We start from the raw sequence: 72,089 nt of genomic DNA on the forward strand, positions 1-72,089 counted from the left end.
TGTAATAGTTAAATAGTTTTTCTATTTTAGGAAGACCATACTAGGATTATTTTATTTATGCTTTGCATTTTATTTATATGTCGCATGCATCGCTAAATCGCCATAACTAAAACATGCATCATCTTTTAATCGATTATATCGACCGTGTCAATTATAATTATCGTAGTTCACCGCTTTAGTTCACTTAAAACGTGATAGATAATAAATTGACATGACTTCTCGCTAAAATAAACAATTGAGACTTAGCCTTACCAAAAATTAGAAACCCATGAAGTACCAGTTTCGCAAGGGAGTTGAGCCGGCTTTACCGTAAGACAAACCTTGTTACGTTGGTGAAGTGGGGTGATAAATGTCTATCCACCGAATTTATGTTAATGAAGTGTATTTCGGCACACCGTGCCCTAAGTTGACATGGGTTTGGATCACGGACACATTTATTCGAAATTTGGGTTGAACTCAACGAAAGTATTCACGACGTATTTCCGGATGTGTTTCGGGCTAGAGATAAAATGTTAATGTAATTTTATCGACCAAGAGTTCTAAAAGTAGAATCGATTAAAGAGTTAATCCACCGAGTTATATTAATAAAGGGTATTTCGGCACACCGTGCCCCAAGTTAATATGAATTTGGATCTTGGAATCATTTATCATAGTTGGGTAGAGGTCACTATGTAAATGCTTTACTTGTTATTTACAAGTATTAATAAAACGATAAATGTTAAGTTTTCCACTATTCCGTTATTATTTTGTTCTATTTCTTTACCACAATTCATATACGATATCATTTCGTTTTTGGTTCAAATCTTCATTAAAACATCGTAACTAAAGACAAAATTTGAATTTTCTTCTAAAAACCTCAAATGAACCATTGATAAGGATCTCTTGTAAAGAGTATAGATTAAAGTTATTCATTATCAAACAGGTTTTGATTCTTGACTAACACATCTACTTACAATGAATTGTTTCAAATTTTGGTAACTAGATTTGTTGGAAATCAAAATTGACCAAAATAACGCAACCACTTCAATGAAAGTTTTAAGACTAAAACGAACAAATGAAGAGTAATCTTCATGAATTCAATTTTGCTTCTCAAAGCAAAGACTCATTGAAATAAGTGGGAGCATTCTCTTAAACCGTTAAGATGAGAACGAGGTTCAAGAAGTAAAGATTATAATGGAATTGATACAAGGTAATGTTAAAGGTAAAGTTGTTGAGAATGACGATACTAAACCTATCAATCCCGACCGATAAAGTTTCCATTGTCTTAAATGTTGGACACGAGAAAGGAAACTACCCCAAATTACTGAAGAATCAACAAGTTAGTTGTGGGACATCTAATGGGACCTTCTTCTTTAAATGTTTATTTGATTAACATAAAATTTTGCTAGTACTACTTCGTCAATATTAGAAACCGGTGGTGGTTTTCATCATTATGTTTGATACATAGGATGATTAGAATATGACGACTAGCAACAATGAAGTCGAGAGATAGAGTCATTGTGTACTAAATCTAGTTTTCGGGTTTGGAGTTGTACTTAATTGTGACTATTAAGTACATAAACTCTAAATAAGAATACAAACTTGTTAAGAAACAAAAGAGGTTTCACTTTTGTGACCCTATACACCACAATTTGATGTATGGCTAGCCCATTATCAAGGTGATAATATTCTAAACCAAACTAGAATGATATATCATGAAGATGATGCAAGACTCAAATTGGTAACCCAAGATTAAACCTTAAATTTTGGAATGATGAACGCAAAGAGTTATCGAGTACTCTTGAAACCATTAGATTGTTAATGGTATATGCGTATCTTGTATTCAAAGCAAGATATCTCGTGCCTTTTGGTTGAAAAGGAGATCGAGGTTGTAAATCATCGATCCAAAATAAGTTGATCATTTTCTTTTACCAACGATTTAAGTTGACGCTAATGTGTTCACTTAATACGGTAAATAGAAAAATCTTTGAAGAAGTTTAAAGAGTTCAAGGAATCACGATTTAGTCGTGATGGGATTATCAAAGTGAAGACTTTGATATAAGCCAAAGGAAATGTGATATAGTATCACAAGTTAATCTCTCTTAGCACGCATTATGGAATAATGTGTGGTTGGATAAGAAATCAAACAATATTCGATATGGTTTGGACTTCAATCAAGTTACTTTGAGTTACTTGATCCTTTTGGGGATTTTATCATTTTTGTCTAAATTATTTTCCACTAATCATATGAGATATGAAATGGTAATGTACCATGTTTGTAAGTTTTCACAAGAAACAAATGCTCATTTCTCCCTTTTCAATTATCACGAGTACGACGGGTTTGCGGCTCGTGAAGCTGTCTTTCTAAAATACAAGTTTATTTCTAGAAGACAGAGTGAGAGAAATTATTCAAGAGCCACAAAGAATGTTATGTCGCAAGAAACTGGTCTTTCTTGGCTACATGAGACGTTTTGTGTAAGACATTGTTTCTTCAAAACCTAGGAGGTTAAATTCGTCACTTGTTAAAAATGATGAATTCATGCTACTTTTAAGAAAGTAAAGAGCTTATAACTTACAAAAGAAATCGTTTGATTCAAGTTGATTACTTCTGGAAAGTAATGAACATATGACTTACATAAGACATGAGAGTGTTTAAGTCACAACTCAATACAAGGCTTAGAGCCATGAAAATCCGAAATAAAAAGGCTTGATTAGTGACAAAGGGTTTTGCACTAATAAAGAGAGATTTCAAAGCAAGATTGGTTGCAAAGGGTTTTGCACTAATTGAAATGCTTAAGTTTATTTGGATCTTCTTAGGGATTGTGTTTCATTATAAGGATATGCATACAGCAAGTGAATCTAAAACCCACTTCTTCAAAAGAAGGAATGTATTCAATACATGTCATGAGTTTTATAGATTCTTACAATCCTAAGATAATGTGAAACTTAAGAGAGGATCTTAAGTAGGACATCAATGAGTTGGAATCAATGATTTGATCATGTTATAAAACTTTTCTCGATAAGTCGAGAAGTTGTTTTATACATGAAGTTTAGTGGGAGTTACGGTAATTTTAATAGTCTTATATGTGTATGACATTTTGATCATTGCGAATGATTTAAGACTTTGGAGTATTATAATACATCTTGAATATCCGGTTTTATGAAGATAAATCCACATGATATTAGCGTCAATAAGAAGTCTTATGTTGATAAGATTCATGACTAGTTCAATTAAATTGAACATATTTGATTGATTCAATTTGCTTCATTCTTAGGATCAATTAAATGAGTAATGATGTATAACACTTCATATACTTTGAGTATGATGAGTTGTTTTCAAAATCGAATTTAAGTAATCTTTACCAAGTAAGCCATAAAGATTACCCTTAAGTGCTTGCAGAAGCATTAAGGAAGAAAAGCAAAGCGTTTATGATGCAATTTTGTGTAAGGGTGTTACACAAGTGACAATTGACAATTGAGATTGCGCATGGTTTCCGACAAAACCATAATCAAAACACATTAGGATGGTTAAGATACCATTGTGGCTATGTTAATTAAGAAGTAGATTTTCTAGAATCGTTCTAGGCAATAAAGAACAATGAGAGATATTTATAACGGAAATTGAGTACACTTGCAATCATGAGATGTGCAAGAAGGATGAGTCCCGCACACTGTGAAAACAGTGGGAGCTATTCTTAGGCTAGAGGGCCTATGTCTTGATTGGATCTGGACACGTACTCAGAAAGTTTTGTAATGCAAATGTGTACATTACAAAGGAAAACGAGTATGTAGTAAGGTTGAGTAAGGTACAAGAAGTTGATAAAACCTACTAACCAAAGCCTTCTCATAGGCTAAACATGATGAGTCATGTCATTTCAATTGAATTGAAATGAACAACTACATACAAGATGAAATTAGATTATAGAACATGAAATAGTAATCAGGCATTGACTATTCATATGTGATAATCGCATTTGTCATTCGAGTTTTACTTTAAAACTCTTTTATTATACTTTGTTACATCCAAACGGGTTGTAGAGACAACATTGAACCCCGTTAAAGTGAACCCGGATTAACATGGTATTCGCCCATAGTCACTTGTATGAGGTGACGTCTCGAAGTGACTAGAGTGTGATGCGATTGATGGCAAGTTCAAGTGCCATAGAGTCATGTGAGATGACTAGTCGATCACATAGGCAAACTGTTAGGAACACTTTTGTCGGGTGTGACCGCTTATAGAGTTCGGCAAATTTATATAGCCTGGTCGTGGCGAGAGCTACTATAGTATTCTAATGAGTCGATTCTTTTGACTAAAGACATTTCGCCTAAGATGGCACGATTTGATTAACTTTGATTTGTGTTACTACGACCTTCGTAAATGGGGTCAAATGGGCATATTTTGGGTTATGATGGTGTGGCTAGTCGAAGGGAATAAGTGCGATAGGAATTGTCCACCCCCTTGTCAGGGTTAAAACAATATCTCAGGGCCACTCGAGGAGTAATGAACTGGAAATGCGTGGCCACGCTCGGAAGGTATCCATGGTGGATAAATTCCGGTCCATCAGTTATTCTCCAGATCGAGGAAACCACTCTCGATATGATCACTTGCAAGTACGACCCGAAAGACACCTTGCATTGAGTGGGAGATAGTAATAGGACAAGAGAATTGGTGACGCACACTTGTCGAGGACAAGTGGGAGATTGTTGGGAAATGTGTCCTCAACAATAGTGCGATCACATGATTTAAATATCATTATTAAATCTCATACCAATAATACGAAAGGGATGATACATTACATATATAGTCAACTGGTCCACACATATCGGTAATGATTGGCTGGCTAGAGTTTGACATTATTGTCGTGCGACGGTGGTGACCGATTGATCCTTCGAGGTCACACCTAAAGGACGATTCCCTTAATTGAAAAGGTTAATTAATTGTATCGTCTGATTAATTAATTCCTTAAAATTGAACAAATTATTATCTTAAGAGAGAAAATGACATCTTATTATAATGTGATTAAATGAGATTTTATTTAGTAATTTAAGAAGTTATATTACTAAAATTTATCGGTGTTTGCGAAACACGCGAGATGAGAATGATAAGTTAGTTATAATTACAAGATATTGTGAATTATACTAACTAGTAATTAAATGACCATTTTATGAGAAAGTAATTTTAAATTACTAGTCAATTTGTTAAATATGATTTATTTAATTTGTAAATGATATTTAATTTGTTAAATATACATTTTAAATTAAAACATGACATAAGACATGTCACATGTCACATGACATACAATTGTACAATTGACAAAAATAAAATGGACTCCATATTACAACATAAAAACCGAAATATTGGTGGGCATTGTGAGATGTTTTGTCTTTTTCCATTTGTTTTATTCATTTGTCCAAATTGCATGATAGTGACATGACAATGCAAAAGACTTACACCTATTTGTCTTGTGAAGACAAAAAGAAAAATAATTATGGTCTATAATGTCTAAAGGCCACCGGTTTTGTGGGTGGATGATAGAGAATTTTATTTCTTTTAATTCAAATATAATTCATTCCATAAGACATGCAAAAGGTTCATGCATTTTCTCTCTTCTCTCTCTTTAATCTTCATCAAAAAGATGAGATTTTAATCCAAATTGTTCATGAAAGATTACTAAAATTATTAATGTAATATATGAGTGTTAGTAATCAATTTTAAGGTAAACCACAATATAAATATCTAGTACATATTAGTTTGTGGGTTTGAGGGATAGTCTTGGGTGCAACTAATTGGAGGGCTTCTATTTTGAGGTCATGTATGTTCATCCAATATGGAAAGCTCAAGAACTAACAAGAAGGAGATCTTGTTGGTGCCCATTTGACCGAAATTCATATGGTGAGAAAATGATTTCTTCACTTATTTATTTTAGTTTGCATGCATAAGATCTAGAATTTATTTTATGACTAAATAAATTTGAAACATATAAGAATATGTTGTATAATGAGATATAGATTTCTAACAGCTTATGGATTGGGGTTTCACTTGATAAAATATAAGTATCACATGGAAAAAGTCCTCCATATAAAATTGTTGCATGTGAGCGTAGTAAACCTTACAAAAGTAATGCGAAGGATCCCGGAAAACCGCAAAGAAAGTCAAAAACGAAGAGATTAAAGTGTCCATTTGCAGTAAGGGTGATAAATAGAAGAGTTGGTGGGTGGGAAGTAGTTCCTAAGTGCGGGTTTCATAATCATAATTTTGGAAAGTATATATCTTGAAGGTCATACACGTAGAGCAAAGTTAACTGAAGAACATAAAGAATTTATTAAGCAACAACGACAGTCTCATGGGAAACCTGGGATGGTTAGACATGCATTTACGCTTAGGTTTCCTGATCAGCCGACTCCAATTTTAAAAAAAATTTACTATGAGAATGCCCGGTTGAGTGCAAAGGACAGGGACGGGAGGAATAGTGTGCAATATATGTTACATCTAGCGAACGAATCTAATTATCTCAGTGAATGCGTGGTGGAGGGGGAAGAAAAGGTTCTTACACATGTTTGGTTTGCTCATCCTGAGGTATAGAGATGTTAAAAGTGTGGCCCGATGTTATTCTTATCGACTCTACATACAAGACGAACAAGTACGACCTTATGTTCAATGTGTAGGCGTTACACCTGTTGGAAATTTTTTTTTAATAGGTTACGCGTTAATTAAGAGGGAAAGTAGTGATGGTTATATTTGGGTTCTGAGAAGGTTGGAGTCATTATTGGGACCAAATGTGAAACCAACGGTCTTTATCAGTGATCATGAGCGTGGTCTAATTTCTGCACTCCCTGAAGTATTTCGCACGTCCTATCATTTTCTGTGCCTATTTCACATTTACAATGCAGTTGAGGCCAAAGCAACAATCTTGGAAAAGAATGGTAATTTTTAGGAAAGCGGTAGCACATTACCGGCCTCCTCATTACCCGCATCCTCATTTACCTGCCCCTCATTTTCCGACTCCTGATAATTTCGTGCCTCCTCCTCAAGTTCCCTCTGAAAATCCTGATACTACCCAGCATAGAAATCTTCCGACTCATCAGGCATCGATATCTCTCTCGACCCAATAGTAGTAGACCCCACCTTCAACGTTACGTTTTTCGACGATTTGAAGCATGTAGTTTGTTTCTGCGTTCATCGGCATCAGACATCTGCAAAATACCCGTAATTATATTACTAGTTAAATAATTAACAATTAACTAACTACGAAAATAATTTAACATAATGAATATAATTATACGAAAATACGTAAAACTAATTGAATAAATAAGTAAATTAATGACATTAAACTAATTCAATTAAAACATATTTAACATAATGCTTTTTTGAAGAAAAAAACTAATCGACTAATTGAATAAACATTTTTTTGAATAAAAAAAATTATACGTTTTTTCGAGGAAAAAAAATTGGCTGAAACGTCTGAAATACACGGATATGTCCAGGCACGAACATGTGGAAAGCACGTTTCTGCCCAGACACGAACATGTGGAAACACGTTTTTGTCCAGGCACGAACATATAAACCACACGTTTCAGCCCAGGCCTGAACGTGTAAAATACATGTTTCTACCAGACCATTTTCGTGTAATTCACGCGTTGGGGCCAAATCGAATATTTTTTTTTTAAATGTTTTTTTCCGGGTACAAATCGACATTTTTTCCCTCTAATCTCGTAGATCTATACGAATTTGGCTCTAATCTCGTCACATATTACCTATCCTATGTCACCCTATAAACTAATCTACACTAATTTAACAAAATTAAAAAGATTGGAAAAAAAAAAACAAACATACCTTATTGTTGAATTGGTTGTTTTTGTTGTTGATTAATTGGTTGTTGTTGTTGTTGTTATTGATGAATTTGTTGTTGTTGTTGTTGTTGTTGTTGTTGTTGTTGTTGTTGATGATGATGATGATGAATTAGTGGGTGGGAAGTTGTTCTTGGTGTTGGTTGTTGTTTTCTTGTCCCGTTTTTCTGCCTTTTTTTTTCGGAATTTTGTTGTTATTTTTCAAGCGGATTTGAATTTCTTGTTTTTTGAAGCGGAAATAGTTTGAACACAGAAATAAAATAAAGGAAGTGATGGTGTATAAAGTAGCAAAGGGCAAAATAGTAAAATTAGGGGCGACGTTTAGCAAACCCCTCTATCAGACGGGATTTCAAGTTAGATTTGATATTTTTGTATTAATTCAATTGCCTATCTTAGGAGGATGAATATATGCAAATCAACGGTTGCTGAAAATTGTTTCAATTTTTCAAGGGAAATGCTGGAATTGTGCCGGGGTTTAAGAGTCCTTGGATGCGTGTTAATAATCAAGTGTTGTATTTTGATGAATTTATTTTAGTTTGGGGTGGGAGTAATCGATAAGGGTAATTTGGGTATTTCACATAAATAGTTACTTAACAAGTCGGAAAATAAGAAAAACGAGTCTCGGAAAAAATATACGGTGGTGATTGGAGAGTATATATGAAAGATTGGGTGTTATTTGTAAAAATACAAATACATAGTGATAGTTTGTAAAAATACATAAATATGTGGTGGTTATTTATAAACTCCTAATTGAAGCCGTACGTCCTTCTTGTAGTCTAAGCCAAATCGAATTTAATTTCACTTATTTTAAGTATTTTTTTTTTGTGCGACTTATTTTAAGTATTAATGAATGGACCATGTTACTTATCCATGTCATACAAGAATAATTGCCAAATATAGACCAATCATTCTTATCTAGTGTAGAAGAGGTCGGTACACTAGTTTGCACTTGTTTGTTGTCCATTTTTTGTTCACGTGTTTACTCTCATTAATTTGCATCAATTCTCATTTTAAAGGCATTATTTCATCAAAAGATTTCAGACGGCACCACGTAACACTTAAGCATTTTTATGGTAATTTATGAATTATACAATCAGTTGTATATATTGTACGGTGTAAAATCTGAGATTTGTGATAAAGTATTTAAGCTTTATGTTAAATAATATGAGATTTATTAAAAAGTATTGAACTCATCCATTTACACATTAAAAACATGAATTAAATTAGCTTAGAAAATACATATAAGTTCGGATTCTTATATCTTAGTTGTACAATACTTATAGTATAACTGGATGTATAATTTTATTTGTGTTTTTATAGTGAATTGTAAGTACGTGACTCTAACAACAAAATGCTTAACTAGTGTTTGAATGTTTGTTGTTTAGGTAATTCTTTTTGCCAAAAAGTAATCACATTTGACTATAAATAGATCATATATAGCCCTTTGAAATTTACTGACAAAAATGAGCGTCTGAAAGGAGACCTTCTAACTTCCACCCGTTCTCGTTATAAATAGATTATTTCGTCTGATGATTTCAGACGGCATTATGTGAACATTTCCCTTCAGCTCAACTTGTAGTTGACTAGTTCTAGTTGCAATACTTTTGACTTCTACACCTATATCCGTCCAAATCCAATATTCATCCAAAAAATTAGTTGTATATAACTTTCATTTATTCTTTATAATAATACATATACATTATATATTGTGAAGGCCGGGTTGGAATTGAGAAGAAAAAGCTTATATACTTAATCATTCAGAAAGGTTAGTTCATTTATTTATGAGTAGGAATTGCTTAAAAACGTCTGAACTTAAAAGACGTTTTATAAGCTCTTTTCATTTCCATTTCTATTATAATATTTTATGAGAGTTGTTGTAAGTTAAGGCGATATTATACAAGAATTGATGTTGACCTAAATATATACGTGCTTAAAAAAGTATATATACATGCATTTACTTTTTTGTGTTTAAGTTATATACTTGAATAATGCATTTATATGTGTGTTTATATTTTTGAAAAAGGGAAAATGCACAAAACATCATACTCCCTCAATTCAACTCCACAAAGTTCTTTTCTATTTTACATACTATTCACAAATGAGCATTTACTATCAATTTTCTCTCAATACGTAAGTGAAAATATATTCATGTGGATCTTGTTTAATTCGGCTTTACGAGTACATTAAAAAAATCTTTTTATAATTTTTGCAAATACATAGCTAACGATATTTACCGCGTAAAACACGCGTTGACAAACGTGAAAAAGGAAAAGGGCATTATGAAGTTGAATGGAGGGAGTAATACTTTAGAGAGTAACAGATTTTCAAGATTTGAATATGAGACCTTCAAATCATCGTGGCTCTTGTTCTATGGGAGAGACTTATTTTAACCGGAGTCTATAAACTATATGCAAGGGAATTATTTTAACCAAAAATTATCTATGATACAAAGTTAAGCTCAATAACTTCGCAAAATAGTTCAATAACTTGTAAAATAGCTCGACAACTTTGTGTAAAAACTCAACAACTTTGAGACAATTGTATAATACTATTATACAACTGATTATAGAATAGTATTTGTGAGATAATATCTACTTTAAGTCATACTTCAAAAACTTTGTTTGTAAATATGGTAAAAAGTATGAAATTATGAAAGATGAAACTAACATATTTCGATTTAGCATGAAAAATTCTATTTTGGAAAAAAAAAAAATCATGAGTAAATGAAGAAAATTACGGTAAAAGTGTTGTCTCGCAGATTACTCGAAATATATGCTCCTCCTATGCAGGGTTTTCTTCCCTATTTTCGTTTTAGGTTGATTCATCTTTTCCGTCATCTTTCTTTTTTTGGAAGCTTTGTGTGGTCCAAATTCAGTTGCATGGGGATAGTATGTTTTGTGTGGTCCAAATTCACTCCCTTAATTTTTTTATGTAAAGAGGATAAGGAGGAGAGAACAATGAATATAAGATAGTAATACTTTATTTTGAATTGGATTGAAAGGGAGTAGAAGATAAACGAATGTTTGGATCTAATTGGATCTAGTATAATATTAATGGATTTGAACTAATTTGGTTAACTTTCTTCTTTTGTAATAATGTTAGGTGAAGAAGCTTGGACTGACCACTATGGAACATGAGCATTTCTTGATGATTATCCTCATATTTGGTACATTATTAATGTTAAAACTATGGAGTAAGTTACACAATAATAGGCATCATAAAAAGCTTCCTCCTTGTCCAAAACGACTACCTTTTCTAGGGAACCTTCATCAACTAATTGGTGACTTGCCTCATATATGCCTTCAAAAGCTTTCTAAAGAACATGGTCCTCTTATGTTCTTACAATTAGGATCAATTCCAACCCTAGTGATTTCCTCTTCACATGTGGCTAAAGATATCTTCAAAAACCATGATCTTATTTTCTCTAGTAGACCACAATTATACGCCGGGAAATGGCTTAGTTACCAGTGCTATGATATCACATTTGCTCCGTATGGTGAGTATTGGAGAGAAGTAAGGAAAATAGTACTCTCAGAGGTACTAAGTATGAAGAGGGTTCAATCTTTTCGTTCTACGAGGGAAGAGGAAGCTGAACATATGGTCAATTTAATCGTTCAGGGTTCCTCTGGTCCAGTTAACTTGAGTGAATTAACACTTTCTCTAGCGAATAATGTTATATGTCGTGTTGCATATGGTAAGAAGTATGACCCTATAAAAGGGTTCAATGGCAAGTCCAATGCTTATGAGATTCTTAACATGACACAAACATTATTAGGGGAATTCAATGTCGCGGATTTCTACCCTTGGTTAGGTTCAATTCTTAATAAGGTTAATGGTGTTGATTCGAGGTTAAAGAAGAACTTTAGAGAGTTAAATGACATTTTAGATGAAGTTTTAGAGGAACATCGTCACTCTACGAGGCGTACACTTGATAATGAGGACATTGTTGATGTACTTCTTCGGCTTCAGAAGGATCCAAATCAAGCAATTGCCCTCACTAATAATCAAGTGAAGGGTATTCTAGTGGTATGTATACGCTAATCACCTTTAAGAGTCAATTTCTTACAAATTGTATTTCTAGTTAGTTCAAATTGCGATTGTATTTCTTATAAGTTATAATTACTTTTGTAGGACATGTTTGTAGCTGGATCGGACACTTCTGCCGTGACACTAGTATGGATAATGGCGGAGCTAATTAAGAATCCTCCGATTATGAAAAAAGTTCAAGATGAGGTGAGAAGAGTTGTAAATGGGAAACAAAGAGTCGAAGAAAGTGATTTGCCTAAGCTATCGTACATGAAACTAATTATAAAGGAGGCACTACGATTGCACCCACCGGCACCACTACTAGTCCCTAGGGAAACAACAGAGCCATGCAAAATTGGAGAGTATGAGATTCCGGCTAAAACAAGAGTTTTCATCAACGCAAAAGCCATTGCAATGGACCCAAATGTTTGGGACAACCCGGAAAAGTTTGAACCTGAGAGATTCCTACATAGCTCGATCGACTATAAAGGGCACAACTTTGAGCTAATCCCATTTGGTATAGGTAGACGCAGTTGTCCTGCGATGAATTTTGCAGTATTGACAGTTGAAATTGCTCTTGCGAATCTCTTGTATCGTTTTGATTGGAGTTTACCCAAGGGAATGACTACGGATGATATTGACATGGTTGAAGCTACCGGGCTCACAATGCACAAGAAGGAACCTCTTTTGCTAATGGCCATTCCTAAGTTTCTATATTAGCTTATGAAACTAGTCCTTTTGATTTTGTTCCTCCAAACATGCTCAAAACTCCTGCATCAACTACAAGGCTACGTCTATCAAACATTTCAAGTTTCAATTTTAAACATGTAGCTTAAAGATGGTAACTCAAAGATGCTAGCATCGACTCTACCAACAAAAGATGATTTCTGAATAAACCGTAGTTAGAAAAGTTGCTTCCCAAATAATTATAATGGTGGAGCGAGAAGGGTTTGCATAGGGACCCCTCGCGTATGAAAAATGTAAAGAAATTTAGTTGAGGTTTTGATTTTTCTTTAAATTATTCCACCGTTTCCTGGTTGATTGTCTAGTTTGCCCTTCTAAAGTTATCTCGTCCTCTATAACATTTGATTAACATTACGCTTGTTAAACTTTAAATTCTAATTCCGCTACTGTCGTCGAGTTATATCATCTAATCCCAATATCACAATAAAGATACTCTATACATTATAAAAAAAACCATTCCCAGGCTTAAGCTACTACTTATCAGGATAAAACACAAAATCATGTGTTTTTGGTTGCAAAATTTCAGGATCACTAACTACTACCCATAAAAAGACTGCAACCCCAAATTAACAATATAAACTAATTGCATGACACCTAAATATTTAGCATAATTTCTTAGTATAAAAAGCCTACTAACAACTTCACTTCACTCGACCGAAAAACTCACAAATTAATCCTTGAATTAATTTTTCATGGATCACAAAAGAAACTTTCCTAAAACATTTTTAGTAGTATTAGTCACTACATTTTGTTTATTACTTCAAAATTATTGTATTTCAAGCTCAAACACAAATATAGGAAAATTAGGAGAATGGCAACTAATTAGGAAAAATGTAGGTGTAGTAGCAATGCACATGGCATTAACCCATAAAAACACAGTCCTAATATTTGACCAAACCGGTAGCGGCCCCTCTGGGTACCGGCTGCAACGTCGATCTGGTGGGGGGTCATGCCATGTGAACCAGGCACATGATGTTCATGACTCAAGATGCTATGCTCATTCAGTAGAGTTTCACCTAGGTAGTAAAAAATTAAGGCCTCTAAGAATCGAGTCCGACCCATTTTGCTCCTCTGGTTCATTCCTAAGCAATGGAACACTTCTACAAACGGGCGGGTATAATGACGGATATCGTAGGATCCGACTATTTCAACCTTGTGATGATGATAGTTGTGATTGGAAACTATACAAGGCAAAACTTTCTAAAAATAGGTGGTATGCTTCTAGTTTACTTCTTCCTGGTGATCATGACAGAGTTATAGTTGTTGGAGGACAAAAAATGTTTTCTTATGAATTTGTTCCGAAAAAATCGACAAAACAAGCAGCTATTGCACTCCCATTTTTGCACCAAACTTATAATAAAACTGAAGGGGGAAACAATATGTACCCTTTTCTTCATCTAACACCAAGTGGACATCTTTTCATATTTGCCAATAGAGACTCAATTTTGTTTAATTATAGGAATGGCAAGGTGATCAAGACGTATCCTCGGATCCCGGGTCATGGATCTAGATCCTACCCAGGATCCGGGTCATCAGTCATTCTACCCTTAGACCACCGTGACAACTTCCAAAAGGTAGAAGTCATGGTATGTGGTGGTGCGTCCGAAGGTGCATACAGGGCCGCGGAAGACAATAATCAATTCTTGGAAGGGCTAAAAACATGTGGGAGAATGGTGATAACCGGTAACCAGCATATGTGGGCCATGGAAGAGATGCCTCATGCGCGTCTTATGGCGGATATGTTGATCCTTCCGACAGGCAATGTTCTGATTATAAATGGCGCACAGCGGGGAGTGGGAGGGTGGGAGAATGCAGAGCACCCTGCATTTACTCCTTATCTATATCAGCCTAAGAAAAAACTAGGGAAAAGGTTTTCGGTTCTTAAGGCCAGTGGCGTACCTAGAATGTATCATTCCTCCGCTGTACTTCTGCCTGATGGACGGGTTTTAGTTGGGGGAGGTAACCAATTTGAGAGGTATACTTACCATAATGTAAGGTACCCTACAGAGTTACGACTACAAGCGTTCGCTCCACAGTATACCGACCATAGATTCCACCATACAAGGCCTAGTAACATTTCATTGGAGAAATATAGTTCTAGTAACAAGACATCTGAACTTCACAGTTCCACGAAGAAAGACGGACAAGACAACACTATAACGGTAAGGTATGGAGAGGAGTTTCAAGTGAAGTTTCGGGTAGGGCACAAATCAAGACTAAATGAGGTCGAGTTCAATGCTTACTCACCTCCCTTCACCACCCACTCAAACTCTATGAACCAAAGGTTACTCAAGTTAAGAAGCAGAAAAGTAGAAGGTGGTAACGAGGCGATCAGTGCAACAGTTGTGGCTCCTCCATCTCCTAATGTCGCACCACCGGGGTATTACTTGCTCTTTGTCGTAAATGGAGGGATTCCTAGTGTTGCTCAATGGGTCCGGTTTAGTTCACACGCTTGAGGGTCTAGTTGTATCATTCGATGGTACCCTCGATTTCTCACAATCAGCCCGTTGTACAAAATCGTTGACGTTAAATATTGCTGATTGAGTGAATTAAATAACACTAGTAATTGAATTAGCATACACACTGGATTTATATTCCCCTTTTCAAATTTGCCCTTATTTCAGACTTGCCCACACTGCCTTTTTATTACTTTTCTTGAATCCTTGTTCCCTCCTTCACACACATAATTTAATGTGACATGCAATTAATAATGCTTAATTAGCACTAATAATTTAATTAGTATACATAATTTAATTAAGTTAATATTAATTAAGATTAATTGTGTAACCTTTTGATTAATAATTAATTATTCTAAAGCTTTTTATACAAAGTCACCTTTTCGTCATTGATAAACCCGAAATAAATCAAAACCAACTCGATCCACCCGTAATCCGAACAAGCTTGAATATGATTATACGAATGCACCAAAATGACGAAAACTAACATTGTGCATATAGATTTTTGTGCACAAAAGATCGTCCTGCAATATATAATTACATCATCCCTCAACTAATGTCGAAACGACGAAAAATGAAGATCACAACTCACAAGTTTGAAAATAACATAATAATATTAGAGTGGAAGAACCAAAGTATTCGGTCTGACATCTGATACACATAATTTCCTTATAGCAATTTAAAATTATACAAAAGTGATCCTTTCTAATAAGGATATAATGTCATCATTTGGCAACATATTAACAACGTGAGCATTGAGCACCTAGCAACACAAAACACCCAAGCAACGACGACGATTCAACAGCACACCAACTCAGCATCAGCAAAAAACCACAATGAGCAACAATAACAACAGATTAGATGGCCCTCATCAACATCACATCAAACCTGTGAATAATTACACATTATTAGTAAAGTAATAATCAACAATAATAGAGTCAAGTATACAAATATATAAAAGCACAAAGACAAAAAAAAAAACGTACATTAAAGTGAATCTTTTGAAAAAGGATAATGCGGAGAAATATACGAGTTTAAGTCGATTCCAAACAACTGACTCCCTTGATTGAGTTCAAGTGAGTCGGAAACACCAAAAGTACCAGAATGAGGATGTGCAGTTTTTTGTTTGTTTATTCTCGTCATTGATGATTCAACAATTTCAAACTCGGAGGGATGTCTTTTTGTGGAGCTTATCGGCTCCTTCCTCTTATTAAGTGAACCATGTGGGCGACCTTTAGAGATTTGGACTTCTGGCTCAAATAATATTGGGTTTGATGTATGTAACATCAACTTGAGCTTCCCTTCTATCTCCTTCTTTTCATCCATAGAAACCGCTTGATATTTATCTAGCAACTTACTACACAAGCCACTAATTTCATCATCTTCATTTTGCACTCCAGCATCAAGATTACTTAAACAAATAGTGTCAATTCTCCATTGTCGATCAATAAAATCCAATACTAAACTGCCTTCTTTCAGTTGATTCATCACATGAGCACACGGTAAACCCATAGTTGCGGTGAAGTGTCCGCTACAATGTGGTTTGAGTGTACCAAATTTTGCCATCTCATATTGCTTAAATAAATGGCCTAAAGCAAAATGAGAAACACAATTGAGTAAAAATTTAAATTGAGAAATACGACACCTATTAGGAACTCGAATACGTTCACTCTCAAGCATTGTGTTTATTTCTTGATATTCGTTTTCAATCGCCAAACGAATTTTACTCACTACTTGGGCAAAGTTACCAGTTGAGACTTGCAGGTAGCCCTTCAGCTTTGCATGTGCCGCTTCAGCCCGTGAAGATGCACGATTACCCAAATGAGGATGTGTATCAGTCCACGCACTTACAACTTTTTGCTTGTGAAGTAACCATGTTTCTTTTAGGTATGAAATAACAGATTTCTTCTCTTTGTATAGAAGCTCTAGTAAAATCCAAGATTCTTCAAAAGAGTGCTCTGTTTCAGCATACATAACTGCATTCCAAGTTGACATAAACATGTCCCAATCCTCATCTTTAACAAACTGGTTTTTACACTTAGCAACAATGTTTTTTTGTATGTGCCAAATGCACAGGAGATGAGTAGTTCGGGGAAAAACAATTGATATTGCCTTCATCAATGCCTTATCCATATCAGAAACAATAACCATAGGCTCAAATGAAGAATCTACCATCTCGCGAAACATTTGTAAAGCCCAGATATAGTCTTCTATTTTTTCTTTCTTTAAGAAGACAAAGCAAGAGTAAAATGACTTATTAGAGCTTGATACTCCAATAATATCAAGTAAGGGCATCTTGTACATGTTAGTCTTATATGTGCAATCCAACACATAGACCTTCCGATAGATTTTACTTAACATGACTGACTTAGGGTGAGCAACGAATAAATGGGTTAAATGGTCATTCTCATCACGCTTATAATTATACAAGAACCTTGATCGACCAAGTTCTTCAAAAAGTCCCTGAATCATTGATCTACCTTCTAACTTTTCACTACGAATTTTTGTCTTGACATTGTACAACGTTCTGGATACCGCTTGAATGTTGGGATTTTTCAGCCGAAGAGAAGAAAGAATATGGCGAGGTTGAATACCAGATATACTCAATCTTTCCACCTCTGAAGTTTCTGATTTTGTCAATCGTCTACAAGAAGGATGACCAGACATGTTCTCGGACGCGTCGTGATTGTGAGAAATGTTTATCAAGTCAAGTGTCCAAAGCCCATCGCTTTTTCTTTTCCCTTGAATTTTAAAAGGGCAGTTGATAAGACGAGTGCTTGTTTCCCTTTTACGACTCCCTAGCGGATTCTTACTTTTACAGCGATAAATACCACCTCTATCACATCCAATAGTCACATATTCATCCTTTTTTGAATTTTTAATAGAAATGGCATATCCTTTTGACACAAAACAAGATTTCACTTCCTCAAAAAGTTCTTCACGGGTATGAAACCTCTTACCATGTAAATTGTTGACATTAGCTTCAATAACAATGCTATTATGTATATCCATTACTGAGACTAACAATTTCCCAACTGATAAGAATAAAAGGTTGTCAAAAACAACATAAAACCTATAAGAAAACTACATTAAGCTTTGTTAAATTTATTCTACATTGATTGAATTCTCCCATCAAAAACAATGTAACTAAAATTCAATAAGTCCCCCTTAAGACGACACTATCCGTCTTAGTTTTAAGCTTAAGACGGGTCAAATACATATCACTTGTATATAAGAATGAATAGGAAAATTCAATAGACTTGTCTTATATAAACAAGTAGTATGATACTTGATCCGTCTTAGGCTTAAGACAGATAATACCGTCTTAAATGAGAATTTGTGAACTACCTAAAATAACATAACAAAGAAAGTGGGGTTTTAACAACACCTACTGGCAACGAAAAAAGAAGATGAAGACTACAATTATGCCAAAATTAGAATCAAAGAGAACTAATCAAATTAATCAACGAAATTAATATTGTACTGAAAAGAATAGATGAATGAATAACAAAATTAGCAATACATAAATAACTATGGCAGATATTTAATCTGTTAAATCACTACACTACTCAAATGATAATCACTTTCAGATAAAATTCAAATTAGTAAGGAAAAAGGAAGAGATTAATACCTGATTATGCACTTATGCCATGAAATTATTTTTACGCCCAAATTTTTTTGCAGTACAAAATAAGTTGTGTGAAGGAGGGTGAAGGAGGGATTATGTTTTGGTAAAGTAATTAAAGGGTCAACTTGGGTAAATGTGAAGATAAGGGCAAAATAGTAAGAGAGAATAAAAGTCCCGTGTTTTGGTTGATTTGTCCCGCGTCTTTATGGGCACCCCAAAGTATTTGTACTTTTTTTTTTTTATCATAAAACTTGTATTGTATTAAAGCTACGATCTTGGCCAAGTACGTAAATCAATAATAGGCAATTAAATTGCTGGTAGTTTAGACGAAGAGGTAAATGTGTTATTATATGAAATATAGTGGTAGAAAGAAGAAGAGTAAGAGACAAAAGGGGAGGTGTCAAGTCTGTGAAAGCTGAAGACTAAATAGTCAGTGTATGTGTTAATGTGTATAGCTCATGACTGTCAGCAGCAGAAAGATTCTTTACCAGTATTCTTTACCTACCCCATCGGCCCATCTCTATGTTTATGTCTATGTAGAGTCCATTGATCCATGTATCAATGTATGTGTGATACCTTACTAGTCTCTATGGTCCTTACTACTCCATATGCTTTCCTGTTTCAAAATGACCTCTCATCACTCATCACCCCATCCTTCCTGCATCAGTCCTTTCATCTGCACTGCCTCCGTCTCATTATAGTTTCTGTTGCTCTTGTGATTTAAAATTATTTAGGCACAAATGATTAGACTGTTACAGTGAAACAGTCATCAGATACCAATTGGTCTCCTTTAAGACGGAGGTATCTCTTTTAAGTTTTTAACATTTAAATGGGTTAAGTATCATCCTACTTAAGCAAATAGACAAATTTTTTGTTTTTCTCAATACATTCTGTTAGGGAATATATGATATATGGTAATATACCGTGACCGATATCTGTTAGGAAATATACGATATATGGAAATATACCGATATCGTAATTGTAAAAAATATGTGTTGATTGTATTGATTGAAACTCTTACAACCTAGAGCTATTTATACAAATATACAATACGTAGATCTAAGTATGAACACAATAATAAAAGATATAATTATGAAGATATGGAAGAGATATGATTCACACAAATAAGCACTAAATCATTTAGGTAGTTTGTTGCCTATTATGATGGATAGGAATATCCTTAACATGCTTCCTCAAGATGGACTGTCGGTCAAGCAGGCCAATCTTGGAAATGAGACGTAAGAAACGTGCCTTGAGAAGCGGTTTGGTTAGAACGTCCGCCAGTTGATCATCACCGGATATGTGTTGGACACGTATGGATCCTTGTTGCACCTGTTCCCTAACAAAATGAAAATTAAGTGCTAGATGCTTCATTCGGGAATGAAATACCGGGTTCGCAGAATAGTGAGTAGCTCCAAGGTTCTCACAAAAAATAACTGGCTGATTATTGGACTGAACTCCGAGTTCCTTCATTAAATAGCGAAGCCATAATACCTCGGCAGTAGTTTCGGCCACTGCTCGGAATTCAGCTTCCGTTGACGAACGAGATAGCGCTTTTTGTTTTCTTGAGCTCCAAGAGATCGGGTTTCGGCCTAGATAAACTATGTACCCGGTAGTGGACACATAATCATTTTTATCGCCCGCCAAATCGGCGTCACGGAATGCATGGAGATTTGATGTAGTATTTTTGTATAAGTGAAGGGCATTGTTTAGTGTACCTTTTAGATATCGAAGGAGTCTCTTAAGGGCACACCAATGTTCTTCAGTTGGATGATGTAAAAATTGTGCAAGTTTGTTTACGGAATATGAGATATCGGGTCTCGTCATGGACAGGTATTGAAGACTGCCTATGGCCGCGCGATAATTCGTTTCATCATGAACTGGTTTAAGAGGAAGTTTAGTGGGTGGTGGTGGTATCTAGGAGTAGTAATGGTTTACAGTCAAGCATTCGATGTTTTTCAAGTAAATCGGTTGTATATTTGGTTTGACTAAGATGGAGGCCACGTTGGGTTGAGAAAAATTCTACTCCTAGAAAATAAGAAAGTGGTCCAAGGTCCTTTAAAGAAAAACGGTTTGAGAGATGAGCAACAAAGTCAAAGATGTCGTTGGGTTTGGGTCCTGTGACGATGATATCGTCGATAACCACGAGAACAAATAAGACACATGTACCTGCTTGTCGAATGAATAAGGAAGAATCGGCAATGGAATTGGTGAGCCGGAGGTGAGAAGGTGCGTGCGTAGCTCCGTATACCACGTCCTTGGTGCTTGCTTAAGGCCATAAATAGCTTTATTGAGTTTGCACACGTATTTTGGTGTGTCGGTGTTGATGAATCCCGGAGGTTATTTCATGTAGACGGTTTCACTGAGTGTTCCTTGTAAGAAAGCATTGTTAACATCAAGTTGTCGAAGTGACCACCCATGGCTCACGGCTAAGGAGAGGATAAGACGTATGGTGGTTGGTTTTATAACAGAGCTAAAGGTGTCGGAATAATCAATACCTGCTTGTTGGTGAAAGCCTTTGGTTACGAGACGGGCTTTGTACTTATCGAGGCTACCATCAGAATGGTATTTAACACGGTAAACCCATTTACACCCAATAATATTTTGGGCTTTATGGGGCGGAACAAGTGTCCAAGTGTTGTTGCGAGTGAGAGCTTGATGTTCAACCAATATAGCATTACTCCAATTGGGGTCAGCAAGTGCTTGTTTAGTAGTGGTTAGGAGGAGCGGTTTGGCTGTGAGAAGTGAGCGAGGAGTATTTAGCATACTTTGGGTTAGGCTTAATGATGTTGTTGAATAGTCGGGTTTGATGAGGATGAGGGGAAGGAGGTGGTGGTGGGGGTGAAGGTACAGATAAGGGGGAGGGGGTGATAGCAGGAGTGTTGGCAGCGGATGGAGGGGAAATAAGAGGGGTGATATCAGTGATGTTGGCAGCGGATGGAGGGGAAATAGGAGAGGTGATGTCGTGTGGGGATGGTGGTTGGGGAGATGTATCTGGTTGTGGGGATGATGACCAAGGTATAGCAAGTGGTGAGGGTATTGTAGGGGTGGTAGTTGGTGCGGCAGTGGGTTGGGTAGGGGTGATGGTAGGGGACGGTCTGGTGGAGGGAGAGTCGAAGGATAATAGCATATTATCCCAGCTTGTAGTGGTTAAACGATTAGTAGCTGCTGGTTTGTGACCAAGGTTTTATAAGGGAATTCATGGTCGATGAATTTGACATGTCGAGAAGTGTAGAGACGCGATGTTTTTGGTTCAAGGCAAAGGTACACACTTTGAGTGGTAGAGTAACCGACAAAAATACAAGATTGTGAGCGTGGGTCGAGTTTATTTGTGGTGTATGGTCGAAGCCAAGGAAAACAAAGACACCCAAAGCTATGAAGTTTATTGTAGTTGGGATGTTGTTTGAATAGACGGAAATATGGGCTGTCATTATCGAGAGTTGGTGTGGGCAAACGATTGATTAGGTATGCCGCAGTGGTGAAGGCATAAGGCCAAAGATGAGTTGGGAGATTAGCATGTGTTAGCAAAGTCAATCCTGTTTCAACAATGTGGCGATGTCGTCTCGCGGCAAAACCATTATGCTCGGGCGTGTAAGGTGGTGATGTAAGGTGAGTGATTCCATTGTTTAATAAGTCGGGATTTAATTTGATGTACTCACTTCCATTGTCGGGGTAAATTTGTTTAATAGTTGTTTGAAAATAGTTTTCTATTAAGGATTTAAAGCGATGAAAAGTTAACAATGTGCCGGATTTTTTCCTTAAAGGAAAAAGCCAAATATAATAAGTATAATGATCAACAAATAGAAGGTAATATTTGAGTCCATCATTTGAGATAACAAGTGATGTCCAAACATCCGAAAAAATAATGTTGAGTGGTGCGTTTGATTTTAGTGTAGAGGTTGAAAACGGTAACTTGTGGCTTTTATTAATTAAGCAAGAATTACAAAACTGAAAATTTGAAATGCGCAAATTAAAACGATTGTTGAGCAGCTTGAGGGTTGGTGTGAATGGGTGCCCAAGACGGTGATGCCACAAGGAGACGACGGTAGAGCAACTGATCGTGAGGGCATATGGTGAGGTTGGTTGCCACTCATACGTACCAGCTCGGTTTCGCCCTTGAATCAGGAGGGTGCCGGTGCTTTTATATCCTTTAGAAAAACAAAATCATGTGAGCAAATTGCAATCGCATTATTATCGAAACAAAATTGCGATATTGAAAGTAATTTGCGAGAAATTGTAGGAACACACAAAACATTAGTAAAACGAAGGGTAGTAGTAGAATTTGAGATAGAAAAAGAACCAGTATGGGTTATAGCGAGAGAGGAGCCATCACCGATGACGAGATCGTCGGGTCCTTCATAGGGTTGATGGATGGATAGAGTGTTCAGTTCATCAGTTATGTGGTGGGAGGCACCGATATCGAGGGTCCAAGTCGATGTGGTGGGGGCCTCAGGTAGGGTGGTAGTGTGAGCATGTGGGCGGGATCGATTTGATGTGGGTGGAGGTAAGAAGACCACATGAGGATATTTAGCCCGAAAGGAGGGCAGAATTCGATCACATGACCAACTTCTCGACAGTACTGACATTTCCCTTTAAAGGGTGCAACATCGGGTTTGGGTTGGTGAGGTGAGGGGTTGCGATTGGCCTGATTGGTTTGGGCAGTAAGATGGTTGTAGTATGATCGATTATTGTTGTATGAGGGGTTGGGACGGTATTGTGCAGCGTGCACAGATGGTTGAAAGGTAGTTTGGGTGGGGTTGTTTATGATGGTTAACTCATGATTGATGAGTTTCTCGTGAAGAGCCTCGAACGAGTTGGTGGTGTCACGGGCTTCTACCACTTCGATAATCGAGCGATATTTGTTAAACGGAAGGCCCTTGAGGACTTTGGAAATTATATCCTCAAGGTCCATTGGTTTACCTAGTTGAGATAGTTGATCAGTGCAAAGCTTAATCGAGTGCATGTATTCGGTGATTGGTTGGTCATCGATTTTGGATATACTGGCTAGTCGATCCTTTATTTGAAGGATACGACCACGGGTGGGGTTGGCAAAGGTGTTGGAGAGCATGGTCCAAGCCTCATGGGATGTCGTGGCTTGGAGGATTAGGGAAGATATGGGTGGCGAGAGAGTGCCTGCCAAAGAGCCAAGGATGAGGGCATCTTGGCAGCACCATGTTTGGTATGCGGGGTTGGAAACGGGTTGTTTGTCTTCGAGTTTGGCATCGGGTGCAGTGGTGGGGATAATGGTTTGTGGTGGTGGTGTGAGTGTGCCGTCGACATAGCCAATAAGGCCATGACCATGAAGAAGAGACCGAACCTGAAATTGCCAGGTAAGGTAGGTGTCGGAGGTGAGTTCAGCGCATCCACCAAGGTGAATACGGATGAGGGGTTTGGAGGGTTCATGGATGTTGGGTATGGTGGAATCGATGGGTGTCATGGGTGTGGTGGAGCCGAGAATGATGGGTGATATTTCGAAAACGGAAAAATTTGAGAGAGTTTTTGATCAAAGGCTCAGTATACCATGTAGAAAATATATGTTGATTGTATTGATTGAAACTGTTACAACCTAGAGCTATTTATACAAATATACAATACGTAGATCTAAGTATGAACACAATAATAAAAGATACAATTATGAAGATATGAAAGAGATATGATTTAAACAAATAAGCACTAAATCATTTAGGTAGTTTGTTGCCTATTATGATGGATAGGAATATCCTTAACAGTAATAATATATCTCTGTTATGGAAAATTGTCTAGCGTTTCTAGTGTTATAATATTCTAAGTTATTAGCTAGATGCTATATATACGGCTCAATGTATTATGTATGAAACACGAAAGAATTATCAATAACATACAATTGTCTTTATGAAATTCCTCCTCTAAATTTCTAATATGGTATCAGAGCCTCACGCTCTTGAGGCCTAAATAAATAAATTCCGCTACTCTGTCGGAGGGGCCAATGAATTATGGTGCCCTCCAGTGGGATTTTATCGTGATGGTATATCGTCTTTTGTTTTTTTTAAAAAAATCCTTTGATTTCCATGGCACGTATGATGGTGTGCTCTTGCTTAGTGTGTGTTGTAGTCTCTTGACTACGTACTTTATTCTTTTCATGTGAATTTGTTACCTTGTCAATTGGTTAAGGGTGATCCGAACATTGTAGTCTTTGTGCTACGATTGATTGATTGAATTGGGGTTCGAAAAAAATAGGCGTTCACCAAATATGTGAAATTGACGGATGTTTTTCCCGTTATTAAATTTGTCAAGTTCGAAAAGAATGGCGTTCTTGACAATTATTTGATCGATAAATTTGTCGGTTTTGGAAAATAAGTTTTCGTCGACAAATTTTTTTTTTACTGGCGAGTTGTCACGCAATCAAAGTTTATTGGCGAGTTGTCACGCGATCAAAGTTTACTGGCGAGTTGTCACGCAAGAATTAATCCAAGTCCCGAAGATCAATAGTTGATGATTTCCATATATCGTATATTTCCTAACAGATATCGGTCACGGTATATTACCATATACCGTATATTCCCTAACACATTCTGTTTTTGTCATTTCTTCGATGAAGTGAAAATTAAACATTGCTTTCGTGAAGCCAACAAGGTTGCTGATTTTATAACTTCATCTCCAATAAAACCATAGTAAGAAAACCGCGAAAGTGGTAAACGACCCCCTTAACTTTGCTTTGATGTGAGATTAAGCCCCTTAAGTTTACTTTGTAGCAAACAACCCCCTTAACTTTGCTATAAAGTGAAATCAAGCTCCTTATATTTTTCTGGGCAAAATCTCACCGGATTATCAATATCAAGCCCCTTTTATTTTCAGTTAGTAGATTATACATCCAGTGGTATAGTGTTATTATACAACCAAGGGTAGTTTAGTCAATTTCTCCCTATTTTTTGTTTCCCTAATTTTTTTTCCCTAATTCCAATATTCAGTAACTGATTATTCAACGTAGTCAAGAATTTTCTCCCCATATCTCTCTTTTTCTCCTAATTTCTCTAACTGATTAACAATTATGCAGTTACTCAATTTGCTACTCCTTCAATTTTATTTTTGCATCTTCAGTAAACCACAATCTGTAATTAGAATCAAAATTCTATATAAGAATTACAATCTATGGATGATGAAGCTTCTACGGCGAATGTTACAAATTTATCATCAGCAATGGGCGATGGAGTTTCTAAGGGAATTGGGACGTCAATGGAAATTGTTGTATTTAATCCAGTATCAATGAGTTTGGAAAGACAACCAGATGAAAAATCTACTTGTCAAGGTAATTATCGTTAATTTTATGTATTACATGACTACTTCACTGTATTCGTACTGGAGCATATAATTTTCGTCTTTAAAGTCATCAACTTTGGCAATGTTTTGTAATATAAGATATGGTTTTCGTCTATGTTACAAGGGTTGCTGTTTTCTGACTTTGAATATATGTGGCTCGATAAGTCTGTTGAATAGCTCGTGAAGTTTACGAGTTTTGCTCCATTTCTTTGTTTAAAAGTGAAATTCAATTTTGCTCGGAAAATTTTAATGACAGCTCAATAAGTTAGTAGGTGTGCTCTGATTGTTTGATATACAGGTTCATTTTACGTTTGCTCGGTAAATTTAGACGAAAGCTCAATAAGTTACTAGTTGTGCTCCTGTTTTTTTTATATACATGACGATTTTATTGTTACTCGGAAAATATACATGATAGCTCGATAAGTTACTAGTTGTGCTCCTTTTTTTTTTTATATATACATGACTATAAGATATGTTTGTCGTCTATGTTACAAAGGTTGCTGTTTTCTGACTTTGAATATATGTGACTCGATAAGTCTGTTGAATAGCTCGTGAAGGATATATCATTGTAACTGTGTCAATGAGATACCCAATGTTTATGTTCTCAAGCGTTGGACGAACGATGCAAAGCCTAAAGATGATGTAATTGAAGTGTCAAAAGGGAAGGTTGCAGGGCCCGTTTGGAGATTGGATATGCAGCGCTAGTTTCATAAGCTTATTATTGCTAGTTGTGAAAATGACATCACAAGAGGTATTGTTAATGATTGTTTTGAGAAAGCAAAGTCCGAGATTGAGGCTGTAGTTGGGGGCATTCAATGCTCGGATGTTAAAGGGGACGATGTTGATGTAATACAAATCCAAAGCGGAAGACAAAGAAGGGGGAGAGGTTTACTAGGAAGCGGAGTTTGATAGATATTCAAACTAGCTGAGCTCGTGGGAAATTCAAAGCTGCTAATACTCGTGCACTTAAAAGGCAGCGAATAATGCAGAGAAAGATACTCGTGCACTTAAAAGGCAGCGAATAATAGAGTTGGAGTTGTGCCTTCCACTAATAATCATGCTAATAGCCACGTCGGTCTTCGCGATATTCTGATGTCTTCGTAGGATTATCATTTATTGGTTTTTAAACTTGTAATTTAGCTTTGTTGAAACTTATTTAATAGTAGTTGTAGTCATTTAATTCCGTGTATTTGTTTCATATGGACAAAATTCTATTAGTTCATGGTTGAAGTTATAATGAAATTTTAAAGATGTGTCATAGTCATGGTTTAATGCAATTTAGCGTAAAAACTTACCGAGCTCAAAACCTTTATTACGCAGCTCAAGTTATTTCTAGCGGAGCTCGAAACATAGTCATGCTTTATACAATTTGGCGTATAAAATTAAACAACTCGTTTTCTTTCTTTAGTAGCTCTAGTAGTTACATACGTAGCTCGAAACCTTTGATATAAAAATTTGTATGTAGTCATGTTTATTTTAATTTAGTGTATAAAATTTCAGAGCTCGAAACCTTTCTTGCGTAGCTCTAATAGTTACATATGGAGCTCGAAACTTTTTTTTGCAAAAAATTGTGCGTAGCCATGGTTTATTGCAATTGTTAGCGTATGAAATTACGGAGTTCGGAACCTTACTTACGAAGCTCGTTTCCTTTCTTACGAAGCTCAAGTTATTTCTTGCGGAGCTCGGATCGTAGTCATGGTTTATACAATTTGGCGTATAAAATTAAACAACTCGACATCCTTCTTAAGTAGCTCTAATAGTTACTTACGAAGCTCAAACCTTTGTTACAGAGCTCGAAAAGATAGCTCAAATTGTATCATACAAAACTTGAAATCTTAGAATATGCTCAAAAAATACTGTCATGTTATTCCAAGCTTGTACTCGAACATGAAATAGTTATTGTCTTTAAAAACAACCTACATAGTTTGCAATTTGTAAAAAAGTTTCATATAATACATCATTTGGAAGCTTTACAATTTACAAAATGTCTGAAAGGCGTGGCCTTTAAACTTTTTATTTGAATTGCAGATAAGTTGCTAATGAGCTTCACCAACTTCGCTGGAGACATCCTTGTATCCAGTTTAGGAAAATTTCCCAAATCATCGTCATCATCGGTGTCTTCTTCATCATCATGTTTTTGTCTTTTCGAAGCCTAATAGAGGAAATAGCCAAAAAGTTAGTATTGTAGCTCCTCCTAAAACAACCCAATTCACTTGACATAATTTTATTGATTCAAATAACTACTAATAAATGGATTATATTCATGTGTGTAGCAACCTGATTTTCAATAATACTAGAAAAGCCTTTGTTTTTTTTCTTGAAGATATTCACGGTCTTTTATCGAAACGGATACAGAGCAACAAATTGATGGCAATGCTGCTCATGGAAACGTTCTGAGCATGTGTGAAATATCAAATGTGAGTTTCACAATAATAGTACTTATTTATGAACATAAAATTTTGTTATTTCCCACTTCAGCTATGGTAGACCAGTTAAGCATTACGCTGTATCGTCTGCATCTATCACTTTGGTACGAACTTAGCCGCCAATTAAGCAAGAACAGGAATATCGTAATCGCGCAAGCAAGCATAACCCAGAAGCAAGGCAAAAGTCAAAACATAGCCAAAAGTCATTAGAAACCTCAACCCCCTTTTCACCGCCGACCAAAACCGATGTGGAAATATAATGACTGGATTAAAATAAATGATGAAGAAAGAAAAGAAAGGCAAAATTACTCCATAAACCTCATTAATGGTAAGAGCAAACATAAGAATTACCAATTGTAATTTCGTGATTAATGAACGAAAATTAGGGTTATGGTGGTTTACCTAAAAATATAAAATACATGTAAATAAACAAAGTGATAGACAAAATTACCTCGGAATGTTGTTAGATGCACTCGGGATGTTGTTTGATGCGTTCTTTCGTCTTGCTGGTATTTGATTGATGTTTTTCCATAATGAGAGCAATGGAGTTTTGAAGAGAAGTGTGGAATTGAGAGGTGAGCGTCTGAGCGATTGTGTATTTTTGGGGTTTTAGGTTTTTTTTTTTGTTTTTTTTTTTTAAATATTGGGGATGGATATTGGGCAGTTGTATAATTTTCATATACAACTGGTTGTAGGATACAATTTGTGTTTTATTTTTGGGATGTGCTTTTTCACATAAGGATTTTACTCTTTCGCATACGATTTTTACGATTTTATCCTTGTCATTTTTTCTCATCTCCCTTCTCTAAAACCCAATACAACTCACCCATTTATCGACCACCATTCATCCCCTCCTTCCCCAGCCCCCTAATCCGCCCACCTGCATCCCCAAACCAACATTTCAGTGTCTTGCTTCATTACACAATGTCATAATTTATGCGGAATAGTATTCAGTTGACTCGTATAGTCATATCAGTTTGCGATGCACGACGAAGTGACGAAGAGTACATTGGTTATGTGATGAATACCGCACGCACTGCTATTCAAGGTGGAATAATGGTATAGTTGGCCACTTGGCCACATCATCTTCCTTAGAATTCCAAATTTAGGGGAAAATCATGGAAATGTTTGAGGCCTTTATGTAGTTGTAATGTTGTAGCCAGCCCGTCACGCACCACCGTCGCCGCCATTACAACTATTTTCTAAACCCTAGTTTCAACAACTATGATTAACAACCTAAAATAATTGATAAAAAATTACAACAAATAATATTAACAATTGATACATTAATAAATTACTTCATTGATTAGTAAACCAAGAATCCAAGATCCAGTGTTAGTGTTAAAGTTTTTGAGCAATTAGATTAAGAAGGTTAATTTTTTAGGTTTGAGGTTAAAAGGGTATTACAGGTAAAATTAATGACGAAATGTATGTGAAAGAGTAAAATCCGTATGTGAAAAAGTAATTCCGTTATTTTTTTTTCCGGTCAAAATCTAACCTGATTGTCAATTCTCACCAATATCTCATATTCTCATCAATATTTTTATACTCTATAACTGATATTCAGATTATATAATCTCAATCAAAATCGTTTAACTTGCTACTGTAAGTGATAAATGTCAAAATCGTTTTTATAGACATTTAAATCGTTTAACTCGTATCCTGCAAGTATCTCATCAATATTCATATACGTGATAATGTTGGTGACTTAGTGATGGGTGGAAGACAGGGAGGTAAAAAGTTAGATTTAGGATTTGGAAACAAAGGTGTGCTATAGAGCTGATCAAATGGCCCAGGCCCGCTAGCCCGACCCGGCCCAGCCCGATTTTTTCCCGGGCTTGGGCCTCAATTTTAGGCCCGAAAAGCCCATGGCCCGAAGCCCATGGCCCATTTCAAAATATTGGGCCGGGTTTGGGCCTACCTTAAGGCCCGAATTTTGGCCCGGCCCGACCCGACTATATATAAAATTTATTAGTGTAAGTATAATTTCCAGATGCATTTGAGCCGTAGTAAAAATAATTTATCAATTAATTGATGCCGAGTAACTTATTTACTAGTATTAACGTAAAAAGTGACCGACTTTACGCCCAAAGAATAATATATGCATCTAACAACTTAATTATATTATTATATTTCTAAAAATTATGCAATTAATTTGTTCACAAATTGTAATTTATATAAAATACTTCGTCAACTAACATTTTTTATATCAATTTTGATAACGAACTATATTATTTCTCGAAAATATCGATTTTTAAAGTCTTCTACAAAGTATAAAATTTGAGCCCGAATTGGCCCGAAAAAGCCCGATAGCCCGTGAAAGCCTGCATGGGCCGGGCTTGGGCCAACAAAAGAGGCCCGCACATTGTGGCCTGACCCGGCCCGGCCCGCACATTTGGGCTCAATTTAAAGCTCTAGCCCGGCCCAAACCCGACCCGGCCCGACCCATGATCACCTCTAGTGTGCTAGAATAGGACTCGTATAAGTCTTTCAGTACATATACGAGTATAAAGGGTGAAACTTTATATGTAAAATGTACAAAGACATTTGATATTGGTGAGAAATTGATAATCTGATGAGATTTTGCCTGGAAAAATATAAGGGGCTTGATTTCACTTTGTAGCAAAGTTAAAGAGGTTGTTTATTATAAAGTAAACTTAGGGGGTGTTTGGTTCACCCAATATAGGTATGAGGTATGGGTTTGGAATGAATCAAACCCATACCATGTGTTTGTTTGACAAAAATAAAGGTTTCATACCCATACCTCAAACTCATGAGGTATGGGTTTCTCATACCCATGGAGGGGGTGGGTATGAGATTGATACCCATGGTATCAAATTAGAAATATTAAAAATTGATAAAAATAATTGTAAAAAAATCTTTTTATATATTTATTTAATTAAATTTTATCTACATGATTTAATAGTATAAAAATTATTATTAAAAATATTGTATTTTGAAGATTTTTTAGCTTTGATTGATTTGTAACCTCATACCCCTCAAAATTGAACCAAACACAAGGTAGAAGGTATCAAGTTCCAACCCGATACCACCCAGGTATGATTCCCGATTCCAAACCCATACCCACGCGTGAACCAAACACCCCCTTAAGGGGTTTAATCTCACATCAAAGTAAAGTTAAGGGGTCGTTTACCACTTTCGCGAAAACCGATAAAAGCTACGATCTTGGCCAAGTACGTAAATCAACAAAATCACGCAAAAGTTAAATGATATTCCGATTCAGCTCAATCTTTACCCTTTACATTTGATTAAAATACTGGAGTATTTACAAAACAGTACTTACCAAAAATTAAAACGTAAAAAATCAGATGAATCGGACGAACTATATCTTTAACCAGACAAGAAAACCTAACCATTTTACATCAAACATGAAACATCAACAACTGAACACTCTACTGAAAACCTGCAACTCAACTTTTCTCCTGAAACAAATCCATGCTCATATACTAAGAAAGCTTAATAATCGCCATGAAAATACATTCTCCATAGTTTCATCTCTCATTCCTCCGTATGCTTCTCTCTCTTCTCATCAATTTAATTCCCTATTATCTTCATTATCTCATGATCATTCTTCAGCATTATTTCATTTCAATAATTCAATTAAAGTTTTTTCAAAAAACCCATTTTTATGCATCAATTCTTTGCATATATACCTTCATATGGTTCGTCGTAGCGTTACGCCGGATAATTATACTTACCCTTTTTTGCTTAATTGTTGTTCTGCTCTTTGTGATGTAAATCATGGTGTTGAGGTGCATTGTAGGATTCTGAAATCTGGGTTTTGTTTGTTTCTTGAGGTTTCTAATGCTTTGATTGATATGTATGGGAAATGTGGTGAATTGGTTTGTGCACGCCAAGTGTTTGATGAAATGTGTGTCAAAGATGTGGTGTCGTATAATGCGGTTTTAGGGGCATATGCGAAGGTTGGAAGGGATATGGTGAGTGCCCGGATTGTTTTTGATGAGATGCCAGTTAGAAATTTGATTTCTTGGAATGCGATGGTGGTGGGTTATGTTAATAGTGGTGATTTGGATTCGGCTCGAGGTGTATTTGATATGATGCCTGAGAGGAATGTTGTTACTTGGACGACTATTTTAGTTGGTTATACTAAAAAGGGAATGATGGATTTGGCGAGGATTGTATTTGATAATATGCCTGGAAAGACTTTAATTTGTTGGACGGCTATGATTTCCGGGTTTGCTCAAAACAAACGTCCAAATGACGCTTTGGAATATTTTCGTAGAATGCAAGATATGGATGTTAAGCCTGATGCTTTTACCATGACAGCTATCATCTCGGCCTTGGCACAACTAGGCAGCCCTGAGCTGACTAACTGGATCAACAATTTAGTACGTCATGAAGGCATTGAACGTAATGAGAGGGTCCTCACTGCCCTAGCTGATATGCACGCGAAATGTGGGAACATTGAGGAAGCATGCCAATTATTTGATGAGATTCGTAAACCTGATTTGTATGCATTTAGTGCATTGATAACAGGCCTTGCTTCAAATGGACATGGAATTAAAGCACTTCAGGTTTTCCACAAAATGCTTGTGGCAAAGATAGAACCTGATTATGTAACTTTTGTTGGTGTATTGAGTGCGTGCAGCCATGCGGGACTTGTTGAAGATGGATTGAGATATTGGGAGTGTATGATAAATGAATACAAAATTAAGCCAAATGCTGATCATTATGCTTGCATAGTGGATATGCTTGGCCGTGCTGGGAGGCTTGATCAAGCTTTTAAAATGCTGCAGAGTTTGCCATTGGGTCCCCGTCCTGGAGCATTAGGTTCCCTTCTTGCTGCCTGTCGAACTTATAATAACGTTGAAATTGCCGAACTTGTTGCTAAGGAATTGTTTACCTTAGAACCTGAAAATACTGGGAACTACGTGCTTCTCTCTGGTATCTATGCTGCTAGAGAGCAATGGGACAAGGCTGGTAGAGTTCGGACAGCGATGAAGGAGAAAATCAATACAAAGCTACCTGGTTGTAGTATGCTTGATTTCAACTGATATAGCTAAGCATGGATGAATGAGCTGCACACTGCAAAATGTGGATATCTAACCGTAACTTAAGGATATAGGCAATTATCTTTTCGGAAAGAAACGGTGTTAAAACCATGGAAACTGGTGTGAGCCACATTCAAAAGTAGAAGAGGGAGTGAGTAACATTCCAAAAGATATGACTTTCTGGACCCAATTGGCATTGGCTTGAGTGGCTCACTGATTTATAAAGTGATAAACTTTCTCATCCCAAATCAATGTGGGACATTCACATGCGACATCTGTATGGGCTTAGCCATGGTGTGTAGAGATTGAAATAGGCTGTATAATTTGGTTTCAAGATTGCCACGATAAGTATCTTATTCCTTGGTGTAACCATGCTCAAATTATAAGATTGTCATTTCGCCTAAAACATATCTAGATGCATTACAAGCTCTTATTGATGTTCAACAAATCCTAAACTAGGATATGGAATCTGGAGTTCAATTGAGAAAGCTTCTGGCTTGCCTAAGGTATGATTCCCTTAATCCCTTTTACTCCATTTTCATTTTTGTGTCAATCTTCTTCCTGGAAGCCGGTTAGTTATATATTGAACAAAATTGAGCTCAAGTTGATGTCTTCTCTTCTCTAGTGTAACATAGTTGTGTGGGACTAGTTCACTTCTATCATTTTCCGGACAACATCAAACATGACGAAAACCTCTGACCTCTTGTGTCCCGTTCTACCTCTCAAGTTTTGATATCAGGAAGGTGGTGGGGAATGAAAAGTGGACTAACCTCCTGGTAAGTACGAGTAAGTATCCTGAGATTCTTTAATATGCAAAAACTATACTGTTATCGCTTTCTAGTCTTGAAACTTATCATAACTCGTGTATGCAGATAGTCCTGCATAACAAAGTTTACGTAGAGAGATTCTAGAATCCAGATGAAGCATTCTTTCGTAGGAGGCTTCAAAAGCTGCATAGAATACTTCTTCAATGTATAAAGCAGAACTTCTCGTACACATTTACGGACTTTTTAGGGTCAAAGTTATCAAACTTTGGATAACTTTGACCTTGAATAAGTTGAAAAATAAAAAAAATTGTGGCATAAAACTTAAATATTTAGATTTGTCATCAAACAATATTTCAAAAAAAAAAAAAAAATTCAACAAAAAACAATTGTATATACATGTCAAAAAAAGCGGTCAAAGTAGCGTCTTGGAGACCGCATAAAGTCAAATGGGAAGATCAAATATGGATGGAGGGAGTATATATTTCACTGATTTGCAAAAAAATTATAGTTCTTTATATTAAGAACTATTAATCTGAATGCAGACACTGTAGTTGCCACTGCAAGGAGAGAAGAAACAAAAATGATAGTCCAATGCCATGCTTTTTGCTCTACTCGAGCTGTCTTCCCTTTAACCTGCATTGTTGCATATGCGTTCACAGTTCACACTCAGCACTGAATTTCATGCTTCTAGGTGTATGCAATTGGTTAAGCATAATGAAGAGTTACCTTGATGAAGATCATGCTTGGAAGAATGAAAGTCAACCAAACGAGAGTGAATGATCCCAAGAGGTTGATGAAGTATCCTATAAAAGGTAAGGCTGCCGCCACTAATGTACATCCGGTAAAAAGGAGTAATCGTAATAAGAGCCTCCCTTTAAGATTTCCCTTGGAGTATATACCTTCATCATGTTTCAGAAATTTGGTGTCTAGAGCCTCGTGAACTGGTTGGAGAAAGACCTGAGATCATACAGAGCGCTTTAGACAGAAAGAAAGAGAGCATATATTTTTCATATTGGATAATGATTTCTAAGCTGTAGGCTGAGTACATGGACATATTCATCGTAGTAGTAAAATGATCTTTACTTGCCTGTAAGGTCAGGTGAGGCCATTAGATGGGCTCAAGTATGGTTTAGCAGAACACCATAACTGTCAAGTTTCAACCTTAGTCCCTAACTTTACAACACTTTACAACACCACATGTACTGCTAACAACTAGTTAATCAAATACGACGGACGGTTCAGATTGTATTGGGTTAAAGCGGGTTCAATTGAATTTTGTCGTAATATGGGTCAACAAAACAATGTCACACTCTTTTCATTACTGTTTTTAATGAACAGAGTTATTTACATTATTTTACCTATATTAATTTTACTGCTCATATCATATCAAGTACTCATGTCGAACACTCGATTCTCGGACATGGTTATGACACATGGTCACATGGACACTTAATTCTAATCCGTATGTTCATAAAATATCCGAGTCACCACTTGGACACGTGTCTATATGAAATATATATTGTGAAATACCTAAGTTGCAGATCTTTATTTGATTCTTGGATAGAATGGGTTGTCATCATTTTCAGCACCTACCTCTTAATTTTCATGTTCTTGTCATTTTGGGTCGTTGATCAAAATTTAAGGATTCGTTGCCCAAAAAATGGATTGTTTGGAGGACGGTTTGGCAAGTCTAATAACAACTCTTTATCATAATGCAGAAAAGGGTGCAATGCCGGCATAAAGTTGAATCAGATGTATGCTTTGTGATATGCATAAGGTACCTTACTGATGAATATTTCCATGTGATGTTTTTTATGTTTGCAAAATTGAAAGCCATTTACTTAAGCGTGAATTGAACTTCAATTATTTAAACGGTTCTTATCTTTTATGGCATGATGAATTGAGGATGCAGTTTGCAAAATGTATCGGAAGTTAAGGGCTACAATAGGTCTTAGGGGAAGCAAAGTAAAACTGGGAAATGAGCCATACATGTTGAGAGATGATATTCTGCAGAAAGACTATCAGGTTGATTAGGACCTTAGCCCATTTTGGCCCACTTAACACCGTTGGGAGGTAGTCTGACACCGCTGAGCCATAAGCCCAATAGCCAAGGATGCTAACACCATAATATACCATTAAACCTGCTGTATATTGTACAATAAGGACTCTTCTCATGTTCTTGACCGCTGGCTTGCGGAGAGTAGCCTGCAGGTACAAAACAAATGTTGCATGTAACTACGGTTTTCCCCAACATGACATTTTTTTGCATATTTTTATCCTCCCCAGTCCCCAATGATCATGAAAAGTTCTTACCTGTATCTCTGGTAGTATGATCGGAGCGTTGCATACGAGGATGGCTGATATTGCACCGAAGGCATTTAGTACCTTGTCCGTCATGTTTCCCTTAACTTCATAGTTCCTATGGCTGTTAGATTTGCCTACAGTGAGGAATAAATCAATAAGTTCCACATCCAGACAAATGCCAAAAGACGAACAATTGCTACATAGTCTTGCCGTCTTGCCCCTTTGTATCTTTTAATTCACATCAAGCTTGAAATATATTGACCTGTTCTAGCAGGGTAATATTTGTATCTCATGGTGCAGAAAGATTGAAATAAGGTACTGTTTTGGGGATTTTCTATGCAGGATAGTAATGATCATTGCTCCTTTAGGGGTTATCTAATTCAGTAATTGCATATGTTTGTGTAAAATATAAAAGCGAATATATGTAAATGAAAACTAGTAAAGACAAAAGAATTTTACGTGGGAACCCTTAAACGGGAAGAAAACCACGGACACTAAACAAGGATTGGATTTGTAATGGTATTTGTATGAATTCGTGAAACAATTTTAATGCTTGGTAATTTGTATTCTCGTTGTCTTGTATTTATAGCTAAATATTAAGAGGTGGTTCCTAGTCTATAGGAACTTATCCGACTGTTTTAACTGGCTTCTTCCCTTCTCTTGACTGGCTGTTCGATCTTGGATGACTAGGGCTATCAGTTGCGGCTCCAGGTAAGGAAATAAGCCTCCCAAAACTAATCTAGACCGAGTTAATTCACCGGTGCCCAATTGATTATTGACATAATTTTTAATTAAAATCTTCTAAAAGGCGTTGATAATTAGCCTTTTTATAGTATATTTTACCCATATTTTTATCTTTATTTTATCTAGATTTCGCGTGTTTAAATTGTCAAAATAGTTCATTTATTAGTTTTATTATACTCCCTCCTATTCACTACTAGTTTAAATGCCCGTGCGTTGCAACGAGGTAATTAACTTAGTAAACAAAAATTGGTTATAAGGTCTTAATATTTACATCTTATGTCTTATCATTTATATAGATAGATCAAAAGTCAAAACATATGTTAGGTTGATAACTAAGTTCCAAGGATGCCTCATATCGATAATCGCCAAAGTGGTAATTAAGCCCCTTAACTTTGTTCAATTGTGAAATTAGGCCCCATAAGTTTCAATTGGAGTAATCAAGCCCCTTAAATTTCACCAAAAGTGAAATTCACCCCCATTTTTAAAATTTTCACAAAAATTTTAATTAAAAATATTTTATATTAGTATTAAACAATTTATTATATAATAAAAGTTACTAATTGTAAATTTACGAAATTGTTCATAATTTATTAATCATTGAAGAACACTACATACATATTTAGTGAATTGTTAAAAACTTGTATAGTATTCATACATATATAATAAATTGTCTATATACTATAAAATTCAAAAAAAAAAAAATCTCAATATTTAATATAAATATAAAAGTTTTAAAATCATAGGACAAAATATTTTATAATTGATAAATTGTATTAAAAGTGATTTTAATAAAAGAATTTGGTGAAAATTTTAAAAATGGGGTTGAATTTCACTTTTGGTGAAACTTAAGGGGCTTGATTGCTCCAATTGAAACTTATGAGGCTTAATTTCACAATTGAACAAAGTTAAGGGGCTTAATTACCACTTTCGCGTATTTATAATCATAAGACCACTACATCTTATGTTAATCTTTTAATGTGCGACAATTCTATTATTTTTATATAATCTTACATTATTTTTCAATGTGGGACATATAACATACTAAGAAATACACAATTTTATATATATACAAATTATATGAAATTTATATGCTAATGATATCATTTTTACCACGAATCCAATTATGTTATTTTCATAATTTTCTTAACGATATTTTTTTTGCCAAATGAAATGTAAAATTTTTTATATAAAAATTAGAAACATCACTTGAATATAATATAGGAAATATATATTATAATAATTAAAAGATTCTCTACTTTATTTTTTACATCAGAAAATATTATTTATGATACTTTCCTAAATTAATTTTTAAGATCACCTCACCTTATGATAATTTTCTGATGTGGGACAATTCAAATATTTATATGTAGTATATTTACCACACCTGCATTATTTTTCAATGTGGGACAAATAACCCACAAAAAAGTACACCATCTTTTTTGCACCTATTTCGATATCCAACCCGATTTAATAATGAGAAAATACTATACTATTTATTTATATTCGTACGTTCTTTTCCATTTTTTGTCACAATTAAAATATGTACAAATGACATGATTTAAATTTTTTTTCCTAACACAACTTTTAAGATTAATTGAGGGAGCAATAAAATGTATAAACAAATGCAAAATATTTTCTTTTTCTGGTGCGATTTTTATTAATGGTTAAAAATTATGATGTGTTATAGTTACTCAAATGTAATGAGGCATAATATTACCTATATTTGAAAGTTAAAAAGATTTAATTATACTATTTATCAAAGTAAAAAAGCTCATTATTGATTTGTTTGTGGATTCAAGATCTTTTTATGCAGCACTTGATTGTATTATAATTCTTAAATTTTCTATTTTAGTGCAGAGATTATCATTATATTACACATTAATAACCAATTTATGTATATTTAGCACCCATTTTATTTTTTTATTATAATTTTATCTTAAATAAAGTTATTATATTATCGATTGTCTTAAAATAAACATTATAATATCACAAATATAGTAATATATAATCGCTTTTATAAATATTTACGTGATTAATATTTGTATGGTATTGTTGTAACTAAGGTTTGTCATTAATACAAATTCCTATAAGAACTCTCTAAGATAATTTTTAAGCGATTCAAAAGATTTTGGGTTGATACCCCTAAGTTTCAAATATGACTCATATTTATAATCATGTGATACCTCACTTCATGATAATCTTCTAATGTGGTACAATTCAACTATTTTTATGTAGTATATTTACCACATCTACATTATTTTTCAATGTGGGACAAACAAATATGTGCAAATAATATGATACTATATTCTAATGCTAGCATTTATTTACCACGAATCTAATTATATAATTTTTCAAAAAAAAAATTATGTTACTTTTTTGCTAAATGAGAGTATAAGTTTTTATACAAAAATTATAAACATCACTTTGACATAATATAAAACATATATATCGTATCGTGGAGTTAATGATATAAACTCTTAAGAGCTCTCCAAGACAATGCTTAAGAGACTCAGAAGGTTTTGGGTTGGTATTTAGGTTCTAAGGATGCCTTCGATTTATAATCATATGATCACCCACTTTATGCTAAACTTTCGATGTGGGACAATTCTATTATTTATACGTAATATATTCACCACACCAACATATTTTTCAATATGGGACAAATAACATACTTAGAAATACACGATCTGTTTCGCACATAATTCAACATCTAACCCGGGTTAATAATAATGAACAAATACTATACTCCCTCAATTCAAGACCAAATACAACATTCCTTTTTTACACTATTCATGAACGAATGGAATCTTTACGATTTTTTGCAATATGTAAGACAAAATATGGTCATGTGGGATCTTATTTGATTCACCTATAAAGTACAATGAGAATATCAAATTTTTATATTTTTTATAATGTAAACTTAAAGATATTTACGTTGTAATTTTATTTACGTTGTAATTTGTGTCTTGGCAAGTGTGTAAATGAAAATGTTGTATTTGGTCTTGAATGGAAGGAGTACTATTTATTAATATTCGTACATTTTTTTGATATTATTTGATTCACCTATAATTCTATAAAGTACAATGAGAATATCAAATTTTTAAATTTTTTATAATGTAAACTTAAAGATATTTACGTTGTAATTTGTGTCTTGGCAAGTGTGTGAATGAAAATGTTGTATTTGGTCTTGAATGGAAGGAGTACTATTTATTAATATTCGTACATTTTTTTATAATACTTTTTATTGAAAGAATATGTATATATCATACTGTGAAGATAATGATATAAACTTTTAAGAGCTCTCCAAAACAATACTTAAGAGACCCTTAAGAGACTCAAAAGGTTTTTGGTTGGTATATAGGTTCCATTGATGACTCCTATTTATAATCATAGGATCACCCACCTTATGTTAATCTTTCGATGTGGGACAATTTTATAATTTATACTTATTATAATCACCACACTAACATTGTTTTTCGATGTGGGACATACAACATATTAAAAGAAGTACACCATCTTTAATACTCGTATGTGCAAATCATATGAAATCAATACTCTAATGAAAGCATTTTTTACCACGAATCTAATTACATTATCTTCATAATTTTTATAACAACATTTTTTTGCCAAATGAAATGTCAAAGTTTTTATATAAAAATTAGAAACTTCTCATGAATATAAAATAGGAAATATAGATATTATAATAATTAAAAGATTCTCCACTTTATTTTTTATGTGGAAAATATTATTTATGAAACTTTCCTAAATTAATTTTTGATGATGTGGACGCTCTAGAATCGCTCGAAAAAACTCTCTTTTATATATATATATAGAGATTTTCTTCCCTACTTTCTAAAACGGATTATTCAGGTTTTCTTCCCCTTTCTTATTTTGTTAAGTTTTACACCTATACAATTACCATTCTATCCTTACTTCTTTTTTATATTTACAATTTATGCCCCCAATTTATTTCCTAACCCAACTACTTAACCCAACCATTAGCACTAATCCTAACCCAAACACTAACCCTGCCGAATTAACCCCGAACCCTAATCCGTCCCGCCATATTTAGAGCCCCTTATCAGAAAACCCTAACATTTCACTATCTCTATCTCTCTCTCTTCTGCCACTTTCGTCTCACTTTCTCTCTGTAAATCTCACTCATTTTCTCTCGAATCTTCCTTTGTCTCTCATTTAACCTTGTTCCTCATCACTGATCAACACTTTCCCACTCTCATTTCTCTCAATCACTCACCATGTCGATGGATTTTTACCTAAATCGCCATTTTGAAAACTTTTCAAAGTTTACAGTAGATTTGAGTTATCTTGACTCAGATCTTGAAGACGGTCCTTGTTTGTTCAACAACTCTGTTGATTTTGTTGGGGTTGATGAAGATTGTGAGGGTGTGAATCAAAATAATGTTGGTGGGAATATTGTGCCTGATTGTGATGTTGCGGTGCTTCAATATGAGATAGATGATGATTATGAGAAAGGTAGGGAAGAGATGGCGGAGTTTACGAGGGTTGATGTTGAGAGAAGAATGAAGAAGATGATGGAGAGGCGTGAAAGTGTGAAACCCCAGAGCACCGTCGTTGGTTTTTGAATGAATTGTCAAAATATTGGCCTATGTTTGCCCTTCAATTTCAAGATGGCGAGGGTGTGAAGAGAGATGAAGTTACTGCGGATGCGATTCCTGAAAGTTTTCAGTAAGGCCATACCTGATTCTTGTGATGTTGTTCCTGACAGCTATAGGAAACTGGATACTTTTGTCCCTGATTCTCAGTGTTAGTGTTGGCCTTTGTTTGGGCTTGAATTGGAATATAAAGATGAAGAGAGGTCTAATTCTATTTCCCTAATTCTCTTATTTTTTTTCTTATTTTTTTTCTTTTAAGTTGGGTTTTCTGATGGACTGGTGATGACTAGGGGTGGGCATAATCCGGTCCGGACCGGAAAAATGGATCGGTCCGGACCGGAATCTAGTGGACCGGAACCGGAAATAAAAATTCCGGTCCGGTCTCCGGTCCACCATTTTCCAAGATTCCGGTTTCCGGTCCGGTCCGGACCGGTTTGGACCGGAATGCCCGGAATTATTGTTATTTGCATTTTTTTCTTAAAATTGTATTTTTATTCCGGTCCAACCGGTCCGATCCGGTCCAATGGACCGAAATTTTTGGACCGAAATTTGAAATAGTGGGTAATTCCGGTCCAACCGATCCGGTCCGGTCTTGGACCGGAATTTTTCCGGTCCGGTCCAGGTCCGGAATTTTTGTAATCCGGTCCGGTCCCGGTCCATGACTTTTGTCGATTCCGGTTCCGGTCCAAACCGGTTCCGGTCCGGTCCGGTCCGGTCCGGTTTTGGACCGGTGCCCACCCCTAGTGATGACAAGTTGCCTAATATGGGTTTTATACTCCTTTTATTCACTTTGTCATTGCTCAATGATCTAATTTGAGAGTTAATAACACAATCCATGCATTACGCCACCACAATAAATTGTGGTGCAAGCTATGGAAGGATTGTGTTGTCCGGTTATGTTCAATTGCAAATCCAATTTGTTGTAATCTTACTGCAATAGCACTACTGCCAATTAACATTTCATTCAACTTAATGCGCCCAAAAGATAAAATAAACTTGTGCAAAATTCAAAACACTACAGAAACTGCATCTGTTTGACTACTGCATGCTTATCTTCATCTGTTATGCTTCTGTTTTAATACTGCATGTGCCATCTACTTCTGTTTATTCCAGAAAACTTGTCTGCTCTACTTGATAGCTGAATGCTTCATCTGGTTTCTGCACAAAGTTGTCTGTTCTACTTCTGTTTTTCTTTCCTGACTCCTTCATGCTTCCTCTGCTTCTAATTTATGCACACATGTCAATGTAGAAATGTTGTTGTAAATCTTCAACCTACATTGCATTACTAATAGCACCCTCTTTAGTAATGTTACAAACAGGTTCATTTTCACCTGTTGGGCCATTACTGCAACCTGCATGCTCTGTTAGTTCTGAATTGTTTTCTGCACTAGTAATTGATTCTACCAATTCACTTATACTACTTGCATAACCAATATTTTGTACATATCTTATGCACTCTTTCATCAGTTCTGTATCAGCAGATAGATATTCAGGTAGTATACCTTGTGCTGCTAGTTTTGACTTGTGCATATGAGGCACTGGATAATCAATCCCACCTTTTAGTTCCATAATTTCTAGCATACATGCCTGAAATGTAATGAACACATAGTTGAGCTTAAGCACTTCTAACTCTGTAAATGCTTTGATAATTATTTCAACAAGCTCTGAAATTTGCTTGGACTTTTTCTTTTGCTGAAGAGATTAAATGGCTCTAAAAAAGCCCAAATCCAATACATTTAAATCTGGAGATTTTGGAGGTTGATAACTAAATTGAATATTCCACCCATCTGCTGTGGCATGCTTTCTCAAAGCCGCATCCATGTTAGTTATATGGGGTCTTGCATTATCCTGTTGTATCAGAATATTTTTGCTGTAATTAGCATGCCATTTTGCCTTAATAGTAGGCAGCACATTGCTAATCAACATATGTTTGGTGACTTGCTTAGTTATTGACTCTATACACTTTGTTTCTAATGTCCCCGCACTTCTGTTTTTTTATTTTCTCTTAGCTGGTACCTCCATTACAAATGCCCGTATACCAAGTTTCCCATCACAAATTACTTCCTTGTTTGGACCATATTTAGGTCTTTTTACATAACACATGAACATAACCTTACTTGTGAATCTTTTTGATTGCACACATCTATGAGGTCTTCTTTCTTTTTTACCTACATAAAACCCGTGAGTAGGTTTTGTTGTAAAAAATCATTTTTCATCAATGTGAACTACATTACTTTGATCCTTGAAAACAAATTGTCTGGTCAGCTTATCATATTGATGATGTTTTGAAATACAATAAATTAATCTATCAAGTTTATTCTTATCTGTCAAAAGTGGTTTGATTGCATTTGTATGCGAGTCAATGAGTTTTGCTCTCACCCACCTGCTTACTGTTGATTGACTAACACTCAATCCTTCACTAACTTCATGCTGAGTTGTCCTCTCACCCAACTCCAGATTCTCTAGTTGAGTAGTGTCAAACTTGACTCTGCTTGGCATTCTTCCACCTTTCGGCTTACTGTTGACATTGATACATTTTCCTCCATCATGCTTATTCTGGGTTTGATTTCAAATGTCTGTTATTGTCTTTCTGCAAACCCCAAATTGTGTTGCTACTTCTGACATTGAACCATACTTTGGTTTTCCATCACTGCTTTTTTCTAGTAAAAGATCACAGATTCTTGATCTTTCTAAGTTATCCATATTTTTTGTCTTCATTTATTGAGAATGTTTTTTTTTTTTTTGTGAAATGGTAAGAAAGTTGTTGTTTGGCTCTATGCAAATAAATGAATCTTGATGCAATCAGGCTTTCTATTTATATCCTCCTTGAACTTTGCATAATGTTTGAAATCATTTGGGCGCAAAACATTAAATGTTTGTGAAATTTGGCTCCTCATTTGAAATTTGGTGCTAAAATTTCATAATTAAGGCAACTTGCAATCGGGTACTTAGACTCTGTTTGGTAAACTAACTGAAAAGATAGCTGAAACCTGGAAAGATAGCTGAAAACGGAAAAGGTAGCTGAAAACTGAAAAGCTAACTGAAACCTGAAAAGGTAACTGATAAGGTAGCTGAAAATTAAGAACTGATAAGGTAGCTGATTATATAAAAAAATGTTTGGCAAATTAACCGAAAAGGTAACTGATTTTGATGAAATGACGTAAAAGGATATGATAACTATTTAATAATATAGATTTAAAGGGTAAAAACGGAAAATCAAACCAAATCAGGTATGTGGAATCTCAAATGCTACTCTAGGTAGCATTTCATTTCAAGTAACTTATTTGGTTAAATAAGTTATTTGCCAAACGCTTACAAAAAAATAAGGTATGTGAAATTTTGGTCAAATAAGCTACTTTGACTAAATCGGGTACCTGAAATGCCTTGCCAAACGGAGCCTTAGACTTTGACACTTTGGTTTTGTTCGAAGGACAACCAAATTAGTTGAAAAGAAAGGAGAAACCCATCATCAAATCTGAAGTCCTCTAATCCACATTGATCATCAATTTTTTTTTTTTGGGTTTCATGTAGCCTAATTAGCTGTAATTTGTTAAGAAAACACTAATCTTATGTACTTTGATTTATTAAACCGTTTATTATTGGTAAATGGAGTCATGTCTACATATGTAATGGTTGTTAAACAACCTTGTTTTGTATAATTACCTATAATGATGCCTGATTACTGATATCGTAGGCTAATTATCTCAATAAATGAGACGGTTTAATTCCATTCTTAAACATGTCAAAATGTTGTTATATTTTTGGAGGGAACAATTAACTTTATGCTTTATCTTATTTAACTGCTAACTACTATAGATTCTGCGCAAATGCGCGGTTTTTAGATAGGGATATTAGAAAATTTAACAATTATACTATTGGTATATAATAGTGTAGATCTCGCACATTTGCGATATATATAGAGGTTTTATTTTTAGTTATTATTTAAATAATTTAAATTGATACATTATTAATTTGTCATATTTGTCACATACCTCATCGTATCTCGATATGAGAAAAAAATAAACTATGAACTAATCAAGAGAATTTAGTAAAGTTATAAAATATGTTTAATGATTTTTTTTCTTTAACATAACACTAATGATTAATATAATAATTTTTCTCAAATAATGTTAATGATTTTTTTTTGTGATAAAGCTAATTATATCAGTTTAATGTTTTGTTTTATACAAAATGTGTCAAGTCATTCTCTCATATATAATACGGAGTAATACATAACAAAAAATTAGAAATTTACAGTTTATAAAATTATAGTGAATTTATCTTATATTAATTAAAATATTATAATTTAGATTTTATAGAAAATACTATTATTTGATTAAAAGGTTATATTTTGATGAAATGATTTAAAGAAAGAAGTATTTTTGTTTTCTTATTTAGCTTGATACCTTTTGGAGGGAAAACTTTGGAGAGTTTTATTCTCTTAGTATATAGGAGGATTATTCACTCCTATCTCCAATCATCAAACCCCACCAAAGTTCTTCATTCATTTTTAATTCTCTTCCTTAAATCTTGTGCCCCAAACAAAGGTAAGAAAATAGAGACTATGAGGGAGTAATTATTATGGATATAATATAATATTTCGAGAATTAGATACTGTTTTTGTTATTTTAATATTTATAAGAACCGATTTAGGAATAAAGCGCGAGATAGAGAAGTGAAAGAGTACATCGAGTCAAAGTGGACAACTTTAAGGCTTTCCTTGAGGGAAGCAAATATTCGTAAATAGAAGAAATGAGACTCAAGTTGTGCAAATTCTAACCCTGCAAATATCTCTTAGGGTGTGTTTGGATTGAAGGATTTGGAGAGAAAAGAAAGGGAGGGAGGGTAGGGATTTAAAATCCCTTGTTTGGATAGCAAATGAGGGTAGATGAAAATGAAGGGGAAAAGATTTGGAGGGATTCATTTTTCCTCCTCCAAGGCAAATTAAAATCTCTCCACAATAGGCAAAATTTGGAAAGAAATTGTATCCAAACACCCACTCCCCATTTGTCCTCCCCTTCCCTTACCTCCCTTTCTCTTCCCTTCTTCCTCCTCCCCTCCCTTTCCCTTCATTTTTCCTATCCAAACACACCCTTAGGGAAGGAAAAAGAGAGAAGTCAAAGTTAAAACTTGACCATGACCAAATGTCCAAATCCATTTACCATTCGTGTTAAGGTGCAAACTCCCATGTCCCACATGGGTGATATAAAGATATACAAGTAATATCTTTATAAGTTCTACTCCCTCTTATTTACTATGATCTTCCACATTAGTTTTGGGGTAAAATTTAGTGGTATGATGATATGTGAATATAAATGAAAGTAAGAGAGAGAATGCGGGGTCACAAATCACTATAACCACAAATGATAGACAAATAAGAAAAGTGGAAGATCTTAGTGAATTCGCCGTTTTAGGAAATGTGGAAGATGTTAGAGAATAGGAGGGAGTACAAAATATAATGACGTGAGGTCTTTTGCGAAGGAATTTAAGTGTAAATTCGTGAGAGCTTTAAACCTGGTAAAACCCACCCACCTAAGGATGACCTGAGACTGGAAATTGGCCCGAATTACTGTACCCCTGAATGTGACCCGAATTCCAAATAGACCCGACCCGACCCAAACATGACCCGAGCAATGCTAACCCGACCTGTAATCTAGATAGCACGGACACTCCTCCTAATGAATCATCCCGTGTCCGACACTGTGTCGGACACCGACATCCGTCGGACACACGCCTAAACATGTCAGACACCTATAAAGTCGTGTAACTTTATTTATTTATTTGGGCACATGTCCAACCCGTTTCCATGGTATTTGGACATGCCTCGCACATGTGTTCATGGTATTCGAACACATTTTAGACACACTTTCAAACGGAATCAAATTGAATTTAAGCTATGCGTTGTTATAAGGTGGGGAAATAAGTTGAATTGTGGGCGAATAATGTTCTTTGACAAGAAATGAGATGTCGAAAGAGATTAATCCGAAGATGGGTCCTGTGTCCTAAATTTACAAAAATAAAATAGTACATTATTTATAACTATAAAATATATTCTATTAGATTTAAATAACGTGTCTCGTGTCGTAGATTTCATGGGATGTCGTGTCACGTGTCCGTTTGGGTGCTACCTAACCCGTAATGACCCGAGCCGAAAATGAACTGTGTCCAAATTCGATCCGAAAATATAAATCTTGTTGAACAAAAAAAAAAGACTTCAAATGACAAATTTAAAAGCACATTTAATATTATTTACATTTAAAATAAAGAATTAATTATCAAAATTAAACTAAAAATAAGTAATAATATTAAACGTATTTTTTTTCTCATCTTCTAGTCATTAACCCTAAAATTACCCGAACCCGAAATGAAACGACCCGAAAATTACCCGACCAACATACCCGAAACCTTAAATAACCCGACCCGACCCGACCCGAACTAACCCGATTATATGACATACCCAAACTGACCCGACCCAAATTGGCCCGACTTTGCCCAAAGCGGACAATATCATACGTACTATTATGCACAGTGGACACCGACGCATCAGAGACCAACAAAGAGTATCAACACTTCCGTGCAACAAATGGTATCACATCCCAAGGTCGACTTGCGCTAGACTCTTAGACACAAGATGAATTGTCGAGTCAAAACTTGAAGGTTGTGTACACTGTAAGGCCTGAAATTCCTATAGCGCAAGGGAGAGCTAATATGTTTGCGAAAGGCGATGTGAGTCTCAGCTCACGGCTATGAGACATGTCGTCTAAGAGAAGACGATCAGCGACTCGGTGAGGTATGAAGTCCAAAGGTGGTCGGGGGTGGCACGCTGAGGCAATCTATGCGAACCTAATCCAGGGTAGGGATGAACCATATGGATATTTATCCTCACCCGAAATCGAAATTAAATGCGTGGGATATGAATGACGTTTGTTTTTTTTTTTTTTTTTTTTTTTTTTTGAATTTAGGGTGGAATATGGATATGGGTGAATTTAGGGTGCCACCCGATGAATAACTTAAATTAATGTTTACTTTTTTTAAAAAATCAATAATTATTTTGATTAAAAAATTATACACTAAAATTTCTTTTAAAAAAAGGGTTTTTTGTCAAACACAACCTTTAAATTTTTTTTTTTCCAAACACCACCTTTAAAAAAAAAGTTTGTAAAACACAACCTTTAATAAATTTTTTGTAGCCAAACACGACTTTTTGGCTGAAGGACTTAACATTTTGCAATGGGGTAACTTTCAATCGATGTTTGGGATAGCAAACGATGTCGGTTTTAGGTGTTCTTGGACTCGTTGGAAAGGTGGAAATACAAGCTTTCCACGGGTTATCAATACGATGGTCAAAAGTGGCCTTATGTGGGGTCTATTGTTGTGTAAAGTAAGGCTGGTTGGAGAGATTAGTGAGTGGTCGGGGATTTTTAGTGGGTCTTTTAAAGAGGTTATGATGCTTTGTTTGGTCTGAAAATTGGTATGTAGGTAGCGGGGAGTGTAAGGTAGGCCGTAGTTGTGTTGTTTTTTGTGGTTGTTGGTTACAAGTGGTGGTTCGAGGGGAGTTAATTTGAAGGTAAAAAACATTCAAAAGAATGTCAAAGTAGGATTTCTTTTTTGTGGGTCAATTCACTCACCTCAAACCAGCACTTACAACAAACAACCACAAAAATCAACACAACTACGGCCTAGCTTACACTCCTCGCTACCTACATACCAATTTTCAGACCAAACAAAGCATCATAACCTCTTTAAAAGACCCACTAAAAATCCCCGACCACTCGCTAATCTCTCTGACCAGCCTTACTTTACACAATAATAGACCCCACATAAGGCCGCCTTTGACCATCGTATTGATAACCCCTGGAAAGCTTGTATTTCCACCTTTCCAACGAGTCCAAGAACGCCTCAAACCGACATCGTTTGCTATCTCAAACATCGACTGAAAGTTACCCCATTACAAAATGTTAAGTCCTTCGGCCAAAAAGTCGTGTTTGACAACAGAAAATTTATTAAAGGTTGTGTTTTACAAACTTTTTTTTTAAAGGCGGTGTTTGGAAGAATTTTTTTTTAAAAGGTTGTGTTTGACAAAAAACCCTTAAAAAAACTTTGAAACTTTATTGACCATTATTGTCAAAATAATCCTTAGTTCAGTAAGAATCTAATACCAATAATGGGTTAAAACTCGTGATCATGGTAACAAGCCCAATTTTTTCAAATTTGGGTGAGCTTGAGATCTGCTCGAGCTTGAATTTTATTTCACGAGTACAAATCAAGTTAGACCAGACTCGTGCTTAATTAGCTCGACTAGTTATCACCCCCTAGGTAGCACCAAAACGGACACGAATACGGATACGACACGGACAAGTGACACGTTATCCCATGAAATTTAGGACATTGGACACACGTTATTTAAATTTAATAAAAAAATATTTTATAATTATAAATGTTCGATTTTATTTTTGTAAAAGTATTTGATATTAAATTTAAATAAGTGAAGGTAAAACTTGGGCTTGATTATAAATCATTTTCATTTCCAAGCCAAACTCATCTTCTAATCAATCTCTTTCGACAACTCATTTTTCGTCTAAAGAACATGATTCACCTCAGATGGTATCCAAATACCATGGACACGCGTCAGACACACCTAAATACCAAGGACGCACGTCGGACACGTGCCCAAATAAAAGTAGAAAGTTAGACACGACTTTATAGGTGTCCGACACGTTTAAGCGTGTGTCTGACGTGTATCGATGTCCGACACGGTGTTGGACACGGGACGACTAATAAAGAGAAGTGTCCGTGCTACCTAGATCACCCGTATGTGTTATGCTGGATAAACGAAGTGACCCCTCTTGATCTTGTACTTATAACTAAATATGCTCCAAATGGTTCTTTTCCTTTTATGTAAGAGGTGGTTCCTAGAATATTGGAACTAATCAATCCTACTCGTTTAGCTGACTTTTTCACTTCGCTTGACTGGTCATTTGATCATGAATGATTAGGATATGAGGATCTCAAGTCTCCCTTTAAAATAGGGACTTCTTTAAATTGAGTTAATTCACATGTACTCAATTGATTATTGACCTTGTTTTTAATGAATACTCCCCTTTTCGATTATTTATTTACCTATTTGATTTTAGGGTGTTTCAGTTATTTATTTACATTTCTATAGTAGAAACTAGAAAGGTTTTTTATGGGTTATTTGATCAAACACATCCATTAAGTTCCATTTGTCATCTACTAACCACCACCACAAATGGTCCTCAAATGACGGGGACGTAGAGAGTATTTTCTAATACTCGTCTCAAGGCTTACGCTTCATTCCTGCACACCTAGTATAACATGTTACATGAGTATATGCAGTCTGACCTGTAAATCCAGTCCTGAACGTAGCGAAAAACTGAGGCTTAACAGGTACCTACCATCTTTAACCACTATCACAAGAACAACACCGATATAGCCGAAGGTGAGAATAGCCGAGGCTCCTAACCATACTCTGATAGCCGACATATTTGGGACGATAGACGAAAATATGAAATATGTAATTCCTGTGATGATGATGAAATACTGGAGCCTCATGGGCGAGTCACTGAACATTAAGTTTATCTCCTGTTGCAAAAGCGTCCCCAATTTAAATAATGGCATTAGAATCTTAATTATGTTTGGTAGTATAATATAGTTAGCTCATTTGTTGATCTTCACCATTCATGTTAATATTAAGAGATACCTTGAGTCCTCTGCCTCCGAGAAGGATGAAACCCATATTTCCGAGTATAAGGATGGCCGATTGTGAAATCCATGTTACATAATACATTTCCTTGCCTGTAATGACAAAAGATGCATGCAGTCAGGTATTCTTTTGTTATAGCTCTATAGATAGACTAGCTAACAAAACCGACCCAATTCAACAAATAAATGACCTAGCCTACATAACTACTTGAATCGTTTAACAAGTCTATATATCGATCTGTACATAATGATTAATCTGAAAGAGACGACGCTTACCAAAGAGATGTCGGATCATGTCTTTAAATCTGATGAACCTCTGGCCGTCGATGAAATGAAACCCTGCCAATAGCCAGCTTGTATACCACGTAAAAAGCCCAACAAGAAACAAGCCGGGGATACCCCAACCCCAACCTAGGGGCACAAACATCAAGTTTGAAAAGCTTAATATCCACCCACAGTTATAGCATGTCGCCACCATTAAACCGACCTGCTGCCATGAATCTGCATTGATATGTATAGAAGCATCTCATGTTAGTGTTTGTAATTTAACAACTAATTAAGAAGATATGGTATGGAAACAAACCATGACCAACTGAGTGAGCTGAAGCTGAAACTTCAGCGAGATGTTCGTCGTCTTTCATGGCGCCATTTTGTTCAATGTTAAAAGTCTCTGCCGGAGTTGTACTCATTCCTGCTAACTGAGACTCCATGGATTCCGTTTATCTGATGACTGGTAAGATACTGTTTCCTGCTTTCTCCTCTTCTTGTTCTAATTTTGGACAGCTAAATATCTCTGGAACCAAAAACTACGTGAGTAACGTGACAATGTGTCAATGTGACATCCTCAACTCTTGCTAAAAAATAGGTATAATTAATTATACAACTTGGCAATGAGCCAATCACAATAGACATTTTCAAACATGCTTCTTCTCATCATATATATATAAGGAAAATGAGGTTATTAACATAACATAAAAAACTAAATAAACAAGACGGAAATATCCGTCTTAAACATTATTAAGACGAGTCAAATAGATATCAAATGTCATGAAAAAGTGTCTAGAAAATGCTAAAACTTTCGTCCCTATTATCACAGTACGTAGAGATTATACATCCGATGTACTAGCACCAGTTGTATAGTTTTTGAGCATTATAATAAAGTTTTTGAGTTTTGTTTTAAACATATGAGTTGTACTATAAAGTTTCTTAGTCCATTCATTTAAACATTAAGCTCAAAAAATTACAATATAACTCAAAAACTTTGTATATAAGCTTAGTTAAATTTGAGTTTTGACGGGAAAAATATAAAATCTAAGTTATAAACTTTAATAACCTCAAAAAAAAAAAAATATACATAAACTAAAAAACAAATAAGTTATGAGATAGTATCCGATGATCTATATATGTTCCTTTTTTTCTATTCTCACCATATATTAGTATTTACACGTTTTATAGATAAAACAAATTATCCGACTAAACAAAACCTAGTGCTTATTTATTGGGGCACAAAATCTCATTGAAGACGGTACGTATCCGTCACTTTGGAGTGACAGATACCATTTCCTCTCACAAATGACCCAAATAGAGGAGAGAGGGAAGCACATGGGGATGCCCCCACCTTGTCCCCCATATCCGTTTTGTGAGTGGCATTACCCGTCACTTGCTCCAACCCGTTTTCAGCAAGACTAACTGTTATTGGGGATGGATTGGTCGTATCATAAATCGCTAAGTAAAATATATGACATATTCTCCTCCTAGTAGGAATTAGAAAATTTAAAAGATGCTCCCTCCCATCCATCCTTTTTTTCCCCTTTGAAGTGGGCACGGAGATTAAGGGTGGGGAGTATAATATTGATAAATATATGAGTGGGGTTTGGTAATTGGAGAGAGGTATGAATAATTATGATTAAATATTAATAAAGGAGATGGGTGGGGTTTGGTTATTGGAGAGAGGTAGGAATAATTAGAATTAAATATTAATAAAGTATATAGTGGGGTTTGATGAGTGGAAAGAGGTAAGAGTATAATATTAATAAAAACTTTCTCAAAAAGGAAAGGGGAAGAAAACCTGAATAATCCGTTTTAGGAAATAGGGAAGAAAAAAGTGGATAGGAGGGAGTATGATTTTGTAGGGCCATTGATAAATTTTGTGGACAAACAATACTACGAAGTAGTATTGCCAAAACAATACTCCATCCATATCACACCAATGGTAACATTGACTTTGTCGAGACACGTTTTGCAACGTGAATATCTTTAGTTACACATTATTAAAAATTATAAAAAATTGATATTCTTAAAGCATTCATGACGATAAATCAAACAAGATCTCACATGACTATATTTTGTCTTATAGATTAAGAATAATATCGAAGATTTCCTACGACCATGAATAGTGCCAAGAATCTCAGTGTTACCATTGATGTGGTATGGAGCGAGTACTAGATAATTTATACCAACTGGGATCCTATCCAATCAATCATCAATATCTATCTATATTATTAAAGGAAGCTTTTTTCGAGCATTTATAGAGAGTCCAAGTTTCCTGAACGACTTTCGACCAATGAAATAAAAGATAATATCTAAATTAATAATTATTGAAATAAGATATGGAACAATCAATTAATTAATACGCCTACTTCCTTTTAAAGATTAAATTTAAAAAAAAAATCAAATAAAACCATAAGATAGAGTGTGTGAGCAGATAGAGTTTCTGAGCAAATAAAGGTGATAAAAGAGGAGTGATGATTATCACCTGCCTACAGAAGTCTAATATGACTCAATATCTATCTTATCAATTGCACCAACCTCAAATGTATATATACTCTTCATCAGTTCCTTTGGTTCACCATTAATTAACCTATATTTCTATTGTTTTACTTTTTTTTTGGCCTTTGCTCATGGTATTGTCCCTTATTGATTTATTTGTTTTTATTTTTTGTAGACCAATTACATTTACATCGTGTGGACTAATTGCATTGTGCTGTTTGCGTAGTCTTCTATACAAATTAAGGTAACAACTAATATCACCTTTATTATTAAATTAATAGATATACTCATGATGTCATTGCATGGTTATCTTTAATTTGCTTGACAATACTAACATGTCTAATACTCTCATGCTCAGCCATTGAATTTCAATACAAGATCGTAATGCAGATTTTTGATTTCAAGCTACAATAGAGACTTAACTTTTCCAATTGACTTGCAAACAAATGATAAGTTTCAATTTTATAACTATAGTTACAAAAAGGATTCGAATTACTTTAACCATGTAAAGTCAAAAAATGATTTGAAAAGTGCATATTGTTGTGAGAATTTTCTTTTCGAAGAACAATTTTATACTATTCATATTATCGTTCTTAATAATTTAGTAATATTTGACTTAAACAAGGAGTAAATAATATATTTGGAGTAAATAATAATAAAACTTATAATAGTTTTGTGATAAGATCATAACGTTTTTATATATGATATATCTTGTGAGTTGTGATATTTATTTGCTAACTTGGATTTTCCTTTTCTTTGGAGTTCTATACGGCTTCATTGTTAGCGCAAAAATTGTCGTAGTTGAAGAAGCTAAAAGAGTTTCACTATATACGAATTTTAAAGTTAATTGCATGCTGACAATTTTTTTTCTTATATATACTGGTAGTTATATTCAAGTCGGTCTCAATATTATAGTGATGATGATCTATGAGCATTATTGTATATGAAAATTCTAATAAGATTTTAGGTATTATTGGAGACCTTAAGTTTATAGGTTGTCTATTTGCATTGGTCTTTATATAGGTGTTTGTAAGTAGAGATCATTATACAAGGGGTTCTTTACTCTTTAGTTTCTTCTTTTCAATGATCTGTTCTTAGGTTTCTCAAAAAATTCATTAGTGTTTATAACTTATTTATATATCTACGTAATCTCATATTTTCATTATTGTTGCAAACTACATATCTCCTTCAATTCGTCATTCTATCATTGCATTACAACCTGATTGATTGTTTAAATGTTTATCGATGAAATGTTGGATTTTAATTTTAGTTTATTTCTACATATTTAACTATTTTTAATTAATAAACAAGGTCCATGGTAAACAAACGAGTTATCAAAAACATGTATGAATGCGTATACTTACATAAAAGAAGTAGTAAGAGTTCAAGTGGTAAGAGCTCTCTTACTTCATTAGTTGTAGCCAACCATTGGAGGGTTATGTAGTGGAATAACAAATTATTTTAGCTTAAAAAACCGACTTGGTAAATTAAGCTACTCTATCTTGTGGTTGTCCATTGAAGATGTTCTTAAAACTACATAAAATATGATAGAATTTAATTGCGTACTTGGTATTGTAATGAGATTAGTATTGTTGTATGTATTAAAATATTAACTGCTAGGAAATCTCACTTTGAATATATATCTAAATTTTAAAAGAGATTTTTATTTTATTTAAGTAGCTCAAAATTGATTTATTAAAACACTATTATTTGTTTCTATATTAAAAAAATTAATTTATATATATAATTCAGTAGGTCTCCTAAGATACGATATACTATAAAATAGGATAATTAATGGTTAACTATAATATTTGATAAAATAGGTAAGATAGTTATGAAAACATGAACCGAAAATTACATAAAAAGGTACGATAAAATGGTCTCTCAATAATTCAGTGAAAGACCATATTTTCAACGTTTATGTGCTAATGCCATAGGTTATCTACACTTGGTGTATATGACTTTATGTGTCCTACAAATGGAATTTGACGTAACTTTTACCAAAAAAAATACTCCGTAATATTAAAAGCTAGAGGACTTTCAAGACCCCTTAAATTCCAATATTAATGTAACAAATAACAATGCCATATGAGATGCTATATTGGTCCGATAACAAACTAATCAGTGTTAAAAGCACTGTTGAGTGTTGACAAAATCTCTTATCATACCACTCACGCAAGATCAAATTATCCTACGACATATAATTTTCATGTTGTTTTTATTAATAAGTCATTCTGGTCCAGTTTCTTTACCGACCAAACGATACTTTAGCAAAATTAGTGTTAACTAATTCGAGTGTAGTCAGTGAAATGTATTGGGATGCATAATTTGGTCATTTCGGAATTGTAATAATAATTATTGCGTAAAATTAGTCATAACTATTCGAGTGCTTTTAGCGAATAAGAAATGTATTAGGATGAGTAATTTAGTCGATTTAAAGTTGAAGCTCGAATCGAGCCTTTTTATAGACGGGAGTTGACATGTGTAGTGGTTATTTTATAACTTGATGTTCAACATTGGTTTAAGAGACAGAATATTACAAGTGGCCCGTGCATCGCACGGGCATTAAATCTAGTATATAACTAAAAGAGGCTTTTTTTCTAATTATACTATTAGCATTAGAATTAGGAGATAATTAATTATTTATAATTTTTCTATTATAATTAGGAATATAATTTTCCTATTAGAAATGAGAATTAATTAATTATTTTACAATTTTCCTATTAGTAATAGGAAATAAATTAACAATTTATTAAGGCTTTTTTTTCCTAATTATACTTTAGAATTAGGAGATAATAATTATTTGAAATTTTTCTATTATAATTAGGAATATGATTTTCCTATTAGAAATGAGAATTAATTAATTATTTTACAATTTTATTATTAGAAACAGGAAATAAATTAATTATCTACAATTTATTAATATTAAAAAATTATTCATTAGTATTTGTTCACTTTTTATTAAATTAGAAGAAAAAAAAACCTTTGATATATTTATAATATCCAATTCTATAACAACTTTCGATTAAAAAATGAGGTATTATGAGGCTAAAAGACAATAGGCCGAACTGGGTTGTGACAAATGTGCATGCATAATACGTATTACATGGAATTTACTCATGTAAAGAGTAAATTGAACGCTGAAATATACCCCTACGTCTTTTGTTATTGTTAATGTCATATTTAATTATACATAATACGAAGTTTATTTTTCAAATGTCATATGTATTTCTCCTACTAATTTTAAAGTTACTTCCCTTACAATACACTTCAACTTCTATTGATAATTTATTATTATATTATTTACATTCATTTGTCATTATATAAAAGTATTTAATCAAAATTTAAATAAGATATTCACAAATTATATACGAGTATATTATTACATTATTTACACTCATTTGTCATTATATACGAGTAATAAAATAGATTTGAATGAGGCTTGAAGGTAAATTAGATACACTTATTATAGAAATATGTATAAGGTTATGATTCAATTCAAGCAACGATCAACATTAAAAAAGTCATGAAAAACACATAAAAGGGTAAGAGTAGTCTTTCCCTAACATAGTGAAGACCGTCTCTCTCAAGCTTTTCTTCTGACAAATTTACATGCATAAAAAACGGTACTATTCAATTATATGGAGCAAATTAATTATTGTTGATGCTATATATTTTTGTGTGTGTAAATTGAGCACATCATCACTATAATTTAGCGAGAGATACGAATTGGGGAAGGGTAAGACATATTCGTCATGCATAATACGATGCTTTAACCACCTTTAGGCAAAAATATAAAAATAAATGAAAAAATTTAAACCTAAAAGGGGGTCACGTACTTGCCAAATCTTCTATAGTTCTCTACCGCATTAATATTCTCATAAAGTTTATGACATTTATTTCATATTAATAAAAAAAATGATTATACTGCTTCGTACAATTTGTGATTTATAACTTTTAGCTAACTTATTTGAACTTGCTTAAATTTATATATTTTAAGTGAAAAATATTAATTATAAATATGATAAAGATAAAGTTTGATCTTTAATTTTCTCAGAGATAAATAAAAAACTCAATTTTTATTTTCTTATAATATACTAATTAAAGATTATAATGTAAAACAGGAAATTACACCACAATCTACTATTTCAATATGTCGATGATCAACACTCAAAATAGCACATTTGTTATTTAAATACTCTAAAAACTCTCAAAATGCTAAAAAAAATGTTCAATCTGTCGTTATCAAACAAAACCTAAGTTTCTGCATTTTTTTTGTCATGTTCAACTTAATATTTACGAGATGTAAATATAATGAAGTTCAGAAAATAGCGGTTAGTTTTCTGTTAGTTAGATGGACTTTTCAAGAGAGAGATGAAAGCTTTGCATTTTAGACCGTTTTATGTGTGAACCGAAGGGATAAAGTAGTGGGCTAAAGGTTGTTTCGAGTGGGAATGATGTTGATTGCGACGAGTTGGTTGACTAAAGTTTTTCCTTACTAGATCTAGGAAGGGGATAATAATTATGAGATAATAAAAATTGGAGAAAAAAGGACAATAAAAATGAGATGGAGGTAGTAAGATTTATATATGGAAAATGAAATAAATAGCAAAGTTCGTGTATATATATACTATTCAAACTTATTCAGCTTACAAACATAATACCCAAACACTTTGTTTGAGTATTTGGAATGGAGGTAGGGGGGGGGGGGGATGAGAAAAAGACTAGAAAGGGAAAGGGAGAGAGATAAGAGGGAAGATTGCTTCTTAAACTTTTCTTTGTTGAAGGAGAAATAAATTGTCTTCAATAAGGGAGATGATGATCCATATATATCATCTGGAGTAAATATTGGTGTTCAATGGAGGTGAATGTGATTTATGACTTCTTAGATGTAAAACGTAGCAGAAAGGTAGTGATAGTGGTAGTGGATTGTAGGTTGTTTCAAGTAGTAAGAACTAATCACAGTGGCTGATGTTTTATTTTGCAGGTAAATTAGTGGGGTAGAGGGAGGGTGCATTTGTGGAAGGGTGATGAGTTTAACGAGGATAGTGATAATAAATAAGGTTATTTATCAGCAAAATATCGCTTGCATTAAAACATATAGGTAACATGAATAATAACAACAAACCTCAAAAGATCATACTGAAAAACTTAATCTCGACCCCATCAATCCAAATTAAATTAAAATCTTAATTCTAACAACATTGTCGAGAGCAAGGGTTAGTTTCCATTGGTTTGCGGATTTTTCTAGTATGGGTTTAGTTTTTCACTTGTTTGGATAAATTTGAGAGAAGTTTCTAAGACAAGGATCGATCTTTCAAGGGATGAGATTGTTTTAGATCATGTGTGTAAATAGGGAAGAAAAATAGGGGTCTGCGTGAAAAAATTTGTTTCAAATGAGAAGATGTGAGGCAAGACTATTGTTATAGGGGGTGTCATAAGTAGCCCCAGCCATGTAGTATTGCGTTGGAATTTGGTTCACATTCAAAGGTACGTCTATAGTTTGATCGGGAGATATAACATTTAACTACGTGTAAATGTTTTTATGTAACTACAATTTGACCCAACAATGATTATTGTTTTCCTTGACCAATTGAAAAACAAACAGGCATTAATGAACAAAATTTAAAAACTCTCAGTCCCAAGTATCATATATATAAACTTCATATTGGTTTTATTTTCTTAAAAAAACAACATTGTCGAGAGCAAGGGTTAGTTTACATTGGATGTTGGATTTTTCTAGAAGTAGGGGTTTAGTTTTTCACTTGGTTGGATAAATTTGAGATAAGTTTCGGAGACAAGGATCGATCGTTCAAGGGATGAGATTGTTTTAGATCATGTGTGTGAATAGAGAAGAAAAATAGGGGTCAGCGTGAAAGATTTTGTTTCAAATGAGAAGATGGGGGCCAAGACTATTGCTATAGAGAGGGGGGGGAGGGGAGGTCATAAGCAACCCTAACCATGTAGTATTGCGCCGGAATTTGGTTCACATTCAAATATACTTCTATAGTTTGACCGGGAGATATAACATTCTAACTATCTCTAAATATTTTTACATAATTACAATTTGATCCTGCAATGATTAAATTATGGTTGTTATTCGAAAGAAGGAGATTTGTTGCATCATTGAGTTGATTATGCAGAGTAGATATTATTGTTTTCCTTGACCAATTGAAAAACAAACAGGTATTAATGAACAAATTCTAAAACTATCAGTCCAAGTATCATATATATAAACTTCATATTGATTTTATTTTCCTAAAAAAAGTATTTTATTAATCAAACACTCTTTTATTCTTATGTCAATATTATGTTAACGGGAATTATTTGTTGGTCATGCGGCATACATAAAATCTTAGACATGAACGATGTACTATATGTCTATATTTCATTTTATTGTGAAATTTATCACACATTATTTTAATATCCGTGCAACGCATGAGCAAGAAAACTAGTAACTAAGATATATATAATAATACTCCCTCCGACCCAGACCAAAGGTAACAGTTACCTAAAATGGACGAACCACACCAAAGGTAACATACTATAAATGGCATGTTTTTGGACAATATAATCCTTATACCCTCCTCATATTTATACAAATGCCATCATGTGGCCCACTCACCAACCCATTATTTAACTCGCCTAAACCCATTTAATTATACCCACTACCCATGTGGCTCACTCACCAATCTTTCCATCTTTGCCCCTCCTTTTTACCCCTTTTATTAAATAACCCATTTTTCACCATGTTACCTTTCGTCTGGGTCGGAGGGAGTAGATTAATAGGTACTTTTTTCTTTTTTAAATTATCAGCCCATCTACTATAGATTGGGTAGCTTTAAAAAACAATAGATACTTTTTAGAGTAAATTATCAATTACTACCTTTTAAAATACACTTTTTCAAATTTACTCCCTTTTATAATTTTTTTTTTAAATTACACCCAAAAGATTGTCAAAATTTATAAATTGCTCCCAAATCTCTATTTTTATATTTTTATGACAAAAATACCCCTGATTTTCTTTAATTTTCCTATTACTGTTTAACTCAATCCCAGAGCCCACCCTTTATCCACCAACCACTACCGGACTCCACCACAAACCACCCCAATACCTCGCCCAAACTCGAGCACGAAACTCGCAGGAATTCAGCGACTTATGGCTTTGCTAATTAGCCCCCCAATAACGTTTTTCCATGTTCTATACTAATTCTTGAACCCTTGAGCTATGACACTGTTGTATGAAGGCTCAGACAACAAGCACAAGGAACTGAAGGAAGGTGGTAATGTAATACTACCGTTTTTTATGTCTATGGGTACTCTATCGAGTGGGACTTACTCTGTCGAGTAAGTAGCTTTTTACGCAAAACAGTAGTCTGTCTTTACGGTACTCGATCGAGTAAGTTGGGGACTCGATCGAGTAAGGGGCACTCGATCGAGTAAGTCACTTACTCGATCGAGTAAGTGTGTTTTTACGGGTTGTTTGCCGGGTTTTCATAGCAACGCGAGAAGATTATAAAAACATATTTCGTCATTTCTTTTCATTCTTACTTCATTCTAAGTTTCACAAAAGAGAAAACAAGGTTACGTAGCTGTGGACAAGGCCCTCGGGAACTGCGTCCGCGGGATCCACACTAGGCATAATCGACTCGAGGTTCTTTCGAATCGAATTAAGACATATTAGAGTCGCCACCAAGTTTTTTGGGAACTTGGAACCGTTCAAGTCAACTTTACACCTTTCATCGAAAAGCATAAAGCCAATCGACTACGAGTGATTAAAGATAAAGACTTGTACCCTATAACACTCGATTTGAATGACTCTCGTAATCCAATGGTATTTAGACGGATCCACAAACCATAGATCTTGAGTAAGGGGTGAGGGTACGTGTTGGGAAGCCCATAAGGACACCCAACCCCGCCCGTCAATAACGGCCTCTACTAAGTCAAGTATGGATTTCAAACAAGGTCATAGCTACTACGATGTATGATTTGCAAACATTGCTTTAACCCTAACATGTGAAGTTCCTATGTCGATTTAGATGCAACTAAACTAACTTTGTCAAAGTTGTAATTTAGCATGCGGGTTGATTAATCTAACAACATACAAAGCAAACAAGGCTTAAAGGGGAATGGGGGAGCCGTTGGGATCTACCTATTACAAACCAGGCATTTCATGCCGACACAACGAGAAATTAGAAATACAACTCGATCTAAAATACAATGCTATACACGAGACCATACACGACACATTACATGGCCATTCGGCCTAGGAAACCGTGCACAAGAGGGGTGGCCCACGGCTTACATGACTCACGGCCTTGGGTCACTCCTCGTGATGTGTGCTTTCACTTAATCTCATCGAATTAGACATAGGACTACGCACCAAAGCATGCATTAGCATAAACCGGGCCATGTTGCTTTAAACAACATGCGATTCACTACGCTCTTACTTGCATTGGGACACAACCATCTAACCAAACAAGACTAAGGTTTTTTGAAAGAGGTTTTGACTCAATAAAAGAAAGCTAACTTGAAACGATAAATTACAACTCGATGCACAAACGATAAATTACAACTCGATGAACAAACGATAGATTACAAGCGACAAAACAATAAAGAACAAATAACATAAAACAAACGAAATGAGAAAAGGCACGGCCACCCTCACGGCCTAAAGCCACGTCCACCCTAGTTCCTAGGTTAGATTCATTAGGTTCGATAGTGATTGCGAAAAGGGATAGGAAACAAGCTAGAAAACGAGTTAGAAACAACGTTGATTGATTGTCGCGCAAAGGTGTATTCTACACGGCCTAAGGAGTCAAATTAGGTCAAACTCGCTAATTAAATTAACTCATCGAGTGTTAATAAGGAGGTGCTAATCACGCACTCTTATACTAGCGAGAAATTATGTGAAAGAGAGAGATGCATTCAATTAAGTTACAGAATTATTAGTTGATTTTAATGCTTATGTCGAACCAACCTAAAGTGTCTAATTAGGTTGTTAAATTGTTCTAATGTCATCTAACTGAAACATACATTAAAAATCAGAGGTTAAATTAACATACAACGGATCCTAGAGTGTGTCGAATTGGTCGAAACAAACGAAGGGTCCAAAGCGAAGAACGACATCAGAAATTGTTTTATTAATGCCCTACCTTGAACACGAGGATATGTAAATGAGACGGGGGTGTACGACCGACTGATGTAGCGGTTTCTTTCCCATCTCAAGTCAACGCGGGTGTTCATGGTGGTACTTTAACTCATACTCGGACTAAACTAGTTTCATAGTTAATTTAAACGATAAATAAAAACGATAAACGAAATAAAACGAAACAATAAAAAAACAAACATAAAAAACGAAATAAAGGGAAGAAAGAGGAGGATTTGATGCACCCTCAACCTACATGTATCGTTGACACCGTCTTGGGTCGTAATCGATGGTAGATTTTATCTCGAGAGGCCGTCGTCGACGAAGAAACAAAGCAAACAACACGTTTTATCAAATCTGGACAGCAACTTTCAAACAGCGATTTCTCTCTCGTTTCACGGTGAAAATTCGATTTAAAAGATGTTTTGAAAACTAGAAAGAAAGGAGAACAGAGATCTTAAAACAACCCCTGCTCGTTTTGAGTTATTAGGCACGAAAAACGGGCACAAAAACAGAATCTGGACAGACGGGGAAAAGCGACAAAAACAGCAGTGTATGACACTCTGTTTTTCGAGGGAATTCGTGTACTCTCAAGGGCAATTTGGCTCGTAAATCTTTGTCTAATGTGTAGATGGATGTTGTATGGTTAATTAGGAACAAGAAACTCGAATTTTGATGGAGGTTTGATGGAGGAACGAATTGTTTTTCGAAGAGGACACACAAACTGTTTCAGTTTGTAAGTCGGTTTTGTGGAGGGTTTTTGAGAGGCAATTAGGGTTTGTTTCTGGAGTTTAAAGCTTGTAAGTGAAGGTAGTATGTATGGAGAACTTAGAGGAATGAATGTATGGTGAAGGGGTGGTATTTATAAGGAGTTAAAGTAGGTTAAAAGGGGGGAGAGGCAGACGGGCCTGTTCGCGCATAGCTGCTGTCCAGCAGCTTTGGTGAGGGTTTGAGAGGGGTTTTCTTGGTGGTTAAGGTAAGGTAATATGGGTAGGATACTAGGGTATGGGTTAGGGTTAATGGGCACGGGTTTGGTAGCTGTTTGGAGCGGGTTTTGGGCTCGGGATTTGGCACGCAAAACAGGGGGGCTGCTCGTGTTTTTGCGGGCTGTTGGGGGGTGTTTAGGATGGGATTTGGGCCGTGGTTAAGGGGGTTCGAACTGGGGTGGATGGGTATAGGCCTAGGTTGGTTAGTGTACTCGAGATTCGTGCCAATTCGTAAAGAAAACGGGCTTAAAAACCGAGCTATAATCGAGCTCCAAAACTCGTGTTTAAAACAAGTTTTCGATTTTTAAATCGATTTTTCAAATCGATTAACACATTTAAATAAATGACTTTTCAAATCAAATATACTCATAAAATGATTTTTCAAATCAATTATTTATTTTATTTTCAATAAAAATAAATTTTGAGAAAATAAATTCAAAATAAAATAAAATAAATTGAATTCACCTTAAAGAAAGCTTTAATTTAAATATCATTTAAATTAATAAAATACTCCGTCGACAACGCTCATTCTACATCGTAAAACGAGCCCAAATAATGACAATGACAACTGAAGAATACATGTGTCCTATCATCATCGGGTGTTTGTCGGGTTCTCTATAAATTCCAATATCGACGGATACGGGTATCTACAAAGCCCCCACTTTGACTGAGGTTTGGACAAGGCGAAAGTCAAAGTACACCCCAGGTCCCTCTCGACCTGAGGATTCTGCGGGTCGTTTATAGTCCATTAGACTTGCGTATATAAGCTCGCCAGCCATAAGAAGAGATCATACCTGAAACTTCGTCGGGGATTAACTCTTGCTTCTGTTGCGTCAAATTGTCATTGTTGGTCGTCGACCCATAAAGTTGCATATATGATGGATTGAGCCTTATCCTTAGGCGCCTACGTATCCGTTTCTGACGGAATCAAACCCGCGTCGTAGTTCGGCAACTGTTGACACTTGCCCAAACTTTATCATCTGCTGGCATTTGTCCGAAATTCATATCTGCTGACACTTGCCCAAAGCTTATCATCTGCTGGCAAGTGCTCAAATGGGACGGGACTTTCCGAGGAGGTTGCCGCCGTTTTTTTCATTTGCTTTCAGCTATGGAATTCTTCCATTTCATACTCTTGTCATGTATTGAATTGAATTCTTGGTGGATGCCATCCTTTACATCTTGATAATGGTCTCTGAAGCCAACGGCTTCAGAGCCCCCAGTTTGCATGGCTCTAAAGTCGAAGACTTTAGAGCCCCCAGTTGAAGCATATCCTGCTATATTTGAAACACAACAAAATGTACAAGCAATAATCATCACATAAGCACATTTGGATCATCGATCTTAAAATTGGATCATTTGAAAGATTGGGTCATCGACCCGAAAATTGAATTTGAAAATTCTGAATAATTGGGTCATCGACCCGAATTTTGAATTTATCATCACTTAGAAATGTTGGGCCATCGACCCGAGGTTTGAAGTTGAAGTGTTGGAATGCTGGGTCGTCGACCTAAAATTAAATTTTGAATGACTGGGTCATCGACCCAAAATTTGAACAAGTTGAATATTTTGAATAATTGGGCCATCGACCCGAAATTTGAATTTGAAACGAATCATTTTGATTTTGAACTTTGAGATTTGAACCTTGACTTGAAATGTACCACTACTTGGATCATCTATCCATAATTCGCAAAAAGTTTTGAAATTTCGGGATTCTGAAATATTTGGCACTTTGAAATCGAACCTTGACGGGTGAGCAGGAAATACGACTCAGACACTTTGTATGACCCGTAAATAACGTGGGCGTAGCCCGCTACCGTAAAACAAAAAAGGAAAATAAAACCGTAAGTGTGGATGGGTTTTAATTCAATTATTGACTTGTTGGGGGTAGAAAAGTAAATTGGCCATTACGGCGCCAAAAGATGGCAAATGGAAATCACAAGGCCGTCGGACTTGGGACGGAGATATCGTATGGCATGGGCGTGCTCCCGAGGGCACATGGGAATCAAGATCACTTGGCATTGACAGGGTGGATTAAACTCACGGAGCAACAACTTTGGCTTCGCCTAGACACTAAACACAGACTGATTTTAGACATCACACATCACTCTTGTTGGGAACATTCTATCACTCTTCTCCTCGCCTCCTTTCTTTTCAGCGAGTTTCATCATTTCTTGCCACCGCCTCCTTTCTTTTTAGCGGGCTTTTACTATTTTTTCTTCCACGCCTTCTTTCTTTTCAGCGGGTTATTCATATTTTCTATTCCCAACACAAGACCACATCTATGTGACTCAGCATCTTTGCCTAAACCATTAGATAAAGCTCATTCTGAGACTTGATACTATTCATCCGAACCTATATCCTTATCCTAGCCTACATCGAGTGCTAAGACTGACTCAAACAAAGGTGGCTTCATTTGGACTTGGTTAAGACCCGTAAGAAACCGACAAGATGACAACTTGGTTGATGAGTGGATTGAATCCCTTATTCTGAAGGACTGCCGACGTAGTTCGATCAAGGTGCATAAACGTGGCATATTTATTGTGTGTACACACTCGAAGGTTTCACCTAAGGTATCATGTCGTATCCCATTCTAGCCTGTAAGGTACTGTTAAATCCCGTGTCTAGGGTTGGTACAAAAGGCTTGGATCTTTTGGGATGTGGAGCTTGGTAATAAAAAGTTGGAATGGTTGACCATCATTCTGAAGGTTCGTTTTGTGGTGCTAAGGCCAAGGGTTATGGCTGCTGATGTGGTTGGAAATGGTGTCTCAGGTTTGATGAAACCCGAGTACAAATGGGTTGGGAACCGATGTGGGTTCAAATTTCCATGTCTGGACCCTAAAGGCTAGGTATAACAACAAAAGCGGAATGATTCTCAAAATTCCCGACTATCCCCTTGTAACTGTCTCAGGAAGGACTTAGAGGGTAAAGAGGTTACTACTTAAGCTTTTGGGCTTCGCCCATTGAACTTCAACTATGGGTACTTGACTTGAATTCTGGCTTCCGTAACTTCGACATTCAACCAAAAAGCATTCCGCAATAACTTCAACATCTTTTTTTGTTTTTTTTCTTTTTCTTTCATTTTTTTTCATTTTTCATTTTTTTCATTTTTTTTTCATTTTTCCATTTTTCCAATTTTTCTCTTTTTCTCATTTTTCATTCTTTCATCTTTTTTCTCTCTTTGAAAATGATCTTCTATTCATTCTCTTAGTCATAAATGGATACACCTTGAAAACTGGGCTTCGCCAACTAATTTGGGTAAGAACTAACAATTCCTTGTTAGAACGGGTTGATATCTTCTCTCTTCGAGATGGGACGATTTTGTTGGGGAAAAGGCTTGCCTTCCGTCATGGTCGATAGGGGAAACAAGGAGCTAGTCCGGGTTCGTCATAGAATCATCTAAAAGCTTGTCATAAGCACTGGTTCTGATGGAGGTTTTCTACCGCCAGACATGGAATAGGTAAAGGAAACAAACACGGGATCCTATTGTACCTTACATTTTGAAACGGGACATATTTCTACCCCAGGGATGCCTTTGAGTGTGTTGTGCATTTTATCATGTTTCGGAATGATTGAGGATTGGAAACAAGACATATTTGGAAATGAAACTGCAACTTTTTATTGGAATGGCAAAAGCTTAACAGACTCGAAAGAACGATTCCTAGGACACATCCTAGGTCATCGCGGAACAAACGACTCAAATTCAAGAAAAGAAAGTCCTAGACTCGACTCGACTAATATAAGAAAACAGATCCCGACTCATAATTTCAAATCTGGTCATGAGCTTTCCCTTGTTCAGCTGTCAACTTAGATGCTCGGCTCTTGTCCTTGATCCCTTTGATGGTATGCCTCCATTCCAAGGTAGTCCTCTGAGGATATACGCCAATGATGAAGGTCGGTGAATCGAATTGTCCTTTATTAACTTCGTTAACGAGAGGAGTACATTCTGGAGTGAGACTCCCGATTTGAATTTCATTCTTCGGGTTTGGCAAGAATTCACAGCAATCCACAAATATTTTCCCGATAAACACCCCTTTCAAGTGACATGGGCGGATAAGATGGGAATAATCGACATTGTCTTCGACAGAAACAAAGTTAGCGTGATCACCAAATGGATTGGTGATGTTATTGGGTTTAACAGTTGGGATTGGGAGTGTTCCACTCTCAATCATGTCTTGAATTTCGTGCTTCAGTCGATAGCACCTTTCAGTATCATGGCCTTTCCCTTGGTGAAAGGCACAGTAGGCATTTGGTTTATACCATTTACCTTGTTGATCAGCGGGAGGGTCCGGAGTTGGACCAATAGGTTTCAGCTTTCCTTGGGCTATGAGCCTTTGGAGAGCGTATGTATAAGTGCATCCGATATCGGTGAATGCCCTTGGTGTTTGGCGTTGCGACTTCTTCGATTGCCCTTCTAAGAGATTGATGGCTTCATCAATATGGGCCGTTGCTGGTGCTTTTTCTTTAGATGACGAGGCCCCCTGGTATCCTTTTGGCTTCTCAGCTTCAGCCATTCGGACATCGTCCTCTACCTTTATCCCGATTCTTATCAATTCTTTGAAAGAACCAAAATTCTGGTATTTCAGAGCATTACGGTAAACAGGTCGTAAATTCTTCACGAACTTATCTACCATTTCGACTTCATCAGGCTTCTTAGCTAGTTTCACGCTTTCAGCACGCCATCTTGCGAGGAATTCAGTAAAGCCCTCTTTTTCCTTCTGTGTCATTACTTCCAAAGTCCTTATGTTGGTTTGAATCTCAACATTGTCAGCATAGTGCTTACAGAACTCCACCGTAATATATTCGAAAGTGGGGAAGTTCTTAAGATCAAGATTATAGAACCACGCCTTCGGGTGTTCATCCAGAGATTGGGCAAAAATTTCAGAGAGCATGTCAGCAGGTACTCCCTTCAGTGCTAAGTACCTCTTATAGGCCTTAACATGGTGGACTGGATCTTCTGTGCCCTTAAACTTTGGGATGTCAGTGAGTACCATGTTCGTGGGCAACTTATCCTGCACTGGGGCATAGGCCCTAGCATTCTCATAGTGAATGTTCTTCCCCTGGGAGAGTTTCAAACGGTCTTCGATGAACTTGAACCGTTTCTCCAGATCAGTCAGAGGTGGGGTAGATGGAGGGGAATCTTCACCCAGCTTAGATTCGATTGCATCCATTCGGGTCATCATGAGGTTCACGGCCTCAGTGAGCTTGTTAACAGCATCTTCCATTGCTTGACGTCGGGTTTTTGGCGGCCTTTCTACAAGAAAACCCCGTACTGAGTCAATATTTAAAGTAAGAGCCCCTGCACACTTAAGGACACTGTAATACTCCGTATTTATAAGTCTTGGGGTACTATATCGAGTAGCCCTTACTCTGTCGAGTAAGGGTAAGTTGCGAGATAAAATAGTTTCTGACCTGTTGGGTACTCGATCGAGTAGCTGGGGCACTCGATCGAGTAGGGGGGTACTCGATCGAGTGCCTTGGGTACTCGATCGAGTGTCCCATTTTTACGGGGAGTTTTCTCGGGTTTTGTTAATTACGCGATTAAGGTATTTAAACATATTCGTAATTGTTTTAAATCACTTTTTACAAAACCTAAAACCTGTTTAAGAGAGAAAGCAACTTGTTCTTCATCTTCCTAATCGCATTCTTAGCAATTCCCGGAGTTCAGACGGTCAGTTCTTGTCGTTGATTATACCGTTGAGTTCCTTGCGTCGAGGGTAAGATCTATGTACCCTTTTTATTGTATTTCCTTTAATTTGGTTAAACCCTAATTTAGAGATTGGGGGTTTTATGTGTATTATGTGATTTGGTAGCCTCTATGTGTTGTATGATAGGAGGAGGTTTCGTAGAAGAGCCTTTTTGAGACAGCTGTAGAGACCGTCTGATAGTTGTGCTTTCCAGGTAGGATTTCCTACTCAGTATTAGTCCCATAATGGGATATTGGTGATGTGCTGTATTTAGTTGTTTGATATAATGATTGTACTGTGTTTGTGGTTGTGATTGCTGTTGATGGTTCTCGAGATGCGTTCTCGGTGAGTGGGGTCACTTGCGGGAGTGACTTCACGCCCTAGTTTCGCCCTTCGTGGAACCCGCCACGAAAGGGGATGTGCACATTAATGGGACGGGGTTATCGCTCGTATGATGAGCGGGGCTTAGGTGGGAACGGCTGCGGTCCCCCATGGCGTGGCGGGTCCAGTGGGACGATCAGTATTGAGATGATGGGAATTGGTTGGTGGTGTGTGTGTGTGTGTGTGTGTGTGACAGTTCAGCTGTCTGTTTATCTTATTGTTGATGTATATTGAGTTGTGTGATTAGTACTGACCCCGTTTAAATGTTTTAAAAACTGTGGTGATCCATTCGGGGTGGTGAGCGTTTTGCAGCGGTATATCTTGGATACGCGTGGGATCTAGTGGGGATGGAGTCATCACATATCGAGTCTTTAGTCTTCATTTGTGTTTGTTAAGACAGTTCCTTTCAGTTGGTTTATAGTTTGAGAACAGTTGTATTTTGCTTCAGTTGGTTTTGTAATGTAATCACTTAAACTTATTTAATTAAGTATGTTTCTTCATTGTCTTATGATTATCATGCCTCGGGTAACCGAGATGGTGGCATCCTTATACCTGAGTGGTCCTGGTAAGGCACTTGGAGTATGGGGGTGTTACAAATGGTATCAGAGCGACGATCCTGGAACCTGTAACCAATGAACTTAATGAACATAGGGAGTCAATTAAAATGAACCCGGGGTAAAGGTTGTAGGAGCTAATGCAAAGACTTGGGAGACGTCCTAAAGTCGCGAACTCGCCCTACAATTTTGAACCGGTCACCATGGGATAAATGTCGGGATCGTTATGTGCATATTGTGTGCTGTGTGTATCTATGTAGTAGTATGTTGCATGAATTGATGATGATGACGTGAATTATATGTTGGTGGATTGTAAAGCATGAAAGTATAATGATTGATACATGTAATTTGGCATGTTATAGTTATGTAAGGGAAAAGTGTTTTGTCTATATATATATATAAAGCGATGTGTAAGTCTACATGTTGTTGTTGTCGTGTTGAGTAAAAGTACAGAAGGTTGGGAGTGTGAATTGAACATGTGCTGAGTGAATATGTTGAACGAATATGGTGGATAAATATGTGGTATGATGGATGAACTAGTGGAAAAGATGAATCATCGTGGTAGTAACATGTGAATAGGGGACTTGATGTCATGTATTTGTGATTTTATTTGTTTACGAAAAGTGATAGAATAAAAACATGTGGGTAAGTCATAATTGGCAAGTTAGATAAGTTATGTGCATGATGAATGTTGTTGTTTGGCTTTTGAAAATAGTAACATATGATTATGAATACTGGTTTTATGTGTACTGAGTCGTTTTGTCTACCTTGTTGTTGTTTAAGTCGTTTGGGAAGTAAAAATCAATAGTTGTGTTTTTCGTTTATAAAGAGGTTGTCTTTAAACTGTTATAACTTGAGATGCATAAATGATTTTGATGTGATTCCAATTGGAGGTGATAGCTTGTCCTTTTACGATTCTAACGATAGGTCACACGCTCAAAACGACCAAGAAATGAGTG

General features: G+C 35.5%; 4 protein-coding genes and 1 long non-coding RNA gene across 20 annotated transcripts; 3 read left to right on the top strand and 2 right to left on the bottom strand.

Annotated features, from left to right (window-relative positions):
* The first annotated feature begins 9,519 nt into the window (after positions 1-9,519).
* LOC141613307 (cytochrome P450 71A9-like) lies at positions 9,520-12,901 on the top strand. Its single transcript, XM_074432063.1, has 3 exons — positions 9,520-9,592; positions 10,930-11,853; positions 11,959-12,901. Exons 2-3 carry the CDS (start codon positions 10,954-10,956, stop codon positions 12,571-12,573), a joined length of 1,515 nt encoding a protein of 504 aa, XP_074288164.1. The 5' UTR covers positions 9,520-9,592; positions 10,930-10,953; the 3' UTR covers positions 12,574-12,901.
* Positions 12,902-13,451: 550 nt separating this feature from the next.
* LOC141588226 (aldehyde oxidase GLOX-like) lies at positions 13,452-15,053 on the top strand. Its single transcript, XM_074409680.1, has one exon. The coding sequence runs from the start codon at positions 13,452-13,454 to the stop codon at positions 15,051-15,053; it is 1,602 nt and encodes a 533-aa protein (XP_074265781.1).
* Positions 15,054-15,606: 553 nt separating this feature from the next.
* Positions 15,607-18,868, bottom strand: LOC141612684 (uncharacterized). The gene is made up of 3 exons (XR_012529149.1): positions 18,685-18,868; positions 16,040-16,642; positions 15,607-15,941 (listed from the first exon to the last, which is right to left on the bottom strand). It is a non-coding gene; the product is annotated as an uncharacterized LOC141612684 (long non-coding RNA).
* A 12,880-nt stretch (positions 18,869-31,748) lies between these two features.
* LOC141612590 (pentatricopeptide repeat-containing protein At2g44880-like) lies at positions 31,749-37,076 on the top strand. 16 transcript variants are annotated; one of them, XM_074431423.1, is made up of 5 exons: positions 31,749-33,942; positions 34,164-34,222; positions 34,309-35,015; positions 35,922-35,980; positions 36,116-37,076. In XM_074431423.1, exon 1 carries the CDS (start codon positions 31,793-31,795, stop codon positions 33,437-33,439), a length of 1,647 nt encoding a protein of 548 aa, XP_074287524.1. In that variant the 5' UTR covers positions 31,749-31,792; the 3' UTR covers positions 33,440-33,942; positions 34,164-34,222; positions 34,309-35,015; positions 35,922-35,980; positions 36,116-37,076. The 16 variants fall into 16 exon arrangements, with proteins under 16 accessions (XP_074287524.1, XP_074287530.1, XP_074287516.1 ...); XM_074431429.1 differs by having other exon boundaries at positions 31,763-33,942; positions 34,062-34,212; positions 36,109-37,076; XM_074431415.1 differs by having other exon boundaries at positions 31,763-33,942; positions 34,062-34,212.
* LOC141588229 (proline transporter 2-like) lies at positions 34,687-52,318 on the bottom strand. Its single transcript, XM_074409684.1, has 9 exons — positions 52,192-52,318; positions 51,885-52,109; positions 51,607-51,701; positions 51,298-51,488; positions 40,315-40,322; positions 36,517-36,641; positions 36,193-36,408; positions 34,930-35,160; positions 34,687-34,836 (listed from the first exon to the last, which is right to left on the bottom strand). The coding sequence occupies exons 1-9, from the start codon at positions 52,316-52,318 to the stop codon at positions 34,687-34,689; spliced, it is 1,368 nt and encodes a 455-aa protein (XP_074265785.1).
* Positions 52,319-72,089: the final 19,771 nt, after the last annotated feature.

This window comes from Silene latifolia, chromosome 1, assembly GCF_048544455.1.
Source record: "Silene latifolia isolate original U9 population chromosome 1, ASM4854445v1, whole genome shotgun sequence".
In the NCBI taxonomy this organism is placed as follows: Eukaryota; Viridiplantae; Streptophyta; class Magnoliopsida; order Caryophyllales; family Caryophyllaceae; genus Silene; species Silene latifolia.

Excerpts from the sequence above, each read along its gene's own strand:
- LOC141613307 (XM_074432063.1), top strand. The coding sequence starts at position 10,954 with ATGGAACATGAGCATTTCTTGATGATTATCCTCATATTTGGTACATTA. Across the intron at positions 11,854-11,958 it reads AAGTGAAGGGTATTCTAGTG|GACATGTTTGTAGCTGGATC; the intron begins GTATGTATACGC and ends TTACTTTTGTAG.
- LOC141588226 (XM_074409680.1), top strand. The coding sequence starts at position 13,452 with ATGGCATTAACCCATAAAAACACAGTCCTAATATTTGACCAAACCGGT.
- LOC141588229 (XM_074409684.1), bottom strand. The coding sequence starts at position 52,318 with ATGGAGTCTCAGTTAGCAGGAATGAGTACAACTCCGGCAGAGACTTTT. Across the intron at positions 52,110-52,191 it reads AGCTCACTCAGTTGGTCATG|ATTCATGGCAGCAGGTCGGT; the intron begins GTTTGTTTCCAT and ends ATATCAATGCAG. Across the intron at positions 36,409-36,516 it reads TCATACTACCAGAGATACAG|GCTACTCTCCGCAAGCCAGC; the intron begins GTAAGAACTTTT and ends TTGTACCTGCAG.
- LOC141612590 (XM_074431423.1), top strand. The coding sequence starts at position 31,793 with ATGAAACATCAACAACTGAACACTCTACTGAAAACCTGCAACTCAACT.